Source organism: Gordionus sp. m RMFG-2023, chromosome 4, assembly GCF_954871325.1.
Source record: "Gordionus sp. m RMFG-2023 chromosome 4, tfGorSpeb1-WG-v2, whole genome shotgun sequence".
NCBI lineage: Eukaryota > Metazoa > Nematomorpha > Gordioida > Chordodea > Parachordodidae > Gordionus > Gordionus sp. m RMFG-2023.
This window is the reverse complement of record NC_088778.1, coordinates 23,994,675-24,064,934: the sequence shown is the minus strand read 5'-3', so window position 1 is coordinate 24,064,934 and position 70,260 is coordinate 23,994,675. Positions and strand designations below refer to the sequence as shown.

The 70,260-nt window shown below is 26.8% G+C and overlaps 3 protein-coding genes across 3 annotated transcripts; 1 reads left to right on the top strand and 2 right to left on the bottom strand.

Annotated features, from left to right (window-relative positions):
* Positions 1–22,921: 22,921 nt before the first annotated feature.
* LOC135928512 (protein FAM32A-like) lies at positions 22,922–23,555 on the bottom strand. Its single transcript, XM_065464975.1, has 4 exons — positions 23,417–23,555; positions 23,254–23,374; positions 23,160–23,213; positions 22,922–23,119 (listed from the first exon to the last, which is right to left on the bottom strand). Exons 1-4 carry the CDS (start codon positions 23,497–23,499, stop codon positions 23,051–23,053), a joined length of 327 nt encoding a protein of 108 aa, XP_065321047.1. The 5' UTR covers positions 23,500–23,555; the 3' UTR covers positions 22,922–23,050.
* A 3,437-nt stretch (positions 23,556–26,992) lies between these two features.
* Positions 26,993–60,221, top strand: LOC135928416 (kinesin-like protein KIF2A). Its single transcript, XM_065464876.1, has 25 exons — positions 26,993–27,137; positions 37,541–37,635; positions 38,898–38,987; positions 39,163–39,214; positions 41,262–41,442; positions 41,746–41,998; positions 43,485–43,890; positions 44,074–44,244; positions 44,400–44,598; positions 44,964–45,067; positions 47,665–47,827; positions 48,125–48,215; positions 49,752–49,815; positions 50,463–50,554; positions 50,758–50,900; positions 51,914–51,988; positions 53,422–53,465; positions 53,831–53,919; positions 54,481–54,591; positions 55,121–55,188; positions 57,786–58,074; positions 58,631–58,732; positions 59,243–59,315; positions 59,526–59,588; positions 59,728–60,221. The coding sequence occupies exons 1-25, from the start codon at positions 27,089–27,091 to the stop codon at positions 59,823–59,825; spliced, it is 3,165 nt and encodes a 1,054-aa protein (XP_065320948.1). The 5' UTR covers positions 26,993–27,088; the 3' UTR covers positions 59,826–60,221.
* Positions 60,222–60,560: 339 nt separating this feature from the next.
* Positions 60,561–69,367, bottom strand: LOC135928417 (transmembrane protein 144-like). The gene is made up of 10 exons (XM_065464877.1): positions 69,210–69,367; positions 69,018–69,140; positions 68,674–68,773; positions 67,555–67,635; positions 63,630–64,004; positions 63,031–63,154; positions 61,691–61,752; positions 61,540–61,637; positions 61,098–61,381; positions 60,561–60,927 (listed from the first exon to the last, which is right to left on the bottom strand). Exons 1-10 carry the CDS (start codon positions 69,322–69,324, stop codon positions 60,847–60,849), a joined length of 1,443 nt encoding a protein of 480 aa, XP_065320949.1. The 5' UTR covers positions 69,325–69,367; the 3' UTR covers positions 60,561–60,846.
* Positions 69,368–70,260: the final 893 nt, after the last annotated feature.

Genomic DNA, 70,260 nt, shown 5'->3' with positions numbered 1-70,260 from the left:
TTGACCCGAACAAAAGTATTCCGGACAAAAAGACATTTGGAAAGACAAACAATTTTTTATTTTGGGTCGGATTTTTCGGGACAAATAAAAAAAATTGTTCCGGATCGGGCCAGATCAAGTAAAGGTTTAGGGTTGGACTTGAAAAATTAGGCTGATGTAGATCCCTAATTGGAATAGCAGTCTGATTGAGAGCAGTAATGATGGTTTATCTCAATGGGTTGTCCCCACAATAATCTAACTCGAATTCTAAATTTACTAATTTATATTCAACTACATTAACGTTAAGAATTCCTGGTCAGTATTGTTAAAGATACTTTTAAAAGTAGCGCGCTATTAGCTACTTTTTATGCCCCTTTATAATTTTTAAAAATATTTTTTTTACGTATCTCTATTTCCACAAATAAAAAATATGACTTAAATTTGGAACTTGTAAAAGACCTATGTTAATAATTATACACTAATTAAATTAGTATTAATATCTAAATTTATCACCAACTATTTAATGATAATATTTTATATATTAATATTTAAATTATCTTTTTGTTATACTTTTTATTTCAATATAAAATTAATCACTATCTATTTTTGAATAAATTATTATCTTAACTATATACATGTTATAATGATTTTTCAGTAATCTAATCATTCATGATGTTTAATAAACTTAATTAGACAATTATTAATACACAACAATATTGAAAGCCATTTTATTAATTTATAAATGAAACAATTAAAAATGAATATCTGTATATTTAATATTTAATATGCAAAAGAAAGAGATACTTTAAATTTTTCATTCTTTTTTGATATATTTAAATGTTTATTTAATTAAAAGTTAAAAAATGTTTAATTTAAATCCAAGTTAAACTATGAAAAATTTTTTTTTAAATTTCCCACCAATAATTATTAACATCCCACACCAATGAAATTTTTTAAATGTATAACACTATTTTGTCCTCTTCGACTCTATAATTTTTAAAAAAAAAGAAGAAAAAAATTGTATAAATTATTTTATGAAATCTACTTTCAAAATGTGCTTTGTAATTAAAAAAAATTCATCTAGGTAAAAATATCTAAAAAAAGAGTTCAACGGTGAATTTACATTTGATTTTTAACAACATCATTTTATTTTCAAATTCAATATCAAAAAAATTACAATAAGATAAATTTTGATTACAAATATTAACATACCATATCTATAAAAAATATATATATAATTTAAAGAGAGAATTTAAAGAAAAATATATTTAGGTTAGGTCTGTGGGGCTTAATGACCAATGATTTTTATTCAATTAAGTAAATTTATTTTAAAACTCGTTAAAATATGGATTTTTTTCAAAAGATCTGTAAAAATCGCGACATTATGTTTTTATCATTTTTCTATAATGTTCTAATTAAAAAGTATATATAAATGTTTAAAAAAATATATATTTTGTGCTTTTTTTTATAATGTAAATTTCTGTTAAAAAACAACAGAGAAATTTATAATAAAATATAATTATTTTGTTAAGTAAGGTTGAAATGGAACAACTTTAATTATATATTATTGATTTTTGGTTTGTTATGTGCTACGAAATAAATTACTTAGATATGTAAAATAAATAATGTACAATATCAATCCTTATGTCTGATTATATTTAAATGTTAAAATATTGCCACCTAAGCCAAAGTAATTTAATTTATATTGAATACGTGGTAATTATTTTGTCCAAAATATATTTGTTTTCGGCAAACCAGCATTTATAATCTTTTTAATTAATTTAAGTGAATTTAATTACTTTTTAAAATTACTATGTCAAATTATTAATTTATTTTTTAAAAAGATGGAAAGATTATAACATATGAAATCAAATTCATAGCTATAGTAGTAATTTAAAAAATTTTTAAAGAAAAAAAAATTTAGACACAAATTATCAGGTATAACATTTAGGCTGCATTCAAAGTGGATACGATCCGTTTTTTACATCCGTTCCGTCAAAAGTCAATCTCATTGAAATGAGATATATATGTTCAAAGTGCGTCCGTTCCGATACCTTCCGTATTAACGGATCCGGCAAATTTTGAAGTCAAAACATTTTGACTTTTTGATCCGACAAATTTTTAATGAAAATGAGTATAATATCATTTTTGACGGAACGGATGTAAAAAACGGATCCGCCTCCACTTTGAATGCAGCCTTAATCAATAATAGATAAAGAATTGGAAATATTACGAAGGAAAATTGTAACATCCATTGATTACAAAAAGACTCGGGTAATGAAGGTTTTAAAAGACCATAGTAAAGTAAGATGCTAATGAGAAAAATGCTGAGATTCTGAAATGTGGAGGAGCTTCATGATGTGAAGAGGACAGGGATGTCTCGTGTTACATATGATAAAAATATAAGCACTTATTTGCTACTTGTATGTACACAAAATCTATTAGGTTTATAATAACCTGTGGAAAACGAATTTAAGATGTATAAATCCCTGCTCAGGAAAGTTAGTTAGAAATGACATCACGCTTCTGGAAAATAGGAATTGAAAGTGTCTGTAAAGTTTACTGGAATCATTGATGCGTTAAACCAGACTCAGGCATATGAGTATAATAAACCTTCATATTTAAAAGTATATAGTTGATGTGAAAGAACAGGGATGAGGGGTGGGGACGATGGAAAGCTTAAGCAGAGATTGCAGTCAAATTAAGCTTCCCCATAATTTTAAAGACAGGAGACCATTTATACTTCGATTATCTTATCAGCTTAAAAAGGTGCAAGATAGCAGACTTTGAAAATGATAGCTCACATATACATAATATCAGTATTATACGAAATAAATAAATAAGATTGTGCTAATTATTTATTTTTTTAATGATAATTATTCAAAGAATTATATGTTTAAACCCAAGTTTTTAAATTATCATAAATTAATACATTAATCATATTTAATAAATTAAATCATATGTTTCTTAAATGAAATAGTTCAACATAGTATAGATGTTTTATTTTCAAAATTATCTATTTTGTTGATATACATGATTGGATGAAAATATTTTGTTTTTAAATCTCGTACATTTATTAACTCGTCTCATATTGTACATCTTTGGTTTACTTTGGCAACACAACCTTTTAGAACAATTATTAATGTTCGACCATGCTAGAGGGATGTTTATTTTTAATTTTGGACATATCAAAATATACAGAAGTGAGTCAAAGCAAGCTTTGGAGAGCTCTAAAAAATTACACACAGAGACTAATGTGTAAAAATTGCTCCCTATTAGAGGGAGATGATCCAACTTTGATGTAAATAATATATTAACTACAGAGATTGGTAAAATTCCTACAATGTGGAAGCAAACCGATACCAATAGCAATACCGTGAGCCAATATTCTTCTTCCATCACTAATGGTATTCGGAATAAAGTTCCCTCGCTATTTTGGTCTATTATCTGAATCCTAGATATATAGAATAATGATCGATTAAACCTAGATTCATTTCGAAGTTTATCTTTTATCGTGCTTGGTACTACGGGTGCCGTTAAAACACTTAATTTAGACCCCATTTTGGATTTCATAATCATTTTTGCTATTCCACTATATTTCCTATTAAAGAAATCATCGCCTGATGGTTGTTGATCTAATCTGCTTTTAAGAATTTTCTTATCAACGATTCCCTTAAGTTTGTAAATTGATTTTCCAACTTTGAATGTAAGTATTAATAGGATGGTGGTCGTGACTTGGGTTAAAAATATTTCTCTTATGTAAGAATAAAATTTAAAGCCACGGGTCCATACCAAGTGTTTTCTTCTTTCATAAGTTGGGGTTGTTTTTGCTTCATGCATATTATTATTAAGGTATTGTGTGCCAAAATCAAAAATATACAAAGGCTTTATACAATCGTTACACGTATACACTATCAATGAAGAGTTATCATACTGTTTAAAATATGTATTAAAAGACATGTTAAAAACGATATGTGAGGTATTGGTGTATATTGGCTTCTGAACTATGTCATACCAAGTATATATAGGAATCGACAGGGCTAGAGATATAATCATACTTAGGTAAGGACTGATCCTAAAAAATTGAGAATTTCGCCATTTTATGTATTCAGTGGTTGAATTTAAGGCTAAATAACGGTCCACTGCTAGTAACGTTATGTTTAAAGTTGCTACTCTTGAAAAAACATTTTTGAGTATGAAGCAATATTTCCCGATAAAATAATTCCAAATCCAGGTTGCTGTAAATTTTCGATAAATAGGGAAATATTTTCCCATCTTATCCATTATGGGATATATGATGGTGAGGAAATTAAGGCACAAATCAGCTCCAGCAGAAAATTTTAAAAATCTATATGCCCTCACACGAAATTTCGAATTAAATAGAATGAGTAATAATAGTGTGTTAAAAATTATGCCTAAGCAACAAAATATGGGCAATAAGATGCAAATTAACACGAATTCTACCAATGAGGAATTAAGTGTAAATGGCTTTACTAACATTTTCATATAATATCGGAATGAAGGAACTTTTTTTATACTGTTCGTAAGTGATAATGTATTTGTGAGTGAAAAAAAAGGTGTCGCTAGAATTATCTTTTGCTTATAAAAAAAATTCAGAGTTATTCTATTAGGGGGAAATTTTTGTAATATATAATGTTTTAAAAGCTAATATTTATAATGTTATACTATATTTTTTTATGACTCTTAAAATTTTACGATTATCTAATAAATTGCAAAAAAAAACTAAATATATTTTTAAAAAATTTCTATTGCAATAGAAAGCAGAGTGTTTTAATAAAAACAAATAAAATAGAGTCATAAATAATTAACGATTTACAAGTACAAAATACAAACATAGATAACAATATTCAGTATTATGAACAACAATAAATCAAACTTTTTTTAGTGAGAATATTAATATTTAATCAATTTAAAAAAATTATGAAATATTTATTTTAAAAAACATAAGTGAAAATTATATAATAACGAAGTTTAAAATGATTACGTTTAACAATAATGACTGAAATTGATCATATGTTTTCAGCATCTTTATTCTATCGTAAAATCACAAAAGGTCTTCAATAGCATGTCTAAATAATTTTATACTCGAGCAAGCTTTTTCAAATATTTATGTCTTCAAATTGTATTTAATAAATTTATATAATAAAATAAAAGGTTGAGTTTTGTATAAATTATAAAATTTATTTTAAATGAACGGAGATGAGAGCAGTAAAAAAAAAATTTAACAAGCTATTGTAAAACTAAAAGTAAATGTTAATTAATTTTTAAAAAAAGTTTGTTTAGAGGTAAAAAAAATAATCAATATACAATATATATATTATAAAAGTTAGTATTGTTAAATAGCTTGATATGAGCCAATTTTTAAAACTGCTAGCTCAATATTTTATCTTTAAAAAAATGTTACTCAAGTCTAAAAATTTTTGGACATCTATTATCAAAATCTTGAGGCTTGGCTAAAACATTGAGCTAGCCGTTTTTAAAAATCAGATTAAAAAAGCAAGAGTAAATAATAGTGAAATACCTGCCAATTCAAAAATAAACTCAGTAAATATTGAAAAAGCTGCTAATGGCAATTTTAAAATATCCTTCACAGCACAATGGAATGGATTTTCAGAGAAGAGCCTCTTAGAAATATTTAAATTTAATTAGTGCAATTATAAGAGCCAGATATTTTAGGATAAATATTGGAAAAATGGGACTATCAGAAAAAATACACTAATTAATATAAACTTATTATCAACATTTTGAATAACACGTCACATTATATTGAATGTAAAATAATCATGTAAATTAAATAAAAATAACTTACCTATGTATTTATTTAAAGTTTATAAGACACTAAGAAAAGGAGTTTATGTCCTTTATCATTTATGGTAATAGATCAAAAATCAAATTTTTACTCTTTTATCTAATTTTTTTAACATATATATTTGTTTGATATATTCATAATCAATTCCCAGATTCGGAACATGACAATTTTCTGGAATCGGAAAGTACCATTTCTAGTTGTGGTATAATAATAAAAATTTGTTAACTCAGATCCAGATAACACCTAGTCTAACATAAACTTTGATAAATTAATTTAATTACAATATATGCAAATTTTTTAAAGATTTTCAAAAAAAATGCATAAATTCAACAAAACATCGTAAAACAATTTTTCGCGAAACTTTAATCGTGAAAGAATTTATAGCAAAGGTAATATAGCGAAACCAATTCCGTGAATTCAGCGAAATTTTTATCGCGAACCCTTTACATAGAATTTTTTACCGCGAATGTGTTTGCGCATAGTCATTATGCGAGCGTAATACCGCGAAATAATAAAAAATTGTGAATGCATTTATTTAAAGGAAAAAATACATATTGATTATTAATTTACTCACAAAAGTTCCTTAAATCATAAACGAGAAATGTTTTATGGATCTTTTGTTACCTTTGTCTTTTAAGTAAGCATGCAACCTTTATCTGATATGATTAAAAATAAATTAATCATTATCTTTCTGGGCACTTCTCACGCATTGTAAGTTCGAAGGGGATATTCCGATTTTAACCCCAATAAATTCATCCCCCCCCCCTCCTCTAACATAAATTTTTAAAATGTTCTAGATGTCATTAAAAGTAAATTTAAACAAATATTTTGAAATGCTTAAAAATTTTTACAATCAATTTGAAAAATATTAAAAGCTAAGAATTTTTGCTGATTTTCTCAGATTATTTTTAAAAATCATAGAAAATTTTGCTAAGTAATATTTTTTAAATTTTCTCAGAATTATTTTATTCTATTTTCCGAGTTATTATTACATACAAAAAATCATGCTTATGCACTTAAAATAAATAGTAAATATTTCTGAGAAAATATTATATTTTCTAAGAGATTCAATTCTGATAAAATAAAAAATATTTACCAACAAAATCATACTTTAAGTAGTTTTAATTCTAAGTAATTAAGGGAAAAAATAATAATATATACTGTAGAACTGACCTACATGTATTTTAGTAAATATTTCATATTGACTTAAACTACAGAATTAGTATATGAAAAATTTGGCAAACTTCATGCTTAAGGCTGCATCTCAATATTAGATTCAGATTCCTAATAAATTTTGAACTAATATTTTACAGAAAAGATAAAAAAAAAGATATCTATAAAGATATTAAAATAAAAATATTCAAAATATTTTGAATTAGAGAAACCCTATTTCGCTTAGTGTATTATTTTTGAATCACCATTCAAAATTCGATGAAGACAGTCTAATAGTTTATAACTCTTGGTTAATGACTGGCAAAACTGATTGATAAATTTTTACATGTTAAAGACTTCAGACAATAAATATTGGGGCAACTCAGATATCATTTTCGCAAATAAGGATCTAGGTTTAGCTAATGAACTCAATGATTAATATATTGATATAGCCTTAGTTCCTTTAGCGCGTTTTATAAAATAAGAATTCGATTTATCAAGTATAAAAAGTATTGACAATATTTTTAGTAATTTAATACCTTGAAATCAAATTTTAATTGAGTAGACCAGTGACAGGTTTTGGCGCATTTTGAAGTAGAGATTATTTTGAATAAAAAACCAGCTAAATTTATAAAAACATTAGAAGCCACTGGATTGTCTATAGGCACGAATAACAATAGATTATTGGCTTATTTTTTGTAAATATTATTGACAGTTTAAGTGACAAATTCTTCTGAATGATATAAATAATTATATTTCCTGGTAAATTTGATAATTTATTTCCATTTAATTACTAATAATATTTTTATACAAAAATTTAAAAAAAATAAAGATGTGCTTATGACATCCAACGCGAAAGGATAATAGGTACCCAGGGTGTTTTTCATATTTCTTAAATTTTCATTTTTTTTTAAATTTTATAATTAAACTAAAATATTTTCTTTCTAAATATTAATTCCTAGAGAATTTGCTGATCTATATTTAGCACTTAAATTTTTTGTGGACTATATAACCACGTAAATATCTATGGCGTTCCTACCACGTAAGAGGGTTTGAAAATCATGGATAAAATATAAGTTCTATGCATTTCACCCAGTTTAATATATATAAATAAAAGAAAAAATGAATGCGAGATAAATAAAAGCGGGAAAATTTTTCCTTCTAGCATATTGCCAAAACTATGATATTGAAATTTTAATCTTATAATCCGAAATAATATACTATCAAATAGATATAAAAAATAATATTATATTTAAGGTTATAAATAACTTTGAATGCAATATTACGAATTTTTTTTTCCGGTCATGGGTTACTTTATTTGAATATTAACTGATACGAATAGGCCTACAAAAAAAACGAATCGAATATTTGTGCTATTCGATTCGATTCGAAAATTATTCTAAAGCTTATAAAAAATAAGTTATATTTTGCAAAAATAAACAGATGTTGATGTTTTGAAATGACACTTTAACTAAAAAAAAAACTAAACTAATTGTCAATAGCATATTAAAATTTACAGAAAATAAGCGAAATAAAACCCAATAATTTTATAAACGTTATTCAAACAAGTTGGCCAAAATCACCTGATTTTTAGAATTAGAATTGCTTATAAAAATATCTAAATTCTTTGCTATAAATTATTTCTTGAATCTAATATTCCAAATTTTATTAAAATATTCTTTTATAAACATCAAATATCTCTAATAATTTTACAATAATTGTGTAAAATTTTAGTTCTTAAATTTTTTTATTATCTGAGATATAGCTATTTAAAATTTGGGATAAAATAGAAACTATTGGAGTTTTTTCCACCTGTATAGTGAAGGGTTAAATCAATCTTTTCTTATTTTGACAATTTTATATTAATTTTATAGTTGTCCATTCGAAATTTACTACCCAAAAAATCATAACTTAAAATTTTAGCTCTTAGAAAATTATATTTCTTTTTTACAAATATATAAATAAAATTAATTTAAATAATTTACTTTGTTGCATTAAACAACATATAACATATGATTTATAAGAGGAAAAAAATAAAGTAAAATGAAATGAAATCCACTAGGAAAATTTAATTTTATTTATTACTTACTTACGATTTACGAATATTAACGAAAAAATAAAATATTTACGAAAAATTATAAATATTAACGAAAAAATAAAATATTTACGAAAAATTATGAATATTAAAGAATATTTATAAATAATTTTGAATAATACGAATAATTTCGAACAATACGAATCTTTACGAATAATTTCGAATAAAACGAATAATTTCGAATCGAATAATAAAAATTTACTATTCGACGAATACTTTTCCTAAATATTCATATTCGTGATATTCGTATTCGTAAAATACGAATCGAATCAAATCGAATTTCGAATAACAAATAATTCGTTTTAAGCGTAATTACGAAACGATTAAAAATTTGTCATACCTATTAATCTGCTTCTTACTAATCTTAAATATGACCGCAATAAATTAATAAAATTACCTTTAATAATTTTTGCATATAATATAACCTTACTTAAATTACGTAATTTATTTCAAATAATCGCACAATTTAAAAAATATATATTAAATTTATATAACTATAAATAAAAATATAAAAACGCTAATTATATAAAATAAGAATTTGGACTACAAGTTCCCAAAAACACGAATAATTATTTTAATATAGTAATATTAATTTTTTGTTTTAGAAAATTAAATTCCTTTTGGCTGCTTTTTAAAAAATTTAAAGTTTCTCTTGATAAAATATCATAGGGAAGAGATATGATTGGTAAAAATACATTAGTTGATCAGATTTTTTTTTCCTTCTTTTTTTTCGGCTATAACCGGATTAGAATTTCTATTTTTTTATATTTAAAGAAGCTCATTTTAAAAATAGCTAACTAAGCATTTATATAATGTTTACTAAATTAAATATAAACTAATTTTATGTTAACATTAATTCTAATAATACGATTTCAGATTCTTCCAACAATAATGAAAATATTTTTAAAAAAGACATTAAGAAAATAAAATTATTATATATTTTGCCGATAGCCGAGTCCAGCCCCGCCCAAATAAAAATTGTAAGGTCCTGGCTGACCAAGTCCGAAAAATGTCTGCAGTCAAGGATTAGATCTGAATCGAACAGATCGTTACCGGATCTGATTATGATCAAGATGAATTATAAATAAATAAAACTATAAATTAAATTTCACTCAATAATAATTAATTATTATAGTATAACCTACTTAATTGCTATTTTTTTATAATCTGGGCGGTTAATGTTAAATATAACATCATGCGGTAATGAATTAAGCATATTTTACTTAGATCTATGTAACCAATATTATTGTTTATAATTGAATACAAAATAATTGCTACTTTTTCTACTTTTATTTAAGATGGAAATATGTGAATAAATACACATAATTTAAAATCTTCCTTATAAGTTATGATATTTATACTAAAATTTCAGGTATTATTTTTAACTTATAAAAGTATTTGTCAAATTTTATTTGTAAAACATGCAAAAATATTTATACAAGGGTTGGGTGAGAATGTTCAATGAACAATAGAAATTATTTTTAAAAATTATCAATTATTTTTATCTAAAATTATTTTATAAATATATTATTAATTTAATACTTAATTCTTAATTTTGTTTAAATTAAAATATGCCACCATATAAATCTTATCATGTATACTATACTTTTATTTACTGGGGAAAAGAGGGAAATATTGGAATTTAACATTTTCATTTTTTTCCAATTATTATTTCTAATATTATTATCAAAATTTTTATTTCTAAAATCGTTGTCGAAAATTCCAATTTTACTTCCAAAATGCTTGTTTTGAACATTATTACCTAAATTTCCATTTCTAAAATTATTGTAGAAATTATCATTTCTTAAGCTATTTTTAAAATTATTATATACATAATTATTCCGGAAATTTTTTTTATTTCCCATCAATGAGTGCATTGGCATGAATTTATAATCATAATTATTATTAATCTGTAAAGTGTTTTATTAAATAAGTAAAATAAGTATAAAGTAAGTAAAAGTAACTTTTATACAAAATATCACTTATATATATATAATGAATTCAATCCTTCAGGTTATGTCATTAATTTAAAAAACACATGTATTAAACCTTCATTAATTGCACATTATAAAATATAATTTATAAATACAGTGTTGTGATGATTTAATGAAACATATTGACGATTAAATTCAAACCCATTAATAAAAAATTATAATATTTGCAAAAATAATTAAAATATAGACAAAGCATTATTGAAATTTCTTCTATTATTCTTTTTGTTAATTATTTTTGCAAATATTATAATTTTATATAAATGAGTTTGAATTTAATCATAATATGTTTCATTAAATCATCACAACACTATATAAAAATAAATATCAATGATTAATTTTAATACGAACAATATTTTACTTTTTTATACTTAAATTTTTTTTTTATTAAGCCGCACAATTAATATATTTTCAAAATTCGTCTCATTCAAATTACATCTATAAAAAGAGAGAGTATAAATTTAATTGTTGAAAAACATCTTTCCACACTAACTTGGGTAGCCGGCACTGCCAATATGATATCAGATTTGATAAATAATTATTTGGGTTTAATTTTTCTCTAAGCATTATAATTTATAAGCTTATAATATTTAAAAAATGTAAAATGACAATATTTAAAGTTTATAAAAATTAGGGCCGACACTTATCAATCAAATGTGATTGATGATAATCTTTAAAATAATTCAAATATATTTTTCAATATGCTAATAATAACTTACATATTATTTTATAAGAATAAAATCATGAGGCTCGAACTGGTTCAGAGGCATTTTAGCGGTTCGGTTTAGTTTCAGCTAGAAATTATTTTAGCGGTTTAGGTTCGGTTCAGATTCAATAAAAAATACTGGTTTTTAGCGGTTTAACGGTTCAGGTTTGGTTTGGATCCCTGTAAATATTATTATTTTAATGGATTTTGAAGTTGTTTTTTTTATATTTAATACAAAGTTGTGAAAATTGGTTTTAAACTTATTTTAATTAAAATTGCACAAGTTACGCCATGACATTCAAAACGTTAAACAATCAGCCACATCATAAAGGTTAAAAAAAATAAATTATCTCATTATTATTGACAACAATATTAATATATTTTAACGTTAACAATAGTAAAGATTTAAAATTAAAATATTCGTTGATTTCTTGTGAATATGATGCGGGTTAAATTTTCAAAATATGATGATTTAAGAAAAAATAACATAGGGGCAGTAGTAGTTTTACTTGCCTGAATTATAACGTTTTTATTAGGAAGGAGAATAAAGAGAAATCGAATTATACAAATTCAGGGACAATCATTGATTATGAAGGTCATGATTGGCAGGAAATTTTAGGCGTCGCTACTTGGTGGTGTCTATAGTGTCTGATAAAAGTCGACCAAATGGTTGGTATAGAAACCAGATTGTAATATATTACAGTTCTCCCCACTATAAATTGAATTCATCGTGATAACTTAGTGGGGGTTTCGAAACTCTTTTTTCAAGAGTTGTATTCTCATGTTCTGCCTTTTCCACTTCTTCGGTCAACTTAACGGGTATTTCCTTCTCTTGTGTATGTGCATCCCTCAATTGATCTGCATGCTTGTTTTTAACGATCCCCTCTGATTCCACATCGTACAATATTGCGCTTTTTCGTTGTAACACTTTTCCTTCATGCCACCCTGCTTTCCTTTCGTTTGCTATCCAAACTTTTTGCTGCTCTTCAAACTCCCGAGGTTCAACACTTCTATCTTTGTAGTACTTTTGTTTCCATAGAGCGTTTTCCGTCCTTTCTCTCGTTGATAATTTCCACTGATCTAATGTCGTCCTAAGCTACCTTCCAAACATCATCTCGGCAGGGGATTTACCAGTAGTTGCATTGAGAGTATTACGGTGAGTAATTAAAACATTCGCTAAATTTAACTGGTCCGAAGTCCCACATCTCCTTCCAGCATAGAAACGCGTCTTTATCGTCCGTATATATCGTTCAGCCAAACCATTCGATTTGGGGCTATAAGGGGCCGATCTAAATTGTTTTATATTGTTTTTAAAAAGAAACGTTTTGAATTCAGATCCAGTAAACTGAGTACCGTTATCTGAGACAATGTAGCGAGGTAACCCAAATCTAGCGAAATAATTACGCAGATTATTTATTACACTCGCCGAATTAATATGTGTTAAAATTGAAACTTCAACCCATTTGGTAAAAGCGTCTACGCAAATTAACCAATACTTTCCAGATACGGGGCCTGTCAAATCAATGTGTATTCGTTCCCAAGGTCGGGTAGGAATGTTCCAATTGTATAATGGCACCTCTTTAGCTCCCGGTCTTCCTTCTTGACAACTCTTACAACATTTAACAAAGTCTTCAACATCAGTATCGAGATTTGTCCAAAAAACGTAATATCTACACAATGATTTCATCCCCACTATCCCAGGATGTCCTCGATGAATCACATTTAAAACCTCCTTTTTTAAAATATCTGGAATAATAATTCTATCATTATAAAATAATAATTCTTCTTCGAACGAAATATTATCTTTAATCGAAATATATTTTTTTACAATCTCCGAATAATTATTTATATTATCAATATACCAATGATTTTTTATTAATTTAATAATCTCTTTTAGGTTTATATCATTGCTCGTTTCACTTACGACTTTACTGCGAGTGAAAGATAAATCTTCTATTAAATTAATTTTTAATCCTCTGATTTCTTCTTCGAATTTTTTTGAACTTCATTGGTTTTTGCTTTCTCTACCCCCAAACGGGACAGAGCATCGGCACATTTGTTTTGATTACCTGGTCTATATATTATCTCATAATCATAATTTAATAGCTTCGTCGCCCACCGTATTAAACGGTTATTTGTTATTTTGTTAAGATCTCTTTTATTACCTAAAATATATTTTAATGGTTTATGATCAGTAACCAAGATAAAATGTCTTTCAAAAATATATTGATGAAACTTCTTGATAGCGAACATGATCGCCGAAGCCTCCAGATCAATTGTGGCATAATTCTTTTCAGCCGCCGAAAGTGTCCTCGATGCGTAAGCAATCGGTTTCTCCTGGCCAGTAAGAAATCGGTGTGCAATAACAGCTCCTAGACCATCTTGGGAAGCGTCACAAGAAATCACGACAGGGATATCGGCTGAATAAGGAATTATTGTATCTTCTTTTGACAATATATTTTTAACTTTAGTAAATATTTCATTTTCTTTAGCTGACCAAAACCAATCAACATTTTTACTCGTTAGTCGGTGTAAAGGCGCACAAATAGAATGCAAATTTTTAATAAATGCCTCATGATAATTCACAATTCCAAGAAATGAACGTAGTTCTTTAACATTGGAAGGTGTTTTGAAATTTTTTATAGCGCTAATCTTATCTTCTGTAGGGTGAATTCCGAAACTGTCAATAACATGACCTAAATAAGTGACTGACTTTTCTCCGATTTTAATTTTATCGGTCGTCGTGGTCAGTCCAGCCTTCTCAAATCTTCTTAATACTTCTTCCAAATTAACTATGTGATCGGAATTATTCTCACCTGCAATAATTATGTCGTCTAAAAATACACTAACCATAGGAATTCGCTTTAATAGGTTTTTCATAAAGCGTTGGAATATTATCGGAGCGCTAGTCAAACCAAATGGAATTCTTTGGTATCGGTAATAACCGACATGTGTCGAAATTATTAAAAGGTCCCTACATTCTGGACTAACTCCGAATTGTAAAAATGCATCTCTTAAATCTATTGTTGAAAATATTTTACCACCCGCGATCTTATTTGTTAGGTCGACGAAAGTTGGTAGTAAATCGTTATCGATCGCTAGATATTTGTTGATTGTTAAACGAAAATCTCCGCATATCCGTACGGCACCGGATTTCTTTAAGATATTAACCGTTGGCGCAGCCCAAGTGATTGGAGTTATTGTTGGATCCACCTTCTCGATAACGCCTTCGTCTAAAAGTCTGTCCAACTCAGCTTCAATGGTTCGATGCAACGGAAAAGGAACTCTTCTTGCTGGTAATGCAATCGGTAACGTGTTCGGTTCTATTCGGATGACTGCCTTTTGCAGTTTGATTTCACCTAATTTTTTTTTAAAAACTTGAGGGAATTTTGAAGCAATCGTATTTAAAGAGGGAACATTCATATTTATTTTATTAATACGAACTTCTTCCGGTAGTTTTATATCAAATTCTCTAATGAAACTGAAAGGCATCCCAAAAATAAGGGAATTCTCCCCTTTAACTACCCAAATAAGTAAAAATTTCGAAATATTTTTTACTTTGACTTCTACGGTACATTTACCTAGTACTTCGATTTGGATATGATTATATCCCACTAATTTATAAGCCGGTGATAGTTGTGGTCTGCCAATACGATTCCAGGTGACCTCATCAATCACACTACACGCGGTGCCGGTATCAAACTCCATAGCTAGCTGCAACCCATTTATCTTCGCATCGATGGTTGCTTTATTTGAAAATGACAGGGAGGTGTCCGTGGCAGAATCATTTGTATGGCATGGGTTCTACAATCTTTCGCTATGTGGTTTGCCTTACCGCAACGAAAGCATATCACTTTCTTTTGAATAGAGTTAGGTTTGATACTAGGTCTATAATTATTATTAGGAATATAATTATTACTAAAGTGTTTATTATTATTGAATCTATTGACGTTTGTATAATTATTATTAGGAATATAATTATTTTTCGAACCCTGTGTTGGCTTATTTTTAATTATTTTATTAACTTCAGTCTGGGTTTCATTTTCCAACGAAGACAGCGCAATCGCTAAACGCACGGTCTCTTCAAAAGTAATATTGCCTTCGATATACTTTGACCGAAGTTCTTTGTCCAACTCAGGTAAGCCTACTCCTAGGATAAATATATCTCTTAAAAGTTCATCAAAAGGCGGTTTAAAATTACAAATAGAACAGACAGTTTTAACCCTAATTGAAAAGTAAATAATCGTCTCACTGCATCTTTTTAACGTAAAATTTTTTTTCCTATTTACGAAAATGCTCGAACTATCCTTGAACACCAAATTTAAGCTTTTTATTAAAGTATCATAATTTATTATCTCTAAATTTATTGGAAAGTGAAAGTTCTTAATTTTGATAAGATTTTCTGTTCCGATATAGGCTAAAAGCAGGTCTTTTTTTGTATTTAAATCTATAATATTTCTTACTTTATAAATTAACTCCAAGTTAAATAAGTAATACTGAATATTTACTTTATTCGAAACGTTTCTTTTTAAAAACAATATAAAACATTTTAGATCGGCCCCTTATAGCCCCAAATCGAATGGTTTGGCTGAACGATATATACGGACGATAAAGACGCGTTTCTATGCTGGAAGGAGATGTGGGACTCCGGACCAGTTAAATTTAGCGAATGTTTTAATTACTCACCGTAATACTCCCAATGCAACTACTGGTAAATCCCCTGCCGAGATGATGTTTGGAAGGTCGCTTAGGACGACATTAGATCAGTGGAAATTATCAACAAGAGAAAGGACGGAAAACGCTCTATGGAAACAAAAGTACTACAAAGATAGAAGTGATGAACCTCGGGAGTTTGAAGAGCAGCAAAAAGTTTGGATAGCAAACGAAAGGACAGCAGGGTGGCATGAAGGAAAAGTGTTACAACGAAAAAGCGCAATATTGTACGATGTGGAATCAGAGGGGATCGTTAAAAACAAGCATGCAGATCAATTGAGGGATGCACATACACAAGAGAAGGAAATACCCGTTAAGTTGACCGAAGAAGTGGAAAAGGCAGAACATGAGAATACAACTCTTGAAAAAAGAGTTTCGAAACCCCCACTACGTTATCACGATGAATTCAATTTATAGTGGGGAGAACTGTAATATAAATATAATTGTAAATTGAATTTACAATTACATTTATATTACAATCTGGTTTCTATACCAACCATTTGGTCGACTTTTATCAGACACTATAGACACCACCAAGTAGCGGCGCCTAAAATTTCCTGCCAATCATGACCTTCATAATCAATGATTGTCCCTGAATTTGTATAATTCGATTTCTCTTTATTCTCCTTCCTAATAAAAACGTTATAATTCAGGCAAGTAAAACTACTACTGCCCCTATGTTATTTTTTCTTAAATCATCATATTTTGAAAATTTAACCCGCATCATATTCACAAGAAATCAACGAATATTTTAATTTTAAATCTTTACTATTGTTAACGTTAAAATATATTAATATTGTTGTCAATAATAATGAGATAATTTATTTTTTTTAACCTTTATGATGTGGCTGATTGTTTAACGTTTTGAATGTCATGGCGTAACTTGTGCAATTTTAATTATAATAAGTTTAAAACCAATTTTCACAACTTTGTATTAAATATAAAAAAAACAACTTCAAAATCCATTAAAATAATAATATTTACAGGGATCCAAACCAACCCTGAACCGTTAAACCGCTAAAAACCAGTATTTTTTATTGAATCTGAACCGAACCTAAACCGCTAAAATAATTTCTAGCTGAAACTAAACCGAATCGCTAAAATGCCTCTGAACCAGTTCGAGCCTCATGATTTTATTCTTATAAAATAATATGTAAGTTATTATTAGCATATTGAAAAATATATTTGAATTATTTTAAAGATTATCAACAATCACATTTGATTGATAAGTGTCGGCCCTAATTTTTATAAACTTTAGATATTGTCATTTTACATTTTTTAAATATTTTAAGCTTATAAATTATATTGCTTAGAGAAAAATTAAACCCAAAATATTATTTATCAAATCTGATATCATATTGGCAGTGCCGGCTACCCAAGTTAGTGTGGAAAGATGTTTTTCAACAATTAAATTTATACTCTCTCTTTTTATAGATGTAATTTGAATGAGACGAATTTTGAAAATATATTAATTGTGCGGCTTAATAAAAAAAAAATTGGTTAATGATGCTTACTACCAAGTGAATGTATGGAAATATTTTAAATACCAATCTAATTTGCTAAATACCGACCAAAATTTATTAAAATGTAATAAGACCCTTATTATTTAATATATTAATATGGAATCACGTGGTCGAGTCCGGCCTTCTATATATCATCCCCCCAAGGATGGATCCACCAAGTTAGAATAAGAAAAAAAACGGTTAGGGTCCACTAGATCGTATGAACATTTGTGAAAAACGTCAAATGACCTAAAATGGCCACAAATATATTTGAAGCGATTATAAAATTGTATAATTTTGAAACGTTGTTACAGATTTGGCAAATAAATAAAAAAATGCTTTTTATTTTAAATTAAATTTAAATGGCTAAATGGTAATTAATATTTATATTAATACAATAACAGTATATATTAAAAAATAAATAGCAGATAATTTACAATATTTTAGCAAACTCTTAATGCTCTAGATCCATTAATATATAATAGAGAGCACAATTGTATTATAAATATATCTTTGATATAACATCATTAAAATTTATATGAAATATCTCATAATAAAATTTTTAATTAATATATAAAAATGCAATCTCTTGTTTTTGCATGATAATGTATAAATTGAATTAAATTTTTGTTAGAATAGATAATATTATTGTTGTATTTTGATTTGATCAAACTATATTGAACCATTTGAATTTTAGAATTTGTATAATAATAGCTTTGTTTAAAAATGATATAAATAGCAGATAATTTACAATATTTTAGCAAACTCTTTATTATAAATATATCTTTGATATAACATTATTAAAATTTATATGAAATATCTCATAATAAAATTTTTAGTTAATATATAAAAATGCAATCTCTTTTTTTTGCATGATAATGTATAAATTGAATTAAATTTTTGTTAGAATAGATAATATTATTGTTGTATTTTGATCAAACTATATTGAACCATTTGATTATTAGAATTTGAATAATAGCTTTGTTTAAAAATGATATAAATAGCAGAAAATTTACAATATTATAGCAAACTCTTTATTATAAATATATCTTTGATATAACATTATTAAAATTTATATGAAATATCTCATAATAAAAATTTTAATTAATATATAAAAATGCAATCTCTTTTTTTGCATGATAATGTATAAATTGAATTAAAATTTTGTTAGAATAGATAATATTATTGTTGTATTTTGATTTAATCAAACTATATTGAACCATTTGATTATTAGAATTTGAATAATAGCTTTGTTTATATGCACTCTTTGTTTTGCCTAGTTTTCTAAAAAAATAATTATTATATGCAAATTAAATAATATATACTTTACAATTTTCTTATTGATAATTGTTGCGATTTAGCTTTAATCTCTTGGATTTTCATAATTATTTTGGGAACAAACTACTTTGGGAACGAACTATTGCAAATATGCTTTTTTTTGGGAACGAACTATTGCAATACGACAAAAAACCTATTTCCTAAATTTTCATACGAATTAGAGGGACGATACCAAAAAAACATGATCATTCTCGGGATTCGAACCCAGGAGCATAGGATAAGTAAGCGAAGCTCTTGCCTACTAGGCCATAGAGGCTTTTCAAAAATCACGATTTTTCAAATATATATTATAAATATATTTGGTAGTGCCTATCCAAATGAAAAATGAACAAAATTCAAATTTGATAGATGGTACCTTAAGGTACCAAGCATCATTAACCAAAAAAATTTAAGTATAAAAAAGTAAAATATTGTTCATATTAAAATTAATCATTGATATTTATTTTTATATAGTGTTGTGATGATTTAATGAAACATATTATGATTAAATTCAAACTCATTTATATAAAATTATAATATTTGCAAAAATAATTAAAATAACAAAAAGAATAATAGAAGAAATTTCAATAATGCTTTGTCTATATTTTAATTATTTTTGCAAATATTATAATTTTTTATGAATGGGTTTGAATTTAATCGTCAATATGTTTCATTAAATCATCACAACACTGTATTTATAAATTATATTTTATAATGTGCAATTAATGAAGGTTTAATACATGTGTTTTTTAAATTAATGACAAAATAAAAAACATTTTTACATAATTCGAATGTAGGTTTGAATACAAAAGTGTTCAAACCGGTTTTTAGAGGTTGGAACCGAACCGATTCTTTATTTTTTTTAGAAACCGAACCTGAAACTTGAACCGTTATTTTTAACTGAACCCCAACCGAACCGATATTCATTTCGGTTTGGATCCCTGAATATTTATTTCATGCACAATTAAAGATTATCTCTTCTTTTTAAATAATTCTTATAAAATATAATTGTCTTTCTTTTTCTTTGATAAAATAGCAAAACTAACAAAAATATGATGCTCAATTAAAAATTTATCATATTTTCAATAATTCTCATAAAAAATAATTGTCCTTCTTTTTCAATGATAAAATAAACATACAAAACTAAACTAACAATAACATTGCAACACATGTTAAATTTAAAAAAAATGTCCATTAATTTCGAAGAATATGGCATATTTAATATGAAATCTTATGGAAATGTAAGAAAGTAGAATTCAAAATTTTATTATTATATGAAAGTGATAATTGGGATGTTAATAACACACAGACTAAAAACTTTAAGTTTTTGTTAACAGATGTCTGAGACTAATTAACGGTTATATATATCCTAAAGTTATCTCAAATGTTAGTTTATGGAAACTATCAAAAACACACTCCAGTCGCAGTACAACTGAAAAAAGAATTCAGCTATTTGCGCATATTTTGAGAAATGCGGGAGATAATTTGCTTATGAAACCCTTAGTTGGCTTCCAATATATAAAAACAAAAGATATTGTAATTACAAAACTTACTGGCTAAATAAAACTATATTTGGCATTCTAAATTTGAATATAAGTCTAACTCAATTTTCACATTTAAATAATAACAAAAGTTTTCCATTAACAAACTTATTAAAATAAATACCAACTACCTAATAAACCGATAATTTCCTTACATAATTATTCCATCTTTTGAGCGATCAGTTACTCCTTTTCTCTTCTACTATATCAATTTCAAAATTTACTATATATTCTTTATATCTCTAAACCTAACATTGTACAATCATTGGACGGCTATTCGATTTATTTTGCTCAATGTAAGTCTTTAAAACTATATTTTAAAATATTATCCTAACATGTTATTATATTCATTTAAGCTGAGTCATATTATTTATTCATACTTATTTTTGGTTTCTCTCAATACTAATTTAAAATAAAATTAATATAGCCAATATTACCCTTCCATAATCAAATTTTATTTAATCGGGCATGAGCTTTTTACCTCTCCTTTTATTTTCTCATGGACGTTTAAGAAAGGGTCTTTGCCTCTTGCGCGCACAGGTAACTGCGGCCTGCCCAAAAAATGGTACTTATTTATTTCAAATCTTTTATCCCAGTTAGATGGGTTTTTTCTTGAGAGAACGAAGCGTTGTTCGTTGTATATATATCTCATATCACATTTTAGCTCTAGTGCGCTTAATATCACATAAAATTTTATTAAAAATCAGAGAAATTATAGTTGCATTAAATTTCAAGACCTCCAAATGATTTAATCAATTTGGAAACAAAAAATGTTTAGAAGCAATAGATCATACATCAGTTATTTTAAATTTGGATGATAAAGATCCTTTCATTTAAAAGCTTTTGAACCAGATAATTAGGAAAATGATATAATGCATGACAAATAACATTCTAAAACTTTAAAATTAAATTTACATACACATTGGCAAAGTATTTTGATGATTCTCGAATGTGAGTTGTACTAACAAAGCCCCAATCAATATTATGTTAAATAGAATGGAAGAACATGCCCTTAAATTTTTTTGGTTCTATTTAGTGAAAGATCTACTCAAATTCCTACTACCATTTTAAAATATCGTGGATATTTTATCATCTCAAAAAGAATGACAATAAATTTAGCTTTAATATTTCACAGAGAAATAGCTAATCACTTGATCGTTAATGTGAATGATAATATTTATTTTTTTATAAGTTATATTTTTTTACAAGGTATTCCACACATTTAGTTTCAAGATTTCAAAAGAAAGTGAAGTGAACAATTATCTTAAGGGAAGTTTCACCACTGTTAAACATGCTACTGCACTTTTATCTCACTGAAGATAGACTAAATAGTAGAATGTGAACAAGATTTTATTATGATTACATAAATAATTTGGGAATAAACACTATCTAATTGTCCTCTGCAAAACTATATCATGAATGATTTGGAACAAGAATGTTATTTATTTTTTTCGCATTTATATCTTCACAGGATAGTTTTATTTATTTAGAAAAAGAGAAGATTGGAGCTGTCTAGACATTTTGTTTTGCCAAAAAATATTTTCCAGCTTTAAGCTTTCCCAGTGTATTTTCTGAATCTAGATTAACCTTAAATAAGCTTGGTAACTTGTATGAAAACCATACTTACAAATCTCTAGTGTAAATAAAATAAAAAGATCTGCAAAAATATGTTGAATACTCACATGTAATTTTAAATAATTTTATCATATAGTGAAATGACTATTCAATGAATAATCTTTCTAAATTTTTAAATCAAATAATTAAAAGTAGAAATTGAATAATTTATTAAAGGTATAGGTAATAACATTAATTGTGGAGTATAGTTGCAACATTGTAATAAAAAATAATTATTTAAATTGCTATATTTACCTTATGTTGCTAGCATTTATTTTTATGTTTAAAATTTTGTATTTAAATATATTAAAACAATTTATCATTGTCCTAATTCTTTACTTTTCCAGAAATTTAATTGTAAAATATGAATTTCTTTAATATTTATCCAATATTTAAACAAATGTGGAATATATCATGTATATTATATTGAAACCAATTATATGAGGTAATTGCAAAAAAAATATTTTATTCTAAATAATTAATATAAATTAATCAAACCACTTTAAATTCTAATATTTGTTCAGCTTATAATAATAAAATAAGGGTCATCTTTATTAATCAATAAATGATATAAACATTATAATATAGATGTAAAATATTCTTAGACAAATTATTTAGTCCAGCTGACTTTTTGTACATCGTAATATTCTGAAAGTGAATCAAGATATTTGTTGAATTCCTAATAAAATCTTATTATATTTTTTTTAAATTAATATTACCTCAACTTTTTGTCTATGAGTCTTTTTTGCTTTATCTAATGCCCAATCAGTTAGCTAAGCAAAATTATATTATAAATTACATAACTATAATTACTTTTGCTAACTTTCTCTCTTCAAAAACCTTCTCAGCTTTCGTTTTGTTGTGAGTGATGATAACTTTTGCAAGATTTTCAGGCTTAGAAATATTTATAGGTTTGGAAATATCTTTATTTTTCCTATAACAGCAATTTATAAAGAATATATTTTATTTATATTACTTCTTTTTAGAAGATTTTGTTTTGAATTTAATTGGGCCTTTTTGATAAAATTGATCTTGATCATCTGTTGATTGTGACTCCATATTCAATTTACAACTCAGTATTTGTTAAATCTGTTATAAAAATGTTAATAAATAATTTGGCATGTGACCTGACACTATTTTGATATATTGAAAGCTAAAAATATATCATAAATAATAATATAAAAATGAATTATTAAGAGAGCAGTATTCACCTCGATCCTAATAAAATCTCAAATATTCTGAAAAAAAATATTAAAGGCATAGGCGTAGCTGGGGGGGGCATAGGGAAAATCCCCCCCCCCTTTAGATATTTATCACTTTTGGTGAATATCATTTATAGCTAATAAAAAATATCCCACTTAGTCCTTCCCCCCACTCGCTGACCACCAAAAATGTATTCATATATCTTAAATAATAATTTGATGGAAAGAATGTAAAAGTTGATATTTTTTTATAAAACTATTCATCATAATTTATACATTTTTGGAAAAATGCATTTATATATATAAAAAAAGTGAACCAATAATGTTTTTAAAGAAATGGAATATAAGCCAAAGATAAGTCTTAAGACAAAAGAAAAGTATTATAATTATTAATAATAGATCCATAAAATTACTAAATAATATAATATATAAAATATAATTTTTTATAAAGAAAGTAATATAATTATAAAACTATTGATAAATTTAAATCATGAAGATTAATTTTTAATATCATTTTTTATTTAAAATAAATAGATGGTGTTAAATAATTGAATGCAAATTGTTGCTATATTTATTATCAAGAGCATTGATTAGTAAAATTTATAAAATATTAACTGTAATATATATTCTAACTGTCAAATATGTCTATAAAAGTGGAATTTTATCTAGTATTTTGTAACTAAATTTATAGAATAGAGGAATATCTACTATATGTCTACTTTTTATAGATAAATTTCTTATACTTGTTTGGAATAAATTATTACCAATATTTTATATTAATGTACATACAAGTAATCTATTATATTTTATATAAACTAATAAAAATATATTTCATATTTGTTCCAGGCTTTTTTTTTATTAAAATTAACATCCTATATTGTAAAAATATTTAATGACTATATATAGACTAAGGTAACCTGGCCGAAGGCCGGGCAAAAGCGGGCCAAAAGCCCATCCAAAATGGGGTCTGGGGGCGAAGCCCCCAGTAATTTTTTAATTCCCTCCCCTTAGAATAATCCTGGCTACGCCTATGATTTAAGGGATAAGGTTGAAATATATTCATTTGGTTGATGCATCCTGGTAATGAGTCCATTTTAATTGAAAATTGATTTAATTTTACTATATTTAAAATAAAGTAATAACCCCCTTAGAAATCCTCTCTTCTACATTTACGAATTTTTTTTACCAAACACCCTCATATAAATATATTTTTGGTCTAATAATACCTTTATTCCTAATTTTTATACTTATTTTTTTGTGTCCTGACTTGTTCACAGATGTCGTCAACTTTATTGAAGCTAATCCTCTATCAACACAGCTTTATATTATAAATGATATTTTCGTTTTGCCTATATAGCATGTACCAAATAAACTAGGGGTGTGCTGGCTTTGACCTTTATTTACTTTTCGCAGGATGGAGGTCTACACCCTGCGCGTCGCTGGGAACGCCTTAGTTTTCATTTCATTTGTGTCCTTCATTTTTGTTTATTGGACAAGTATCCTAGCCTCTCGGTGACCGGGATGCCATTTCTAAGCTCCGAAATTCTTCTTACCATATGTCTTTATATATCATCCATCGAAGAAAAACCCGAATTAATTAAATATTATTTAATTTATAATAATAGGGTATCTAATTCGTTTTTAGTAAAACTTTGAATTTTCGATTATAAAATTTATGGAATCTCATTTTTGTAAATTTTTAAATCTAAATATATTTGATTTTTACCAAAAATCAAATTAAATCTTGCTGTATAACCACTTATGCTAACACAAACTTTTAAAGCTTTATATATACTAAACCTTATTTAAAGTTGTTTATTTTATTTCACATTTAATAAAACTAATTTCTTTTTTAGAATGTATATAATATGGATTAAAATTTTAATCAACTTAAACTAAATTAAAACTACCTGCTGAATATAAGCAATATAAATCTAATTTTTTTATAGTTTCATTTTTCAAAGGGATGAGGGTATTATTAAATTATTTTTCTGGCACCCCCTTCTATGTCCAGTATCATTTCCTTTTAAAATTAAAAAAATACTTTTTTAACCAGGTGAACCTAGACCCTGAGCCCTTAGAATACTAGATATTTTACTGAACCAACTCCTAACCATATAATGGAGGGAGGGTCAAAATAAATTTTTTTAAAAATATAACTTATTTATTTTAAAAAAATATTCAAAATCATATAGATAAAGCTATATTAAAATATATTTAAAAATCATCTAAACTATTTAAAACATAATTAAACATTTTTTTGTGAAAATCATTTTTCCTGGAATCCTTTTTATTAAATTTTAAAATACGTCATTTTTTGTAAAAATTTTACTAGCACATTTTTTGCCTTTTCATTAAATGCAAGCTGCAACGCACTCTCAAAGTATGTTAATAAAAAATCGATATAATTGTAACTTATAGATATTATGATAGTTCGCTTTTAAATTTAAAAAAAAAGAAAATATTATATTTTATATTTATATTTTATTATTTTTTATTATTATTTTATGTATTCTTCTAATTATAATGAGGATATAAATTATTTTATCGTGAATGTCAAAATATAATAATAGCAAAATAAATTATAAAAGCTGAATTTTGTTATTTCTTAAATTTTATAAGCCTTTGATTTTCTGGAAGGCGAACCCTGGACCAGAACTTAGTTATGAAATATTTTACCTAACTGGAACGTCCCTTTTTTTAGAAGGAGGGTTCACAGTCCTGTTTTTAACTTTTTAAAAAGGGAAAATAATTACACTATTTTTAAAGAACTACCTTCTGAATTATCAGCAATATAAGATATTGCAATCTAATTTCTGGTAGTTTTAAATTTCCAAAAGATATTAAACAAAATAATTTTAAATATTAAATGCAAAACAATTTTATCAAATTAAATGCACAACAATTTCATCATTCATAAAAGATACAGTGGGCCTGATTGACTGAATAACAAAATCATGAACTAGATAAAATTATTTATAATTTAATACAATAGTTTGTTCATAAAATTTTAGGTATGATCTACTCCTTTAAAATTATAAAAATATAATTCATATTTTATTTGGATCTTTTTTTTTATCTTAAGAGATACAGTTATTGCCAGGCATATTTATTGCTTAAAAAAATATTTGAAGGAACCCTAATTATTTCCAAAAAATCTTAATATACATTTTATAAAAGTTTATAAATTGATCAATAAGCTTAAGATATTTTAGCATATAAATTCTAAGCTTAAAGCTTAATTTAGCGAATAGTTAACCGACAAAATATCTAATTATAACTTAACAATAGTAAAGGCGGGACGATGCGGAAAAATTTGACTTATTCTTTTCACTATTTTCGGGAAACGATCATCTATCCGTTGTTTTGAATTTATTTCAATTTAGCTAATCGATAGAGTGAATTCTTTCTTCAATTTAACTAATCGATTATAGGTTAAATTATTTATGAATAAGCTAACCGTTGGAAAAAGTGTAGATATCCAAAGAACAAATGGTTTATATATTATATAGTTTTTTTATGATTTAATGTTTTATACTTAATTTATAATATTAGAGGCATGGTTTATAAATCATAATTTTTACATTATACTTTTTAAACTATAATTGTTGGTAGCATATAATAGATTTTTTCTGATTACAAAATTTTTAACTTTACATCACTTTTCATTATTTTTCAATAATGTCTAGTTACAATATAATCACAATACTGACATATAAAAAGGTATAGTTAAGTAATATTTGTAGATAGTATTGTAATATTTATTATTGGTTCTAATATAAAATTAGTTTCATCATAAAATTTGTTGATAATTATATCAAAAGAAGTATGTATCTAAATTGATGTTATATTAAGCTATATATCTCTATAAGCATTGATTATTTTTATGTTAGTATCTTTTAAATGGAGATTTAATAAACTTGGAGTAATTTGTAGTAAATAATTTAATTTAGCTTTCATATAACAATGAACTTATTCAGTTTTATAACCTGTATTTTATCTATAAATTTTTTTCAAGTGGGAGGGAGGGGCATATATTTTTTTGGATAATAGTGCATACAAATTAAAATCTTATTATTTTATTGTATTTTTAAATAATACATTTCATGTTCATGTCCATATAAATGTTTTTCTTTTGTTAAAATAAATTAGACTGATTTTTATTTACCCTATCTTTGTACCAATGTCATAAAAAAATAATATTTTCTATCTCAGTTAAAATATGGGCAATGTTTATGGTGAGAATAATTATATTGAACAGCTTAAGTTGATTTTAAATAATGGCTATATCAAATTTAAACAAAATATTATTATCCATTCCTTGAAATTTCATAAATAGATGTCATTTCTGCCACCCTTGGGAAAATTATCCAAGGGCTAAAATCTAGAGTTTCTAAAAATCAGTTAAATTTGTTCTTTAACACACTAGCTGAATGTGACTTGTAATATATTTTAAAATTCTTTTCTTGTTGCAGATAATATAGCAAGAAAATTATATCAAATTTTTATGTATAATGTTCTAATGTTTTTGAATAATAATTTATTGTCCCTGATCCCTGATCAGATCTTGATATCGGCAGAGCCCTAACTATAGGATTTCAAAAAACCTTTGTTTATTAACATTTAGTATGCTGTGTTATTGGCTATTTAGCTGAAAAGTTTGCTATAAATAATACCAAATATTTGTTTCAAATTGATTATATCACCTAACAATTTTTAATATTATGCTTATGATAATTTGAATATCTTAACTAGATTAAGTTCAAATAACTGGAAAGTTATATTAATGTAATCATTAAAATAAAGCCAGATTTAAGCATTGAAATTTTTAAATTTGAATTTTTTTCCCTATGAGTGAGAATTGCCTATGTGACCAGGAAGTAGGCATATTCAAAAATAAATCACACATTTTATTAACTTAGAATTATTTGAATTGTGAAATGAATATAGTTATTTTTTGTATTTGAATATTTAAATTAAATTTTTCAATAATTATTTTATAAATATCTTTAAAAACTTTTACTAAATTTTATTATATTTAATTATTAATTTTTATGAATTAGTGGAATATTTGTTTTTTTTATTAATTTTATTTTACTATTTCTAATGTTATCACAAATTTTATTTGATATCTCATACCAAACTCTAATATAGTTATAAACTAATAAAATAAAATGATAATTCCTTCTTTTAATAAATTTATTTGTGATAAATGATAACCTAAAAATTAAGCATAATTATGGGTAGATGACAATGATGAATTAAAGTATGTGGATTAAGTTGATAAAAAGTTCTCCCAAAGATAGGTCATTTGCGAACAATGTGAATACAGTCAAATAGTGAAAAAGCTACTTCAGGGTCATTCCATATTTCAACTCTACTATTGGTCATCCCTTTTATTTTTAAAAATTTTTACAAAAGTTATATATTTAATAACTACATCAGAAACGAAATTTGAACATGCTAGCATTTATATATCCAAGATATTAATGATCAAAGATGCAAAAAACGTCATTTATATCTTTTATAGATTTGGATTCAATTATTTATCAATTAATAAATAAATATGACCAGCTATGAGTTATTTTTTGACTTTAAATTATTTTATGAGCCCTGGAATGCCTTTTCGCTAAAATTAGGTTTTTAAATATAAAAATGGTCTCAAAAATGTTATAAAGTTGAAAAAATAATATATTTTATGGAAAAAACTATTTAATTTAAATAAAAGGTAAAAAAAGAAAAGATTATTTTACTGTACATGGTCATCTTATATCCAGTAGAAAGTTAAAAGCCAAATTTTTACAATGATAAGAACTTCCAATCTGCAAAAAAATTCCTATTCTTATTACCTGATTATATAATGTTTCATTCAATAATTTGCATGGCAAACGAAAATTAACACGAATAATATGTCTAAAAAATTTAAGAGGGAGTTATATTATAAATTCAGTAAAGCTTTTTTTAAATTTTGTTTTATAACATTTTGAGGCCATCTTTAATTTTTTTTTTCAAATGTAAAAATATGTTTTTGCTTAAAGTATTGAAGGAAATTATGAAAAAAAAATTGAAGAAATCCTAATCATTATATAATGCTAGTTTTTGATGTCAAATTAGCTTACCAGACTATAGAATTAGTAATATATGCCAAATTTTATATTCAAATCGATCTAGTTTTTAATTAATAACTAATTATTCAATATTCGAAAAAGGTAAAAATTGTATTTCTTTGGACATTTAACTCCTCAATATCTCCGGTAATATAAAAGCTAGCGAGTTCAAATTTCGTCTCCGACATCCTAATTTTTTATTGGAATTGAAATATTTGGCCGAAAATGCTTCTTTCTTTTTTTAAAAAAAATATAAAAAACACGTGCTAATGCTTTAAATGGTGTTTGCCTCTTTTGCCATGAAATATATATTGAACCTATCTTTAAAATTAAATCATTTTAAATGAATAATATCGCGATTTTATGATGAAACTATGATACATTCTTATTAAGGGCTCAAACCGAGTCTCTATAATCAAAATTTTAGACTCGATAAATGGCTATTTTATAAATCTCAGAGTCATTTTTTTTACCTGTTAAATATTCTAACTTGCATGTGTGTGGGGGGGGGGCGAGTGGACCTTCTCCCCAGAAAAATTGAAAAATTTCTGAAATATCATTTTTAGCAATTAAAAATGGATACTCTTGCCAGAGCCCTGCAAATTCAATTTTTGGGCCAGGTCCGCACCGATTCTTTATGTAAAACCCAACGCATTTTTATAAAGTTAAATAAAATATTTAAAAAAACACTAATTACTTTATCCTAATGTTTATGAAATTCGAATTAATTTTGATAAAATAAGAGAAAATAATATTTTTTTAAATAAATTTTTTTAGCCCAACCCGGATAGAACTAAAAAAAATGAGCACTAAATAGACTAGAACATCTCCAAACTCCAATACCCCTCCCTCCTTCATTTCCTGGATACGCTTTTGCTAATTTATGTCGTATTTGTAATAAATGCTGGGCCCCTCGAGCCGAGCAAGATTTTCCGGCCTGGACAGATAAATTATATAATGTAAAATACCTTTACAGGCTAGGTTTTAGTTTTAATTTTTTTTTTCTTCTAAAGGTGCTAATTTGGCAAATTTATGTCGTTTTCCTTCATAAAAAGAGATTATTACGGTCCACCGTGTCAAAACAACTTGCACAAAATTATTTTACTACTAGTCTGGTAAAAATAATAAAAAATAGTATTAATGTGAAAGGAAGAAAGAACAAAGAATATTATTCCCTAATATACCGAGTGTTATTTTTTAAAATCAATTTTTAAATGATTTCGCGTGATCAAGTTAAAAAAATATAGTTATATAATAATGCCCATGGAATTAAATCGAATAATTCAAGGTTATTAATAATACAGTATAATTATTTTCTTTTATCTTCGCATTTTTAAAAAAAAATATTATTCAATCGATTTTTAACAAATTTTACTTAAAGTTTATTGAATCTAATTGGTTGTTATTCCTTAATAAATTATATTGACAAATTATTGCTACTATAAAAATATTATACCTAATCACGAAGTTTATTCGATCGAAATGGCATTCTTTGCATTGCCGGATATCATGTGGGCGCGCCAGTCATTTTTTTGCTCCTAAAAAAATCATTAGATATTAAAATTAAGACCTAGGATTTAAATAAGACTATTATATTATATCAATCATAATTTGATAACATATTATACATATAAGATTATTAATCTATATCAAATCTTGAAATCCAACGGCCCCTCTATACCCGATCCTAAAACCGGTTTCTATATATGTATTTTTTTTTGAGAGGGGGGGGGTATATTTGAAATAATATTTTATTCAAGCAACTTCTAGAAATACACACTTATTAACATTTTTTTAAAAACAAATTTATACTAAAATAAAATTTTAAATTAAGAAAAGGAAAATAATATATTACATATATTTTATAATTTATTCGAACGAAGTCTACAAATTTACATCTTTATTTAAAAATATATAAATTGCCATGAGACGATCTGACTAATTTGGGATGCGGGTAATATACTAAATTTATTACCCCACTAAAAAAATGTATCCCTTGTTCGTAATTCGCGATTATAATTAACCCAATTAAGGGATTATATATAGATACTATTTAATAAATAATTTATATTTACGAAAATAATACGCAAATTTATTCCAAAAAAAGAAGAAAAAAGATGATATAATGACCTAAATTTCATTTTCTAAATCAAAATCTTGTAACATTCAAAAAATAAAAGCCTTACTTTAACCGTTTAAAAACCCCATTTTTTGATTAGCCTAAAATTTCTTTAATCTAATATATATATTTTTTAAACTTTATTTAATTTAATATATATATATTTTAAACTTAATTTAATTTAACATTAAAATTTTTTTTTTTACTATTTATATTTTGAATTTTATTTAGTTTTAAATTCTTATTCTTAATTTTGCTAAGTTAATTCATTTTTTTAGGTATTAAGTTAGGGCTGTGCCGATCTACATATTTTTCACCGAGCCTATCCTATATTTTTCGATATTAGTTCAAATCCGATTCGATCTGATTTTTCATCACACCCCTTTGAACCAAATGTAATTAAGAAATCAATATTTTTTATGCAAAAAATCGAATTATGCATTTAATTTAATTTATTTCTACAATTAAGACTATAATTAAAAAAAATATTATAATAATGTAAAATAAATATACATAACATTAAATAACATAAAAAAGAAATGTAAAAAGATCAGATCGGGTTTTTACAATTATCGGCCCGATTCGGTTTTGGAAAACGCTAAATATCGGTGCCGATCCGATATTTAATATCACCACAACCCTATTAAATACCTATAAGATATGAACCATATTGATCCTATTTTTAGAAATTTAATTTTATGCAAGAAATGTCTTTGACATGGACGCGATCAGTATTTCTAAGCGATATCACAGCTGATTCGTTACTATCGCTCACACCACTACAATTGCTTTATATTAATTCAATTTTGATTAAGGGCCTTAAGGAAAAATAATAAACCACAAATATCCAAATCATTGACCTGCAGAGGTGATTAGGCTCGGCCCGGATTTGGAAAATTTTTATTTTTAAACCCTGCCAAGGATTTAGCCCAGCTTAGATTATTTTTAAAAAAATCTTTTTTTGGTCCTTTCGAGCCAAGTTTCCTTTAGGTCTCACCTGAATAAAATATTCATATATAAAACATGGATTTTCTATTCCAATTTTTAAAATGGTTATCATAAAGCTTGAACTATTTTTTCTATGATTCCAATATTGATATAAAATTGCAATAAAAAATAAAATTATCCACCCTTCTTTTGATCAAGTTAAAATAATAGAAGTTGCCACAGCCTTCCCATTTTTCTTCCCTTTCAAAAAAAGGTGAATCTTGTTTTGGCATACAAAGTCATTTTTAAACTGAATAGTTTGCCTGTTTAAGAGATGAATGCCTTTTATTTATAATCTTACAAAATAAATTTGAAGCAAAATCATTGACATTTTTTCTTCCTCTTCCCATTTATTTTGATTTTTAAAAATCTTTTATTAAATTTTAAGAAGAATAACGAGAAAATTTATAAGAACATACTTTAATCAGGCTTCATTATCTTCATATATTAAATTACTTATCAACAGGGTTGCCAGGTAAATTATTCGATTAGGGTAGATTTTCGTGTGTGGGTGGGTTAGATGTTGATGCCCGCGCTAAAAAATATTTTTCGAAAACTTCGCCCCTCCCCCTCCAACCCTCTTTTTCCCGGCCTCCACCGGCTTAAAAAGGAAACCAATTCTTAGACTAAATTTTCAAATATTTATAAAATTTAGGGTTTTTTTTTAGAAAATGATGATCATGATAGTTTAATCATTGAAATTTATACAAATTATTTAAAGTCTCGTAACTTTATTCATTATCAGATAAAACATTAAATTTAAGAATAAGGGGGATCCGATAGGAGGGAATTGATTTTATTTATTTTAAAATTTTCTTTTTTGGGCATTTATACGTGATATTTTTATATCAAAAACCTGATTTTTGAATATTTTTTGGAATATTGGGATTTTTATGGTACATTTTGGAAATTTAAAAAAATATGGTAGTTGAGTTAAGTGTGATATATTTCGACTTTTTCAAAAAAAAATTGTGGTAGTAGTGTCTACCAGTCAATGTGATAGACCTGGCAACTATTTAAAAAAAATTTGTGGAAGTGTCTACCAGTCAATGTGATAGACCTGACATATCATTGAATGTTTTGCTCATTTTTGGCTTTTGATGATTGGGAAAACTGCCTAATTTGAACAAATATTTTTGGTAGCAAGCTACGCTACATTCTATTAGTTATTGCTAGATTTTTTGACCCTTAATAGAAAAAAAAGATGTGGGATACCTGTTTTTAACTAATTAAATTAAAAAAATTCCTTCGGATACCGATGTAGTTTGGTAAGTAAAGGCTCCATTTTTAATAGTTAAAAAACGTTGAAACCGCATTTCTATGCTTAACAAATTTTTAACTGCACATACTTATATTATCAAGGATGCCGAGCAGTACCCAAATTAGACAAGTTTAACCCATATAATATTTGTCGATCACGACAAAAGGGGGATCATTTATTTTATTTTATTAATTTTTTATGTATGTTGCCTCAATGATTTTGTTTGTTCATGTCATTTAAATTTTTTTTTCCTTCCTTTTTTTTCAAAAAAACATGTTAATAAATTATGATTTAAATTACTGTCACATCGTTATGACATTAACCTCTATGTCTGATCTAATAATGTAGGTGGGGGAATATAAGGTACATGTATTATAAATATAACTATTTTAATTAAATATATATCATTCCATAATTATTTGGGAAATTAATTTTCAACAAGAAATAATTAGTAATGAAGGTTATTTTTTTCTTCTTTTAGAACCCTGAAAAATTTAATTTATTTCGGCCCGAGCCCGATTGAATTTTATTTTTTGGTCTCAAGTCCTACCCAAATATTTAGGTTATGTTTGAGCCCGACTTTATTTTTTTTAAATTAAAAATATATATAATTTAGAATTTTTTTAAAGAAAAACTGAAAGATTCATAAAATGAAAGTTTTTTTTGTAATTTTCAGAAAAAAACATTTGGAATTTTAGGTAATTTGATCAAAAATCTTGCTTGAGCATTCTCAAAAATTTTTTTGAATATTTATATTTTGAAGAGTATTTCAAACTGAAATAAGTTAAACGCGATTCTATAGTTAAATAAAAAAAATTACCAATTGCTTTCTTTTTAAGATAAATTATTTTAATTTTTTTTTCAAAAAAACCCGTTTTTTGGGCGAAGCTTTAATCTATATCCCCACCATTTAAATACACCCTAGAAAGAAATATAAAAACTCTATAAAGTTGGTTGGTAAGCAAATATTTTTACCTGAGTTGAATCCGAAAATTTTAAAGTATCTAAGATGATTTTATAGAAATAAAAAGAAATAAAAATTTAAGAATGGGCTTTTATCAATTTTAAAAAGAATGGAAGCGAATGTTTGTCTGGATATCAATATTAAAGGTATTATGAAAACACAAAATTTTACAAAATCCTATTTTCCATGAGGGGAAAAAGGTTTGGTATTTTGACCCTCTCCCCTTTGTCTCCACTACACTGGATACAGAGCTCAAGTATTTAGAGTTCTCATTACAGGTTAGATTAATATTAATGTAAATGAGTTTATGTTGCCTGCGAAATATATTTTAAATGAGTAATATAGTTAGTTCGATCGTTTATCGAACTATTTCAAACTTCTTATAAAGAACATGTTTCCTTTCTTTACTTTATTTTTATTTGATTCTTAGAAGTGGCCTAAACATAGTCCAGCGTGTCTAAAAATAATATTTTATATATGTATATATATTTATTAAAACGTTATTTTTTTTGAGCAAGACTTAATCAAAGAAATAATAAACTTTAACAAACACTATGTTTGAATGACGATTGCATTGCAGGGCGCCACTGAAGGAAATGAAAAAATCTATGATAAAGGGCAGAGGGAGGGGTTAAATTGAGACTTGCATTTTTGATTCGTTATACCTTTTAACATTAAAAATGACAAGTATTAAAACTTACTGTTTAATAGTTATAAACTATATATTAATATAAAAAAAATTAAATGATACTTATAAATATATTTATTTGAATCGACGCGGAAATGATAAAATTAAAGTATATTATAATGATAAACTTTTATCATTTTTTTAAAAAATATAAAATGTTAATGTCATTATTTTTAAAAATAAAATGTAATTAAAATTGCGTGATATTTTTTATCTTACAAATTTTTAAAAAAGAATTGCCCTAAAAGTAGTATTCTCACATTATAGATTCTTTAAAACATTTTTTCACCAAAAAATAATAGTAATTGTCACATTATCTACTAAGAGAATGACCGCTTAAATTTTATATGTTAGCGGCGTCGATGTGTTGATTTTTCAACTTTAAATTATATTTTAAGCGCGATTTTTTAAATTTAAAAATCTGATAACTGAAATATATTCCAACATGTTTAGAAGACCTATCGTATGATTTGTATACAATTTTTCCTTGTAACTTGAGTCATATAAAATTTATATATAAAAATTCCCTAGGTTCAACTATGTATTTTTATGAGATAAATTTTTTTTAAAAGCAAAAGTGATAGGCGCAAATTGTCCGTTGGTGGAAATAGCAATAGGTGAGAATATAATTACCGAGGGTTTTTATATTTAATCTTTTATTTAGTCTCTGCTACTTAAGCCGGTTACTGTTTATATTGGCAGGGAAGGATTGTATAATCATAATTTAGAGACTTGCTCATGGAACAATGAGTGGTCAACCAACGGTAGACTATCTTCAGCTGAAAGATTAAGATGTTGTAAAATGTTAGGAGAGCCCTTTTTTTTAAAAGGGGGCTTATTAATTTTATTGATCGAAGAGTGGCGTTGATACCAACCTCGACTTTTAATTCAGTTTTAAGTCATGTCTTCCTCAGTGTAAAAAATATTTTCGAAAGATTTTTGTTTTATATCGAATTTCCAATGAATGAATGATTCTCTAAAAATTTTAAAAAATACAGTGAAATCTCGACTTCCAATATTGATTTCCCGCCAAATAACCTATCTAAAATATTTATCGTAATATTTTTATTATGTTAGTCAAAAAAGTTTTCAAATTTCAAAGGAATTTAATTAAATTTTTGTTATGGTTTGGTTTTGAAGGATTAAGAATTAATATAGTCTAGTAAGTCTCTACAATACCCACCATATCTTAAATAACTAGAATAGTTTTAGTTTGCCATATATAATCCAAATATAAAATTTCCAATTACATATTTTTATTATTAGACTTGTATTTATATTGTGTAATATCGATTATTTTATATAATACAATATCAAAAAATATATATTTCAGGGAAGCAAACAAAATTGATTTAATTAATTATGCTATGAATAACATATACCTTACATTAAAATGAATGTTTTGTTTACTCATCGTTACGCAGTCTGCTATTTATACACGAATTGTAAATAAGTAATGATAAGATAACAAAATATCATAAATTTTTGAATGGGTTGACTTTTTATTTCCCCTCCCCTCCCCCCGGATTTTTCGGTGAAATGCTGTTAATGGCATTTATTTTTTAGAGAGCCCTTGCGGTGGCGTCGTTTGGACGAGGCGAGCCTACTTTCAAGGTGCGCCCTAAATTTAATCCTAGCCCTCTTAAAATATTTTTTCTATTTGAAACACAACTGACCATAAAATTAACCAATATACATTATTGTTTGACGTATTTTAAAAAGAATAATAATATTCGAAATTTGCATAATTTCCATTTTATATATAAAAAAAGGTCGGGTACACGAGGCCATTATCAGCGCTATAAATTTTGAAACGCAAGTGGTAACTGTCGAATGGCTGGAAAATAACGAGACCAAAGGAAAGGAGGTTTATCTTGCAAATTCCTAAATTTTTATTTTTTTTCTCTTCTATATCTAAAATTTTTATTCGGAGCCCAGCTGATTGACGGCTCGATTTATCCGGACCGTTTTGGTATTGAATACTAATTTACGATATTTAAATATTTAATAATGAGGATTAAGGGTGTATCCTGTTTGATTTATTTTCGATGCTTATTCCTGTTTAGCCTAGGCTATGCAGCTTTTGAACTAGGACACACTATTTAGATTTGTTTTAAGTGCGATTAATTTTGTTCTAATGAATTTAAACCATGCTCAATGACATTTTTTTGACCGATATCTTTTTTAAGATCCTTTTGATTTCGGAAATAAAGATCAGTCAAGTTCGGACCGCTCCACAATCCGAAATATTTTTTACAAAAAAGCGGTGATCAGCTGCATTTAGATCGAGTTTTGGAAATTAAATGGAGTCTACAAAATCTGTTCCCAACCTTTTGATTTTTTTAGGATTGGGGAGCGGACTGAACCGGATAGGATTCGGACCGTGAACTTCACTTACTAGGAATAAAATATTTCTTTAAAATTACGAAGATGGAAATAGAATGGAATAAATAAACTTAATTATAATATTTGAATTATTGTGCAAAAAATTATGGATTCTTCCTTAATCATTAATTATTTAATAATTGTAGATAAATTTCGATCTTTTTATCAAGGTTATTTCAAAAATCTTATTTGAAAACTTCGTACAGTTTTAAATATTTCAGAAGTTTTAAATTTTTAATGAGATCGTTTTTTAAATTTTTAAATTTTATAGAATTATATTTTGGACATGTTTTTATTTTGATATTAAAAAAAGCCTATTTCTGCCTTTTATAAAAGTTTGCTAATCTAGTTTTTTGATATTTTGGACCTAATAAAAATACGCATTTCTTTAAAAATATCATTTAAAATATAATTTTCCTCTTATGAATAATTTTTATATTATATTACTATTTTACGAATATATCGAAAGGAACATGATTTTTAAAAATAAATAATTAACTCCATCCTTTTTGGTTAGGAAAAAACATATGGCATATTTCTGAAAATAATAAGATTTTTCCTTACTCTTGTGATCGTCAATTTATTTTAAAATATGGTGGACGATTAGAGAGTATATTTAAGGAAAAGTAATTTTAAATATAGTAATGATTTCATAATGATTAGTTAATTAATATTAGTAATATCTTAAATTTATTTTATATATTTTTTGACTATATTACTAATTTATTTTTCTCTCCTCTTTAGATTCAAATATCGACGATACGAAATTTAAACCCCGATCTATTTAGCCCCGTCGTTAAAAAAGAAATTCAAGTGATACCACCTCCCGTTCAAGTTTTCATACATCTATATATGTAATATAATAATGAAAGAAAGAAGAAAAGAGAGGAAAAAAGAAATAAATTTCTGACTAATGAATAGCTAAGCATTTTTTATTGATTCATGACAATATTGAATTTTTTATATTTTATAATGTATAATATTTTTTGAATATATTTATAAATAAAAGGAAAAATCGTTGCCTCAAAAGTCCGGCTACAATCTAAGAAAAGCCTCTAACAGTAATACTTTAATTTTTTAATGTTATTGGGATTATATATCATCAAATCTACCCCACCCCCCTGCCCATATATGCCACAAAGAAGTTGCTTAAAGATGAACATTAATAATAATTGAAGGCTAAATAATGCTTGTAAATCCTTGTGATATATTTTTTAGGACATTATTGTAAAGAAAAATAATCAATAGAATAGTAATATAAATATAACATGTGATGATGATTATTTTCCACCTTACTTTTAAACCACTCCCTCTTTCCTAACTCATATACCTTCTATTTAAGAAAATCTATATATATGCGGACAAATGAACAAGTTAGTTTAGCAATTAACGCGCTAATTTTAAAAGTGGCTTAAATATAACTGATCTGAGGTCATAAGTATTTTGGATAGGGCAATTCATATTAAATTGCTTTAGTTTCCTTATTACATTTAACGCAATCTAATTAATTATACTATTTAAAGGACAAATTTTTATTCAAATATGAAAATAAATTTTACCACATCGTTATTTTTTAAGGCCATAATTTATGTAATATTTTTTTAAAAAAATAATAAACTAAAATTTTACGGCAATTTTTCTGATCTAGCGTTTATAATTTCTTTTTCGTTTACTACCAGTTTTCCAGCCCTAGTAAGCTACTAGTTTCCTTTCTGATCCTCCTTCCATTATTTTACGGTCATGTTCATGGCGATTTGTAAGATCCTTCTCACGTCATCCGTTTCTCTATATCCACTTTTTGGGGGATTTCATCTAGGCCTTGATGCCCTTACTTCCTTAAAGGATCATCTCTTCCAGTCAATTTTCGTTTAACATGCCCAAACCATATTAGTCTATTTCTTCTCACCACTCTAAATCACTTAATTTCAATCCTTTCTCGAAATTTTTTACTTGTTTTTATCTATTTCATAGATACCCCACACATCTATCTTGGTTTTTATCTGTTCTTTCCAATTAACTTCATGTGCCACCTTCATTGCTCATACTTCACCATAATAGACTATACCATTTCTCAAAACTTTACCCTCCATCTTCAGAGAGACGTTTTTATTTGTTTGAATAATTATGTTTCTTAGAACTTCTTCCACTCTTATCTAACCTTTGCTCACCCAACAAAACTTTTTCCAAAGTTATTCATTACCGATATATAATTCACTCTTACCTACGTTATCATCATTGAGACCTTTCGCAAATTCTGCAAGTAGATGTCAAGCCAGCTATATAAGACTAGCTTTCTCTTCACAACATCGTTTTTGGTGCACTGGATTTAATTTTTTAGCAACTCCCTTTCCACATATGTCAATAGACCAGGTGCCGGATTCCTCCACCTGTAAGTGGCCCTCCATTCATTACTGTCTTCTCTATATTCAGTCGTAAATTCATAAGCCATTAAGTCCTGTTACCACTCGTTAAACCCCCTGCTTTCCCTTTTTTCTTCTTTAACGCCTTCATTGGTTGCATAAGAATTTCTTGGAGATAAAATAGTTGGCAAGTAAATTAAAACCTTGTTCTATATTTTGATGCTTCCTATATTATCCTAGGAAACAACTTTCTAAGTTACTATATACGATTTTTGTAATTTAATTTAAGTACTAATCTTTAAAAATTAAGATGTTACATTTTTCAGCAGGTTATTATATTGGATTAATTTTTTTAATTTTTTTGTCGTTGTAATTTTAGGGGATATGGTTGATTGTTTAAAATTCGCTAAATTATCTTTTTGATAACATTATTTAAAACAACTTTTGGATGGTCAATAGCAAAACTGTGTGATGCCATAATGTTCTTAAGTATAGGTAACAGGTATATATATAACAGCACGTGATGGAGCCCATTATTAAAATAAAGGTATATTTTAATTTAAAATGCTTTATATAAAGCAATATGGTAAAGGTCTGGCATGGGCTAGGCCATGATTAGTCTATGTAAGTTATAACCTTACTAGCCATTACTTTAACAATCATACTCGGGTTATAATTTTTTTTTTTTCAACTTGACGGATTCTTTTATATAAATATATCACCCACCTATTACTCCTGCTTTTTAAAGTTCCCTCTCTGGCGGTTGCGAAGAAGACCGTTATCGCCAGTTCTCACTCCAGCGACCAATTAGGTTCTAATCATTCAAACCACAATCTCTCCCAACTTCAAAATTCCGTCAGTACCCTTCCACAACCCAAGTGTACGGCTGTTAAGTCCAACGGATATGCTACGGGACATATATCTGAACGGTAAAAAAAATATTTATTCATTTTTTTCTAATCGATAACTGGGTATAATAAAGGATGGGATCACATTTTTCCTCGATTGGATGAGAAATTAGTTGATGCAAAATACGGTAATTTTATAGAACGAACTAAATGCCCGTCTGACTAAATCAAATTCATTTTATTTTTTTGAAATATCACCTTTCATTATATATGTATCAAAATCATCGACAAATGGATGTACTTATCCATAAAAATATATGATACTCGATTTATTTTTATAGGTGAGTTTTATAAAACTAACTCTTATTTCTTATCGATATGAAGATCGAACAAAAGGGGAAATAGCGATGCTAACGTGGATTGTTATGGTGATACCAGGATGGACGTGGAAGACGCGGAAATTAATTACAGTAGTAATCAATACCTGCAATCGGGGCACCAGATAGACCAAACTTTCAGAGAGGATGATACTACGCTTTCCGATACTATTATAACCAATTCCAAAGCTTGTGGAGACACTGGCGGCAGAGTAGGGCTTAATGGAAAAGCTGTCTCAAATTTTAATAATGTCGCAAAAGTTTGTATAACAATTTTTTTTAAAGAAAAACACAAACTTCAAAATACGGGAATTCAATAAAATTAAATCAATAAAGTAATCTTTGAAGCCCATTCTTATTGTTACTTAATCAAAATGGTTTTCTATAGTAACCAGTACTACTAAATTTGACAGACAGCCATTTGATAGTCTCTATTTTGTTTATACTCGGGTTTATTAAATTAATTTTAAAGTTTACTTTTTTAAAATAATATTTAGCTCGTATTTGTATTCACTTTTTAGTTTTTCCCTTATGATAGCACATTTTTACCCAAAAAATATATCAGTGTTAAATATATTTTGAAAGTTTTGAAATTGTATAATAATGATTTAAAAGAGTACCCTAATTATTAAAAAATCTATCATAAAGTTAATTTTATAATTCATATTATGAAACAATGCGTAAGTAAATATTTTTATTCTAACAAAGAAGGATAAATTGTATATCTTTCACTTGTGGAGTGAGAGACAACGCTTTTAAACCAGTCATGAACCGAGCCTATTACGCGATCTGTGTTTTCTATGCGGTCTTTAGTTTGAGCTGGTCTTTTTATAAATATTTTAAATTAACTTATATAATGGCTTTTTATTGATCGCAACATTCGTTAACGAATATACTCGTTTATATTATTATTTATATTTTATTTGTTATTCCGCTTCGAGGTTTTTATTCATTCACCCCCCCCCCCTTTCCCACCTCATGAAACTGAAAACGCCAACTAGTCCTAAATAAGCAACATCTATCTCTCGAAAAACAAATATTTTCCAAAGTAGGGAATTTTGTTATAAAAAATGAAATAGTCTTTTCAATATAATGAAAAGAAAGTTATAATGTGTATAAACTCTTGGGCTAAGACGGAATAAATATATCCCCCCCCCCCACTAAGACTCTGATTAAAATTTTAATTATATAATCCAGGACATAGGCATTTTATTATAGTTAAAAAGAAAATTATAAACTCAGTTTAAGTTACACTGTAAAACATAACCAGGAAAATTTTAAGTGTAAAATAAAGAATGGTCTTGGAGCTGTCTTTTTTTTCAGTTTGAGATCCGAGCTTTTGACTTTCATTCAGAACCAAAGATCAAGGCGTCACTTTACTACTTAAATGGTCTCTTTCATCGAGTGAAATTTTGTATATAAAGCACCTAGATTACAATTATAGCTGGGTAATTGATCTATTTTTAGCTGGTTAAACTAGGGGTTTAGTCGAAAACTTTCGCATCAACCTTAAGTTTTTTTTGGAAATATAGGTCTGCTTTGATGAAAGCGGAAATATTAAGTCGAGTCTTTGCTTAGCGGCACTCGCCTCTAGTTTAGCACTCATTACCCAACTATAATTAGAATATTGTAAATTTCTATCCTCATTACCATGCCATGTCATCATTCTTGGCCTTTTTTTTTTATTAACCCATTTCTATAAGAAAAGAATCATGCCATCCAATTTTTCTTATATAAAATAAAAAGACCAAAAAAAATTTAATTATCAACGGCAAATCCCTCAACACAACGATAATTAATCACCACAATGGTGCCCCGAACGGCAAAGCTAATTTGGCTTCCAAAAAAGTGTTCCCATTACTAGGTTACAACAATGCAGCCGCCGAGTTAGAAACAAGTGCCTACGATAATCATATTAACATTCCCAAACTCGACAGACAACTCAAAGCCCCAGGGCATGTCACTCGCAAAAACAATTCCCCGAATCACAATACCAGCATGTTCAGCGAATATTCGGTAAGTGATCAGAATAACGCTTACAACAATGTCTCCCCAAATAATGCCACTTTTTGCCAGGAGGGCAGCGCCAAGGACGCGGCAACATTGATTGGAAATAGACTAAGCCGGGCTGCAGTCAAGAGAACTGATAATAGTGCGTTATATATATATTTTTTTTAAAATATTTTGTAGGTTTATTTTTGGGAGCATTAGAGAAGGATTGTCTATTTGTTTCGTTATTATATAATTTTTTAAAATTTTAAATCACTTTTTTAAAAGATCAAGTTGATATTTTTTTTACTAAATAAATCAACCACTACCCGTTAAAAAAAATAAGATGTGAAAAACTCGAAAACCAGTCATATAATCCCCACCACAATTAGCAATACTTTTAAAGCGCCGATTTCTCATAATACGAACTTAATGGCGGCCAGGAGCGTGAACGCTTCCCTCACATCCCTTTGCAGCAACGCTAGCTTGCCAAATCGCAAAGAATACCCGGCTGAAGGTTATACCAATGAAACCACTCACATTAATATTCCCCGTGAAAATTTGAGTAAACATGTATTTTGAATCGATAAAAGGAGAGAATAATGATGATTCAAAATTTTTTCATATAAACTTTTTTTTGTTTTTAATATTTGAAAATTTTATTAAATATAGGGATAATATCTCCGAGACGTAAGGCCGACACCAATATTTTACCTGTGAGCAGTACTTCTAGCACAGTTTTGCAAGAGGTAGATCGATTAAAGCGCAACAGGGATCAAAGAAGGGCCAAGCAAGCCGAAACCAGAGCTATCAGAGAAGTCGACGATCAATTGAGGAATAATCCCGATTGGGAATTTCTGAAAATGATAAGGTTTTTTAAAAAATAAAAAGAAGAATAAAGAAACGTTGTACCACTGTGATTATTTATTTATGTGTTATGAATTTTCGTTTCAGATACTCTTAAATTATACCCTTTCTGATTTTTGACAATTATTCAGAGTTTTTATCCTTACATATACATTACGCTTACAGTAACAACAATTACTCATCTTATCCTTTATTAAATAAAAAATTTAAGCAATTTATTTACCCTATATAATGTTTTCGCAATTATTATTCACTATGTAAAAATCCCAAAAGTCTCAGAAAATATTAATAAAATGAGAAAATTCTATTCTTTCATAGGCAGCCCTAAAAATAATGAACTTATTTTAAAATAATTCCCTTCATCCCCAGAGAATACCGCAGCTCCTTGGACTATAACCCGATAACCATCAACGACGAAGTCGAAAATCAACGCATATGCGTTTGCGTTAGAAAAAGACCTCTCAACAAAAAAGGTTTTAAATTTGATTTATATAAAAACAAGATAATATTATTCCTTTAAAAAGGACATAAAATGAAATCACCAAAATTTATTTGTAACATTTTTCGAGTTAATAGAACATCAACCCATCCCTGGCTCAATAAACGCAATATTAAAATGTAGAGTAAGTGAATTCATATCCTGTTAATTTCTGATTTATTTTTTCGTTTGGTCTCATAAGTGTAGAAATGTGGAAAGTAAACATATATAGCTATTATTGATATTATGGAAATATATGTATGAATATATCGTATTATATTATTTGTATATTACGAATTAGATATCCTTTATAATGATTATATATATATATATTTATGATTAATATAATATTGGGTGACGATTAATTACCTAACACCCAATCTGTTATAATATGATATCTGGATTATTATATTTTTATATCCTGCCTTTTATTCTGTATGTGTTATATGGATGAATAAATATTGTGTTTGCAATTATTATCTCAAATATTATATTGGCACAGTCATGGGTATAAATGTAAGTATAAAGGTGATCTAATTATTAAATTGGCGACAACGAGATAAATATCCTGTAATATGAATCTATTGGATGTTTTATAAAATAAATTATAAGGAATGATTGGGAAATGTCATGGTAAGTATCAACTATTTTGTAAATGTGATATTTATTTAAGCAATATGAATGTATTGAATATTTTATAAATTAATATTGATAAAGATAAAATTATGAATCAGAATTAAAATAGAATAAATTATGGAGAATTTGCAAAATATGTTAAAATTATGATTGATAATAAACTTAATTTGGAACATATTAATGGTTTTGATATTGAATTAATTATTATAATTGCTGACAAAGAAAAATTAGTTGATGAATGAATTTTTAAAAGAAAGAAAATAATAAAGTCATTTATTTTTGACAAATGAAGATGTGCATGCTGATTATATTGCAGAAATTGCATAAGAATAAGGTATATAAGATACAATTATTAAAAATGAGAAAGATAAAATTATGATTATTAAATGATTTATATAAATTTGGGGAATAATTCTATATTATGAAATTTGTGATGATATAAAATTAATTCAGGAAATTTGATGACTCAGTAAAAATGGAGCTTTATAGGATATAATATGGTGGAAACATGGATTAATGATATAATACATTTACGTGACATTGGGGAAAAAGTTACTGATAAAAGAACCTGGACTAATTTGGACATTGGGAAAAAGGCTACTGATAAAAGAACCTGTCTAATTTAGACATTCGGAAAATGGATACTGATAAAGAAACCTGGTTAATTTAGACATAAAGATATAAGGACGTTGGGCTCTCAAATCACATGACCTATGCAAAAACGAATGGGGCTTCCGTGAGCCATATATAGCCATATTTGGGTTAAAGACTTATGATGTCTTGTGTGATGTGCGGATATGGGTTATCTCATGGGCCATTCAAGGATAATAGCGATCTCTTGACCAGCTCTAGAATAACGGTGAGCTGTTCAATCACAATGTCAACCAATCTAAAATGGACTCGATAGCGATACTCCAGTGGGAGATCAAGCATACAATGGCCTCGATTACGATACTCTGGTGGGATCAATCAACAAGGGAAACGATATTGATACTCTTGGCATATCATTAATACCAAGGCAGCTTATATTGTTGCCCTTTGAGAGATCAAAATTTAAATGGGTGGGGGGGGGATGTTAACAAAATTAACCACACAGTAAAGGTAAATGGAGACCAAAGACAAATATTATTTAAGAGAAACAGTCGTCGATGCCTTTAGGAAATGTAGATTTCCCTTCAATTAATGAAGGGGAAATTTAGTAATATAGATAGTATACATATATAGTTATTATTGATATTATGGAAATATATGTATGAATATATCGTATTATATTATTTTTATATTATGAATTAGTATACTCGTTAATTAGATATATTTTATAATGATTATTTATATATTTATGATTAATATAATATTGGGTGAAGGTTAACTATCTAACACCTATATCATATAAATATGTGATAAGCAATATATATTTTATATCAACCTTTATTTATATGTGTTATATAGATGAATAAATATTGTGTTTGCAATTATTATCCCAAATATTATATTGGCGCAGTCATGGATATAAATATAAGCTAATTTATTAAAATAAGATGTGACATTTATTTTAAAAAAAAATCATTACAATTATCAATAATCGACTTAGTTATTAATATTAGATTCATTTGAATTGATTTAGTTTTCTAATTAATAGCTAATTATTTAACATCTGAAAACCTCAATATCTTAGTCAGATGATGTTTGCTAAACGGCTAAAAGTTTTGTCTTTAATCAAACTAGGGTATGTATGACATTAGACAATGTTTTTATTGAAATTTAAAAAGGTGGTCGTCATTTCGAAATTTAAAATGAAAGGTGTGTTGAGAGCTTGACATAAAATGTTATAACAAATATGGATGGAAAAAAATAAAAAGGCCTTCATTCAAATTATCAAGCATATTCTAAGTATATTGACAAAAATCGAATATTTATACATATTTTGTTGTTGCATAATCGTTTTAAATATTCAAGAAAACAATAGGAAAGAGATAGACGTAATAACCATACCCAATAAAGATGTCACTATAATACACGAACCGAAAAGCAAGGTTGACCTAACGAAATACTTGGAAAATCTTAATTTTCGATACGATTATTGCTTTGACGAAAACACCAATAACGATCTCATATATCGGTAATAAAAAAATTTTTTTAAAATAATCTTTTGAAGGAGAGATAAATTAAATCAGGTAAGAATAAATTGATTGAATATGAAAAAGGAGTTAATAGTTAGAAGGAAAGATTCGATTTAGGTTGAAGAAGTTTACCTCTGATAATTTTTTTTATTCTATCAAACGTTCAATTCGGCAGAATGGATTTATAATCGTGATCGAAGAAAAGTTATGCAAAAATTTCTTTTAGGCTGGGAAAAAAAAATTACTCCACAACAAAAAATATTGTTAAAAATAATTTAAACAATTTTGAATTTTAGATATACTGCAAAGCCTCTCATCGAAACTATATTTGAAAAAGGAAGGGCCACTTGCTTTGCCTACGGTCAAACTGGCAGCGGGAAAACTCACGTATTACTTTTTATTATTTAAAAAATAAATTTTGTAGGATAAAAGAGAATATGCATTATAGAAGCCCTGCATGTGAACTATATTTCTTTTTGAGTTCGACACTCGATCTTTCTTTTATTGTTCAACCGATTCCCATTTTGTTTTAGAAAATAGGAGCGCCGATCCGATCCAAATTTTTTTTTGGCGCTAAACGGATTCCAGACTATTTTATGGTTATTCTCTTAAAATATTATTCATAATGGTGGACCCATATCAAATTAAGTTAAATTAATTAATATTAAATTTAAACTTTATTAAATAAAATTCCAAATTATGGAATTATATAAAAATACAAAATGAAAAAATTAAGAAAAAATGTTGGTGGTGTTTCCCAACATGGGGCTAGAAACCACAACCCCGAGGTTAAAATATCGTCTTAAAATTTTAATTTACTAATTAGAACTCTATTTTAATTTTATAAATAAAAAAGTTACAAAATTATTTTAAATATATTAAAAAAAACAATTTGAATCAGAAAAAAAAATATTTAAATTAAAAAACAATTACCTGATATCAAAAACTATACTCGCAACACACAAAACATTTGGGAAACAAAATAATTTTAAAATTTTATCGAAGTTTGAGTTCCTAATGAAATTTTTTAAATTAAGGTGCGAATCTGGCTGAGTTTAGGAAAATGTTTGAGCTCGACTGACCTAAATTCGGTTGGATCAGACTTGGATATCAATTGAACTTGGATCGGTCCAAGCGAAGCTCAAATATACTTGATTATAATTTATAGTATAAGAGCATCAATATTTTGTTCAAAATTATATACGCAAACCTAAAGATTTTGTTCATAGATGACACAAAGGTTTGTACATCTGTTGACGACTTCTTAAGGCTTCATGGAATATTTTTTTGGGTAAAATATTGATTTAGTCATTTGAGCCCGACTCGGCTTATTTTAAAAAAATTTCAGCCCCGGCTTGGGTGTTTTTTAAATCCAGCCGTTTAACAATACCAATACAAAGGTTGCTATATTTACTTGAGTAGTTTTTGATTGACCATAGCTTTTGGCCTAAGTTTCTTATAAAAAACTTGTAAGTTGAGCTTTAACTTGTAGGATTGAGACAAATATTTTAGGCCTAAAGTCGTTGTGGAGTTGACTGATAGATGATTAAACAACACTAGTTTAATCAAAGGTTTTATGTTAAGTGCATCTATATCATTTTTTAGGCGATACCTATATTTTCATATTTTTTTGGAAAAAGAAAAAACGTGCTGATTTAAATCCCGCATTCCAAAATGTTTAGACTATTTAATTCATCAATGTTATTTATATTATATTATAATTATTTCTCATACTCAGGAAATAATTACAATGGAAGATTAAAGTAACGGTAACTTTTATCGTTGTCCCTTTTAAGCTAACGGTTGTCTAATAAACTACCTTTTTAAAACTAAAATGCTAATTATAACCGTTGATTTTGTGTAGATGCTCAATTCCTACATCTTCCCAATATACATTTTTATATAAAAAAAAAATATTAATAGACAATGGGCGGCGATTTTACTGGAAAAAATCAAGACTGTAGCAAGGGAATATACGTCTTGGCGGGTTAAACATTATATATCATATTTTACATTTAGCATAGACTTGTAGGCATAGACATATTATATAATAGACTGACTTATTAAGTAAAATGATTCTTATCATATTTGATTTTATCGACATATTTGAATATCGCATCATTTAATGTCCTTTATATCAACAAAATTGATAAAACGGGATTTTTATTAGTTTTTATTGTCATCAAGGAAAGAGGAGTTTTTGGCTCGACTTGACCCAGACTTCTAAAATCCTATTAATGGTTCTGGTTATTTGTTCGCTCAAAAATATTTTTGGTTGAATCAAATATTGGTCTGAAAAGGGAAGTCAAAAATACGAGAAGGAAATGAACCGTTTTCATGATCCTGGCGGAATTTTAAAAAATGATACAAAAGATCGGGCAGGGTTTTGATATTGATCAGCTGTTCTTTACTTGTAGTTTGTCATTAATACTCTTGGAAAAAGAATGAATGAACTAGTAAAATTATTACCTATAAAACCTTTCATTCACAGTTAGAGTGAATTTATGGTGAAGGATCCAAAAATACAGCATAATTTATATAATTCGCCGCAAATTGGCTCTAACTCCCTTAATTTTGAATTTTATTTTAAAATTTATATGTCATTTTAATTTCAAATAATATTTTACGTAACAGCTAAAGATGTCTTCAAACTTTTGCATTCTCCCAAATATAAAAAAATGGAATTGGATGTGTCATCTAGTTTCTTTGAGATATACAGCGGAAAAGTAAATCATTACTTAATCTATATACTTTTTTTTTCGCCCATTTTTAGAGGAATATTATTCCTCTTTAATTTAAATACCTGTAAATGAGTGCTGTCCTTAGTTTCCAGAAACACCACATTACTATTTTTTTAAGTGAAGAAAGACTCATTGTTTATTCGTGATTCAAAACAACATATTTTTTTTTGAAAATATATAAATTATAGGTATTCGACCTTTTGAACGACAAAGCTAAGTTACGCGTTTTGGAAGACGGAAAACAGAGGGTCCAAATAGTGGGTCTTACGGAGTGCAAGGTTGAAAATGTCGACGGCGTTTTAAAGCTTATTCAAGATGGAAGCATTGTTAGGTTTTTTAAACCAATTTTTTTATTATAACTCATCTTAAATTAATTAGATTTGATTATTTTTTTATATGATAAGTGGTAATTTTTAAATTTTATTTTAAGAGAAATAGTGTTGCTTAAGGACTCGATTATAAAAACGGCTAACCCAATATTTTACCCAAAAAATATTATGCAAGCTTTAAGATTTTGTTAATAGATGTCGAAACCTTTCTACCTTCTATGAGTAAAATCTCCAGGCTTGTGGTTATGTTATTTGAAACTAAGTTTATTTATATTCAATCGCTCACTTCATTTGTTTAATTTTGTTATTTGGATTCTGGTAACCATTTTATTATTCATATATAGGTAACCACGTTGGTATTATCAATTAAGATTATATTATTAGTTTAGATTATTCACATAGACCTTCCATTAATTATATAAGATTATAACATTTTGTAAAATTCATTAATATGTTTAGATTTTATTAATATATAAATAATATTGGTGTGAAATAAAGATTGAATTAATGTATAACTACACCACGCTGATTGCGTTATAGTTTTGGCTAAAATATTGGGTTTGCACATTTTAAAAATCGGGCCTTTTAGCAACACTAGTAGTTAGCCAAGTAAATGAGCCATATAATTGCTACGCTATTTAATGAAAGTAGTTTTTATACTGATCTTATGATTTTAATAATAGAGTTCAAAAATATCTAAGTTAAGACATAATATGTATTATTTTACCTTTTCGTATTTTAAATCGAATTAGGCCACTTATCATCGTCAAATTTCTGACTTTTCTAAAAATAGTGTGAGGTAATTGGTGACCTTGTTAGTTTATTTGTTATAATATAGATACATATATTAGAACTATCTGGGCTCAAATCATATCTGAATAAAATGTAAATTTTTCCTCTATATATAAATTTTATAACGAATGAAATGTCCTTCCCTCTTTAGACCTTTTATAATTAAAGATCAGTCTGTAATCTATATATAAAATGATTTAAATGGAATTTTTTTTTTTTAAAGAACTTCAGGCCAAACGTCGGCAAATTCTAATTCCTCACGTTCCCACGCCGTATTCCAGATTATATTAAGAACCAAGTATGGAAATTAATAAGTTAGGACATTTAAAAAATCAATACTAGAAAGACCCGATAGGTGATGAAATAAATGAGATTAGAATTAATTGAGGAAGTTTATAATTGACTTACTCGAATACGAATTGAATAATGAATTATTCTTATTTGATTCGAAATTATTCTATTCATATTCGTTTTTAAATATGTATAACTTATAAACATCTAATTTAGAGCCCTGTATGGACACGTTTAAGCTGGATACACTCTGAAATTAATATATTTTTATTTTATTAAATAAAGGACCTATTTTTTAAAAAAATACCCGATGTTAAAAAAAATAAATAAATTCATTTGTTAAGTTCCCTAAAAATTTAATTCTCGAACATTCTAATAAATGAGCAGTTTTTTATTATTTTTATTTTCTCTAATGCAATTTAATATTTTTTTTTTAGCTACACTTCCAGCGATATTCATTTCTTAATATCTGCCATTTCTATAACTTATATATTCTTTCTTCTTCGTTTAATGGCGCTTTTCAGGTTTACCCAGGAAGCCAATTTCCTATCTTACTTTCCTTCTTTATTTATGACGTTCCTGAGCATCACTTATTGTAAGATTCATTTTCCTCATATCCCCCGCTGGAATCTTTATCCAAGTCATCTTGGACCTTCCTCGAGCTTTTGATCCTCTTACTTCCATCATAAATTCTATAAGTATTTGAAATGTATGAAAAAATCTTTAAAAATTTTAGATCTATAAAAAAAATTTAAAGAAGATTTTTTTTTTCTGATTATACTATTTAAAACATATTCGATTCTTTCCGATACTTTTTTTGTGGCGTAGCGACCAATAAGTTTTCTTGGGATTCTATCGAGATCGAGAGGGGCCATATATGGTCCTTTTTTTTCCCCTATATTTTCACACATTTGTTTAATTGCGTAAATTGCATCAGTCGTTGATCTTTCAAATATGAAACCAAACTGAGTCTCCCTATATTTTTCGTAGAGTTACAGATAGTATTACATTAGTTTTATGACCTTGTAATTTTGACAATTATGTAGGTACCCTTTATATTTAAGAAATCCTCACAAATTAAAAAGGCTGATAAATCTAAAGGTAGTACCTATTAAAACAAAGATCATGATGAACAGGCTTAGGTAGTATAAACATATGATGAGAAATCCTAAAAACTAGAAGCAATGTTAAGGGTTTAGAAGTGATTGGGAAACGAAAGAGAGGAAGACTAAAACTTAAACGTACCCACAGTTAAAGCCAATATCATGAAATATAAATTCAATAAAATGAATGTAGTAGTCTACCACACTAAAAGGTAATCTAAAAAAGGAAGTTAAAATTCATATTACTTTATTAAATTAAATGATAGCCTGCATTCACAGTTAGCACGAATTCGCAGAGAAATATATAAAATATTACTATTTTTTAAAAAATAACAAGAAATGGCAAACTTCACGGCAAATTTTCGCTAATAGACTTGGCAGGTTTATAAGCTTGATTTATATATATTTTTCCCCCATAATTAAACGGCACACATGATTTACTATTTAAATTATTCAAAATATTCATCTATCTCTAAATATATTCTAATCATTGATAAATAGAGCCTACAACTTTAGATAGTGTAATCATTCTTAGTATAACACTTTATGGAAAAATTAATTTAAAATAAGTATCTACATTTTAGACTTGTTTTCTTCTAAAGCTTCCCAAAGGGGCCAGAAATTAAAATGAGATTAAACTGTGGCTGGTAAAAGCAAAAACAAAAGAAGGGTTAATTTGAAAAATAAGAATATTAGATTAGAGATTTGAAAAAATGATTTTTTAATTGATTTTTTTTATCTTCTAGGAAATGAAAGAGGAGCGGATACGTCTAGTTCCGATAGACAAACTAGGATGGAAGGTGCTGAGATTAACAAGAGCCTCTTAGCTCTCAAAGTTCATTATTTAAAACAAGATAATTTATTATTTTTTAAAAAATTCTACGTATCTCTAGGAGGCCAGTTTAAACGTTTTTTGGCACTGGCGGGCGCGGTCGGGTTTCTAAAATATTTTAAACATTGAGCAGATGGCTGGCAGGTTAAAAAAATTTTAAGTAATGGGCGGGCTTGTTTATTTTTAATATTTTTCAGGCGAAATGAGTAGAACGGACTTCAATTTATTAGAAATAATAGTTTTATTTTATAATATTGCATATTATCTATGTTTAATTAAAAATACATTAAATTAATAAAGAGCTAAACCAGGTATTAAAAGGATTTTTAAATATTAGGCAGGAGGGCGGGAAATTTCAAAAAAACCAGTTCTAAACCCGCTCATTGCAGACCTCTAAGATATTCTCCTAAATGACAAGAGATTAGTGACACCATTGTTTAAGATTTTGTTGATATATTAATAATATTTAAAAAATATACATATCAATATTTTTAAAAAATAGACTTCGTATAATTTGCGATTCAAGCTCATTAATACAAGTATATTTTTATAATATGATTATAGGAATGCATCAGAGCCTTGGGCCGCAAAAACGCTCATTTACCATTTAGAGCTAGCAAATTGACTCAAGTGCTAAGGGATTCCTTTATAGGAGAAAATTCTAAAACTTGCATGGTATATTTTCAAATTAAAAATGACAAGTAGATAAGGGATTGGGAAATGTTTCAAAAGTCTCTCCCATTTTTAACAATTTTTTTTAAAAATTTTAAATATAAGTGTTGCATTTCTGAATTTTGAGGATATATTATAAAAAATACCCCAATTTTACCGATTTAGAATCTTTGCTATTTATAATTAGTGTTCTCGAAAATCATTTTTTAAAAACGGTTAATTCAATATTTTAACCAAAAATGCTGCCTAAGCCTGGAGATTTGGTCAAATGAAGGGCCGAACCTTTCTGCCGTCCATATACGAAATCTCGAGGATTAGGTATATTTTTTTTAAAGTTAAGATCTTGATTTAGCCTTTTTTATAATTGACTAAATCGAGGTTTTTGACATTACTTATGACATTTATGGTGCAAAATACAGTTATTGAGATTGAATTGTTTCACCAGAAATGGGTTATTTTATTTTTTTAGACATTATTAATTTTTTATATTAATTAAAAATTATAATATACATTTTTATGATAAATCTATAAGATTGCCACTATATCCCCTGGGATAAGTTGTTGCGAGCATACTCTCAACACCTTGCGATATGCCAACAGGTTTAATTATCACTCGATATAATATAAAAATTAAAGGCAGTTGACTTAATCCTAGGAGCATGAAACGGAATGTTCCAAGAACAGAACCTGGATAAATTATGGGACGGAATAGGACGATAGTTCCAAAAATTAATTAAAATTTTTTAATTTAATATCATTACAACATTATAAATATAATATTTATAATGACCCCATAATATTTCTTTTTATAATTCCAGTTTGTTTAACGCATACCTGATTAAAATAAAAACATTTGTATTTGTAAATTTTAAACTGTTTTATAATAAAATTAATATCATAATAGAATTTTTAAATTTTATTGAATAATTTTATTGCTAAGTTAATGTTAAAAATTTTTAATTTGTTTTTTGATTAGCATACAAAAAGATTTATAATACAATTTTAATTGGTCACAAATTATATAATTTAATAAACCATTTACCCGTCCACACTCAATAAATTAAGCCGGCATTTGGTCTTTATTTAATTCACTTCCTATTCTCCGCCTGACAATACAAATTATTTACACGATTAACTAACCAAAAGTTATTCAATTTAACATCAAATTTTACTCAGAAGGTTCTCCTAGATTACTAAATTAAAATGTCACCAATTATATTTTACAAAAACCTGATAAAATTAGGGCTGTGCTAATCCACATATTTTTCGCCGATCAGATCCGATATTGCTTCAAAACCGATCCGATACCGATCCGATATTTTTACTGATTTAAATCACCCCCGTTTGAACCAAATGTAATTAAGAAATCATTATTTTTTATGCAAAAAATCGAATTATGAATTTAATTTTTTTATTTCTACAATTAAGACTATAATAAAAAAAAATATATTTAATAAATCCATTTTATGTTGGAATTATAATTGTAATATTTAATATATAAAATTATAATATATTAGATTTTTTTAATAAATATGAGAGCCTCTATAGATTTTCTGGGAATAATCTACGATATGGACTATCTATATCTCCTGCCGTACTGAAGGCAGACTCAGATGATTCCGCAGATAACACATTTTGCAAAATTATCTTTGTCCATGGTACAATATTTCCATAATTTAGATAAAAAAATTCTTTTATTTAAAATATAAATAAAAAAATTGGCGTTATTTAAAAAGATTTAAAATAAATAAAACTTTGGGTGTTCCTTTCTATTTTTATAAAATAAAACTTTTAAAATACTATTAAAAAAAAAAAATTTAAAAAAATTATTTAGAAAATACTATAATAATGTAAAATAAATATATATAACATAAAATAAAATAACAAAAAAAGAAAAGTAAAAAGATCGGATCTGATCTGATCGGTTTTTTACAGGCATCGGCCCGATCCGATATTTAATATCGGCACATCCCTAATAAAAATCATATGTAAATTGAATCCACTTACCAAGTTTAACCAACACAACCTCATAAATACTTATTCTTTACTCTTCCTTGTGATGCACTCCCTTCCTCTAGTCTCAAACCCGAGGAATATTTTCCCAACAAGTTTGAAAAGACCATATTGACATTAGGTGTATGTATGTTATTATATTTAATCTCACTACTATTTCGCCATTACGAAAGCTCAAATGCCCTATGACCACGTTGTTTACACTTAAAGTATGTTACTACTTTACTACCTTCCCTCTTGCTTAAACCTAATTACCTGGAAATTTTTTGGCTATAACATAATAGACATACAAAAATACCTTTTCACATAAATTGACACAATGAAAAGATTCACCTTGTTTAGATATTGATCAGAAATTTCCAAAGTCATGCAACAGTTTCTTTTCTATTTACTTTTAGTAGTGACAGTAGTCTGAACATATATCCTCTTTCCCTAATAAATAACTATTTTTTCGAATATCTACCTATTTGCTTACATGCCTCCAACCCTTCTTTTCTTTTACCGGTATACTTCTCTTGTCCTATTTTTGTATTCTAAACCCCCTAAATTTCGCATGATTAACCCCTATACATTCACGAATTTCGTTTTTAATATACTTTTTGCATTTATTTAATATACATTTTAGAATTATTATGAGCTCTAACTGCTATGAGACATATAAAGTGGCAAAACAAAATGCTATTTATAAAAATGAAGTCAAGCTAAAATGTAAAACAAGCTTTTCTTTGATTTTATTTTTGCATTGTCTCTACCTATCTGGACACATCCTTTAATAGTCGAAATATTCAATTTTTGCAATAACTTCTTTTGTTGCGTAATAGGCTAAAAATCTCACCTCGGCCTAATTAGACCTACCCTGAAAATCGGCTAAACTGGCTTACCCGAAAAATTGGCTAAAACTAATTAGGCATCGGCTAATCGTCCGTCAGCGTTACGCAACACTAAGTCTATCCTTAATTATTATTTATTTATTACATAGCACTGACGGATGATTAGCAACTCCTTAGATAATGCTTAATTTTCGACTAACTAATTTTAGCCTATTTTTAGGCCCACTAGGTTTAGTCAATTTTTATGCTAAACTTATAGGCTTAGTTGATTTTTTCACCTAAAAACCCAGGTAAGCAGTATTACGCAACACTATCTCCTTTCACATTAAAAACTATTATATATTATAAATAAAGAGTCAAAGAGTTAACCGTAAATGAAGCCGTTTCCGATGAAACTCTTTACAATGGAAAAAATAAATTTACAACTAACGTGGACAATCATGATGATAGTTACGAAATCGAACATCAAGACACAACATTGGTCAACGAGAAGGGTCGTAAATTGGCCAAAAACGATGATCAATATGCTGATCATAATTACAATAACGCCGCAGGAGGTGTCGAATGTCCGGATGAGGATATGATGACTATCTCTGACGATATGCTCTTCACAGGGGCCAACCACCTGGCCAGACTTTGTTCTGTAAATTCCTATTAATAGCCCTTTGATCTTTATAGGGCTAGGTGACTAGACCCGAACTGGCCTGTTAAAATTTTTGAAAAAGTTAGCCCATAATTTTTTTTACCCGGCTACTCCGATTCATAGCGAGCCGCCAAAAAAACTGAAATGATTTTAAAATATTTTTTTAACCCCGTTTATATTTTTAGGCTTATTTTCCCTAATACCTTATATAGAACCCAATTAAAATAACACATTTGGAAACTAATTTTTTGTACTAATATGTAAAAAAAATATGACTGGGCATTAAAAATGTGCAAAATCATCTCGAAAGTATTTAATATTTTTCAAGGATATTTTTTTACTAAAAAACCTATACCCCGAGCACAACATGCATCCCAATTATTTTATAGTTGGATAGTGGTGTCTAAGCTTGTTCTTATTTTATCTGCACTATGTTGATTATTTGAGCCAAACGGCCTAACTCACAAAGGATTTATAATCATAAAAATCAATCTCTACTAGTCTCGATAATACTATTTATATTTGTTAATTATGATTTATTTAAAAAAAACATCAGGGTGAGGAGTTACCTAATGAACTTTACAGCTTTCACGAAACCATGTCTCAATTGCAAGAAGTTGAAGAGGATATGATTGAACAACACAGATCATTTATGCATGTTTATTTTATTTGTTATCATTTCAAACTCGTGTATTCTAATTAATTTTAGCTTTCACAAATAAAAAAAATTTCTAACCATTTTATTTATTAATACTATTTAATTATTTTTTTATTTTATATCATGGTTTTATCTATTTTTGAAATATCGATTAATTTTTATGGTAACGCTATAATATATAAAATCAGAGTTTGAAATTTTATTTTTTTGATTTTATCATGAAAGTTTTTTTATGTATGAAAATTACAAAAGATTTGCTTAAAAAAATTATTTTATTATTTTTAAGTAAAATTTTATCATAAATCTCTTTAAAACTTTTAAGGAGGAATTCATGGTGAGATCCTATCCGACATGATTTAGCTGCTGAGAGATTTTTAAAATCTTTTAATGAGATCAATTTTTCTTAATTAAAATAAAGTTAAAGTAAAAAATGAACTTTGATAGATATAGGATAAAATTTAAATTGATCCAAGTGCATTATATACTCCATTATATTTATTTTTTGGTCAGGATATTCAAAACTCTTTGAACATTCATGCCACGCTGTTAGCGAAAACCGATAAGGTGGAATTCGATTCTGACGGTAAATTAATTCTATAATTTTGTTTATAGGCAAATTGGGGAAGGGGTCAAATGTTTGCTCAACGCTTAATTTACTATTTAGATAGCCTAAGATATTTTCTAATTTAGACAGCAAGATGTATTTTGAGCGAGTATGTTAGTAGATAGATATATATAAAATATTTTTGAAACTTTATATTGTATTTACAAATATTATTTTTTTAAATATTAGCATATACCCAAAAATTGACTGATACGTTAGATAGCACGGCGAATAATATAAAGAAATTGAAAGGTAGAATATATATTTAGTTTTAAATTGTTTAACTTATCCTATTTTTATTAATAAAATAATGATAGATTTTTTTATTTAGAGATAAATTATTCAATAAATGTGCAAAATAATATTTTTTTTATTAAAACAAAATTTATAGAAAAAATTGAGTTATACAACCAACACCTTTTAGAAGAAGAAAAAATGAGCTTAAACATCATGAAATGGCAAAATTTACCTTACTCAAAAATGAAATAAATTTTTGTCCATTCCTTTTTTTATTGATACCTTGATATGGAAATTGAAATAGTCGAAAATGTTTAGTATTATTTAAATCTACAGCTTATAAGGCTTGGCCAAAATTTTTGGTTATAAATCAATCAATCACAAATAATATATTTTTATGTGTCACTTTCCTTGTGCTTTTATTAATATTTAATAATAAAACTTTCATATAATACTCTTACAAACTAACCTATTTTAACTTAAAATAATAGCATAAATTTTTTTTTTTAAATAGCGCATATTATATTTATATTTTATTCATAATTTACACCAAATTTAAATACTTAAATTAACATTTATATGTTTTATTTTATAATAGACTTTTTAAAGAAAATATTTATTATGAATGTTGTAGAGCTCATAGAACGTTTTAAACCTTTTTAAAAATGTGATTAATTAGAAAATCGTATAACTTTTGTGAATATGAAATAGTAATTTCTTTGATATTTATATATTTTGTATATGAAAATAATAATTTCCTTAAATATTAATATGATTTAATCGATCTTATAGTTGTTTAAGTAACCTCAATAAATTTTTAACAAACCATCATAATTTATAATTTATTCAGCATCTTTTTTTATATTCATGATTTCGTTTTTTTGCTAATATAAAACATTGCAAAAAAAAATTCAATACAGTTTTTCTAAAAATTAAAAGAGAATAAATATGTTTTAAAGATATATTTTTAAATATCTTTGGTAAAAAAAAGATGGGTGGGAATATTTAAATCTAGTCAAATAAAAAATTTTTTACAATTAACTAGAATAATTTTTTTTAATATCATTTGGTGTCTAATATATATATAAAATAATTTGAAATTGAATTTGGTCTATAAATAAATTAGTGTAAAATTGATGCATTTTTTTCAAAATAATTGGACTTTTGTTTGTTTTTTTGAAAAAATAAAAATATATATAAAACATAATTGGATTTTAAGATGATCGGAATTCAGTAGATTGTGACAAGGTTCGTTACCAAACTAGAATATAGATTAGAAGGAAAAACCTGAGAGAATAGCCCCAGTGAGGGAAAGCGAAAACGCGATAAGGAGTAAAATGATATTCTTGCGACCCTTAAAATTTTGTTTCATATAAATTTTTGGCTAGTAAAATATCTAATTTAAAAATCCCCAAATATAATCTTTTAAACCGAAACTTTATTAACTCACTAATTATTAGAAGTAATACTAACCCTTACTCCAAAAAATCTACCAAATTAAATATCCAAATGTCTTTTTTTTACCTTGATCTCCTTAAACACAAACAGGGCCCAGAACCCGGCTATGATCGGCGGTAAGCTAGCTATGATAGGGAACGAAATGGTTTGACTGAGTATTTCGTTGGCTACAAACCAGGCGCAAGTCGCGACTGCCCACAGGAGCCCAGATACAAAAGTAGGGATTATGAGGGCAGAATTGATCCAAGGTTGTTTGCGATGAACGATTTTAGAGAAGCAGGCATAAGCGATAAAGTATAGCGTGGCACAAAAATATATGCCGGAAAAATGGGAGAATATGTAAGGCAGACCTTTCGTAAAAATAATAAACCATATAGTATTAAGGATCGAATTATAAATTATCCATTATGAATATAAAACTTAACCATTTTTAGACCAAATTCTACAAAAGCGAAGGAGGTATTCTCGGATCTTAATACATTTTTAAAAAATAAATTAATTAGTAAACCTCTTTTTGAAGCGTGCGGGTAATTGTCTTGTATATATATAACGGGCACAAAATTTATACCGTATAAACAACCAGCTAATATGGCCAACATACTTCCACTAGTACATATAAATGAAAAAATTTTGATTATTCTGTTAAAAAAAATTCTTACATAACCCGTTTCTTGAATTTGATATCGGTCGCAATAATGTTGCACTCCTTTGTAATGTTATCCTTTTTTTTATGTTAAAAAACAATTTTTTTGAGCAGCTAAACTTTTTTTTAAAAAAAGAGTATCATTTATTTGAGATAGGACGAGAATGAATGAATGGTTAATTTAATCATGATAAAGATTAGCATATGAAAGCATTGTAAAAAGAATATGATCAAAATAAAAACGTGCTGGAACTAAAGCGCTGCACGATCGAACTTGAAAAGACAGATCCGATTTGGTAAAATTTTAAATTATTTGGTTTTTCTTATGCCTTATTTAAAATTAATGGCATGGATATGTGCTAAGGACTAGCTCCACTAGTTCTCGATCCTGAAGTTATGAGTCAATCAACACTACTAATGGATTTCACAATGCAAGGACATGGTAGATAAGATAATTTATGGCCCAAAGCCGAGCCATATTGAAGGATAGGACGCGTTTTAAAGACGTCAACTGGTTTTAGGATTAACAAAATGAAGAAAAAAAATATTCCTTTCAATAACGATTTTTTCCTCCTGTCTTCCTTTTAATTTCTCCGCTGAAAAAAAAGGTTTATTCTTTCAACAGTCTTTTATTTTTTTTTCCAGGATTGATTCTATAACTAAAAATAAAATTTTAGATCGAATAAAACCTTTGTGAAAAAAGGAAATTTCGCTGAACTTGAATTTTTTGGTCCGATGCAGTGCTCTAGTTATAATATTTTACAAGATCAGTTCATGATGAGGTAAAAATTGGAGATCAATATGTTCACTTTTGAATAGTTGCATCTTTAAATGTTAATAAAGAGTATATAAGCTATAACTCGTTTAAAATAAACGCACAAATCGCTAGGTATTTTTTTTTTCAAAAGTAAGCAAACAATATGTAATATTTATAATGACTGCGCGATGCAATGAAATAAATTATGTTGTCATAGATAATAAATTTTACCTATTATTTGCTTGCTTTCGCCTGATTGATAAGCACTTAATATAAAGGAAATCTTATTAAAAATGAAATAGAAATTTTATTTAAAAAATACAGACTGCGATTATTGTTAATCAAGCGAGACGTTTTTTTTTCAAAGCGGGAAAAAAAAATCAAAATATTTTTTTTATTAACAATTATGTGGCGTTTGTTATGATTCTTTTATTATATTTGCAAAAAAATTGCTTAGGCAAGTTATAGTATAGTGTTGGGAGTTAAAAGGGTATCTGGAAATTGTTTTAAAAAAATCGTCTTATTTATAAATGGTCTATATTATGCGACGATTTTAAAAAAATAGAAATACTACAAGATAATATGAAAGTCTAACTAACAGGTTCTCTGTAGACTGATACCCTTCCACCTATCAATTTCGGTTGTGACCTAGCATTGATCCTCGGAACCACGTCTTCGATATAATCATTGTTATATGGATAAGGTTTGCCATTTCGACCAAAGCTTATGGGAAATTTATTTTTTGTTATGAGAATATTAGTTATTTAAAAAATCTAAATATAAGGTTCTAAATTCTCTTAATTATATTTTTTTTGAAAAAACAAGGCCATCCAATTGTTGGTTAACGTTATAAGATCAGCTACAAACTGAATGAAATAAAATTTTGCCACTTCCACAATATTCCTGATGTTATAAGTTTGTGTTGACTAAATTTTTGCCATTTCGCTTGCCTGAGAACTATAAAATGTTACTGATATATAGGGGGGGGGTAAATAAGTGGGTGTTGGTGTGAAATGAACGAGGGGGGTAGGGGCTAATTAACCCCATATATAATATCTCAAAGGTGATGTGCTTTTTAGAAAGGTAGATGGAATAAAAAATATTTAGGAGTAAATAAATTCCGATGCCATGCTGATAACTCGATTTGAAAACCCTATAATAATAATCATGCAACGTTATATTTTTGAAAGAAATTAACCCATGTAGCAAATCGTCTTCCTCAAAAGCGCTATCCATAATTAAAGCTATCTCTAGCGATTTATCCTCTCCGTTACTATAATCGCTCTCATTTATCTCATTGATATTTGTTATTTTGTGTCCTTTGGCATCGTTACTTTTACCGTTTTTTGCTCGATTTTTACCATCAATTACTGCTAAATCGGCGATATTTTCAGCAGCCATCGAATTTTTATTGTTTGGATGAGAGAAATCATTAGGAATGGAATGGTTTTTGTGGCGATATGTGCCGCCGATAATCGGAGTATCTAACAAATTTTGATGGGAAGTACTATAATAATCCTCTGACGAATATTTATCACAATCTTCGGTTTGTATGCTGAGGTAAAAAGCGGCGCTTGATAAGGTGTAGTTATGATACGTATATATATATATATATATAATATAAGTAATTAGGTTAGTGATAAAAAGATGCTAGAAAAGTGAATGTATTAACCAGCAAGGCTATCTAAAGGGTTTAAAAAGAATAGAAGTTCTTTAAAAGCCTTATTTGGGAATAGAGGGGATGGTAGAGATTAGCGGCTTTATGCTACAGGATCGTTAATAAAATTTTCAGAGTGTATTGGGAAATTTCGATTATATATTGTACCCTATTATCTTTAAGGGGTAAGGGCGAAATTAAGGAAATTCTTAAATACATTTAACTTTTTTCCCTATTTGACTTGTTGATACACTCCAAAGTAATTGATTATATTTGATAAAATTTAAAAACAATATTTCATCTCTTAATTTTGGGGTTTCAATTTTTTAAAATTTTTTCTTTCTTCAAAACCTTTATTATTTATTATAAAATAGCACTATATAAATAAAAGAAAATTTATATATGATATAATTAAAATATATTACTATTATTCAAAATTCCTAGCTATAATATTATGTTGGCCTATCTTATTAACAAGTCTACCTTTGCCTTTATAACTGCGGCTATTTCTGTGGCATTGAATTAATGGCACATGTTATGGGGTATTGATTTCCTGTGATACAACACCGCTTTCAAAGCTCATATTTGAGTAAGTCTAATCTGGTGAATAATTACAGGATGTTATTATCGTAGAAAGATTTTTGTAGATTTCGTAGCATGACAAGGAGCTCCATTTTGTTAGAAAATGTAATTTATTTCAGGTCTTAATAACTGGATGGGATTCATTGGGGATTATTTAACAGCAAATAATATATAATTTATAAAGAAAATAAATCATAGGCTTTTTGCATTCATAATACTCCACCATTATACTATCCGAAAACTTAACAATTCCTAAGTAATCAGGATGGAAGCTTTCTGCTTGGGGTCTTAGCTCTAATTAATATCCAAAACGTATATTAGTTTTGATCCGTCATTAAATATTGAGTTCTTCCATTGTTCTTTTGTCCAATTTATGTATTTTAATGCCCAATTTGAACTTTCCTTCCTTTATAATGATGTTAAAAATTGTCTTTACTTAGGCTAAATAAAATTTTAAATAATTCATTCTCTCGTATGGAAGGGATATTTGAGTGTCATCTTCGTTTTAATATGGAAGCTTGCCTTTTAATTGTAGAAATCTCATAAAATCATATCTTTGAAGAGACATTTTAAGAGAAATCTTTTTAGAATCCTCTCGCGGGGATGCATTATTCTTGTATGTATTGTCTTTGTTGATAATTAAAAAGAAAGAGGTTCTGATCCCCTTCCTTAGTAGTAGTAGTAAAGATTCTATGAAAAATAGGACTAGCTGCATTTACCACTGTATCCTAGAAATTGGGTACCGACGGATGAAAACCCAGTTGACTACCCTCAAGTTCTTGGTGGTAAAAGAGATATGATATTCGGTCAAATGACTATTCAGGTCCTCGACAAATTCAGTAAAATCTAGCTCAACAAACTTCCAAGATCTGAAGAATAAATCAGCGAAGCAACCCTATCTATATTCCCCAGTCTATCAACACAATAAGTTATAAGAATGTTAAAAAATCAACAAAAATAATACATACCAAAACGATACATCCCCGCGATATATTACTATAAATATAATGCGTTTTTATTGTCTTCTCGCCTCGGAAGCTTTTTACATTATTTATGTTATTTAATTATTTCGTTTTACTCGAGTATATTTCAGAAAATTTTTGAATAATAAATGCGTTGTGATCGCAAAATTATAAAGGCCAAGGCACCACACTAAAAACTCTTAAGTCTTTTCCTAAAGAAAACAAGGGTTTAGTTTTTAAGCGCAAAATCTTTAGACTCCTCTATTTAGAGTAGACTCAAAAAACAATATTTTTTATTTATCTTTATTGATATATCGATGGATAATTGATTTGCAAAATGTGTGCCAGAATTTCATCTTTTAGGTAAATTAATAATGATCTCACGAATTGGATATTAAAGGCTCTTATAATATAATATAATTTAAAATAAAATAAAATAAGCAGACGATAGTTAATTTTTAAAAATTACGATAGGTAATAAATTAGGGGAATATTTTGGTGATCAGTGGTGGTAATTTTTAAAACACTTATATTTTTCTCATAATTCATATAAATTAAATTTTAATCAAATTTTTACAAATATTAAATATCATATACATTTACATTAATTAATTTTTTTAGAGATTAATTAATTATTTTTAAATTTAAAAATTAACGTAAGCAAAAAATCAAGGGTTACTAATATCAAAAAGATAGGATTGCAGTTAGATTTTTCTATTCTGCCCAGTAGCGTCATTAAGGGGAGATTGATCTTTATAATGTTAATGAATATATAATGCAAAAAAAAAATAATTCGTAAATTTGAGATTATTGGGGTAATTACGATATATAAAACAGTAATATACCCTCCAAACATCAAATATGATGAAATAATGATATATGAATTATAATTTATTTTTTTTATAAGTTTGCTATATAAAAAATAATACTCTGTTTTTGACACTATTGTGGGCTATAAAGTACTAAATTAAATACTTTCTCTTCATTTCTTTTTAATATATGGAGGATGTTAGTAGAAAGATAAATTTCCAAGGAAAAGGGAATCGCTAAATAGAGGAAAAAAATGTTATTAAGAGGGGAATGGTACTCGAGGATTCCTGAAAAGATATTCCTGTATAAATTTATTTCATTGACTATACTGTCATAAAGTACTTTTTTTGAAAATGATAAATTATTAAAATAATAATAATAACGAAAATATATGTAGTTAAAAAAAACGGGCTAGAAATTTAATTTTCAAAATGCGTGTTGAGCTCTGGGCAGTTGGGAACTAAAAGAAGGGCATCGGGATGAACCTAAGTTTTGTATAATTGAATTGTATGCATGTTGGTCAGTTTCAAGAAAGATGTTAAAACTTAATCGATAGAAATAAAAGGCTATCGGTTCGTGTAGTTAATGAAATAAATTTTGTAAATCAAACGTCCGAATAAAAAATCAATAATGTTAATAAAAAGAGAACACATTTTCATATATATTTTACCATTCAAGGCCGAATGAAGGTCAGTTTTTTTTTTGAATTGTATTCATTTTTTAAAAAAAAAAATTATTTAATTGTCCATTATTTTTATGGTATGCAAATTCAATTACTTTAATACTTAGAAATATTTGGCATTTCGAGGATAAAATGTGATAAACAAATTATTAAATTATAACTTTCACAATTTTATTTTATCTTATTATTTTTTTTAAATATTTTCTTCCTTTTCTTATACCTTAGTCTCAAATCCTTATCCTTCCATGTGAAGTGAAACATTTTATCAAAAAATAATGCATAATTCTTTTTAAATAGATATGATCTAAATATTTAAACTAATTATCTGGCAATAATTATGATGAATACTTTCTTTATTTGGCTTTAAAATATAAAACTTGATAATCAATCATGATTTTATATAATTTTAAAATATATAAATTTGAATTACCTTATGATAGATAAGATGCAGGCTATATAATTCATCACTTCGTGTTGGGGTATCTTTGGATGTATGCCAAATAATCCAAATCTAAAATTTATTATTAAATATTTTACTTTCTAATTTAAACATAATGCTAAGAAAAGAGATGAGCAAAAATTAGTGCTGTAACTCGTTGCGTTTGGAAAAAAGAAACGAATTACCGTGCTCATTACTGTGTAAAAAAACGCGCTACTTACTATTGAAAAAAATTAACGCATTACTCGTTACTTAATTCTAAATATTATATTCTTTTATTTTTTTTCCCCATAGATAATAAAATACAAAAAGAATATAATTATAAGGTTCGTTTGGTAATATTTTTTTATTTATTTTTAACAATTTATTCTCGAAATTTTAATCAGATAAACAAGAGCACTTAGTGATACACATTAAACTGGTGCATAGGATCGGGTTGTATTATATAATAAATAAAAATTATAATGGGGGAATTTATAAAAATATTTAAAGAATGATCTTTATTTTCAAAAAAATCTTATTAAATCATCTTCATAAGAATCATCATTCAGATCAGATCATCATCAAAATTTTATCAGAATATTTTTACTTTATTTTTTTTTAGATTTGAGCTGCTGGACATTGATGTTAAAATATTTGAATTAGGGTACAATCTACACTTTACAAAGTGTAGAATTAATGTTCTTAATTTGTTTTATTTGTATAAAAAATGTTTGGCATGGGCAGAATTAAATCATCTTCAACTGAAAGAAATAAGCATTATTAACATATTTCAATAAAATAAATTATATCAGAAAATGTAAATTTTATTGATTCAATATTAATTAGATTAACAATCTTGGCACTTGGCAGTATAAAATTTGACGACTCGGCTTATATCTACTTAATTTTTAAAAAATATAATAGACAAAAAAAATTTTCCATATTCTTCAAGAATTTTTTTTAAGTAATGAGTAATATTTTGACTTACCATTACTCATAAATAAAAAATGCATTACTCATTATCTTTTGAAATAGAAATGAAGATGTTCTTTTTCATCAAAAAAGGTAAAGCCATTAGTAATATAACAATATTTTACAGCACTAGTAAAAATAAATTTAATGATAAACCTTCCACATGCCCATCCAATGATCAAATTAAATGTAGCCCATATACACACTCCTAGTCCTAAGCCAATGTATCTAAGGATAATACTAACACATAAACCCCCTGAAATAATTAAAATGTTATTTTTTTTTTATAATTAATCAGTAATAGTTTATTATTAATAATGAAGTATAAGAAGAGAGAATTTACATTTTTCTTAGAGAATAAAGTTTTTTTAATCCAAAATTTATTGATACTAAATCAATATTAATTAAAGCATGCATTAGAAACTTAATGTACATAAATAATGATATATTTAGGAATTTTAATATATAAGGTAAAAGTACATTTATAAATATTCTTAAACCTGTAGCCCAAAATATTCCTCCAACCATTCCAAGTGGATAAAACGGTGGAGTACCTTGCCATAAATTTACCATTAAGCCTATGCACCAAACAGCTGAACAATAAACCCAATTGAAAAAGAATCCTTATTATATAATATATATTTTTAATATTTGGCAAAAAAACATAATAAATATTTTTAAAAATAGTTTACCATTGCCAGTTTCATATTTTTTAACAACAGCTAAATTGCTTCCGAATAATATAACTGCTATAAAGCATGCGATATACCCAACATAAAGAGGCTGATCAGAATGATTATATATCATTTATCACATCTGATTTTGAATCAGTGAATGAATATTTATGTTGGTATAATATTGGTTGATGTTAAATACTGCCAATTCGACATTAGCAATTTTCTAAACAACAACTAATTATTTTTTAGAATGCAAAAAATCCATTTTTTACATAATAGTATGCATATTGCTTTTTTTTAATGAAATAATAGAGCCAAGCTTAGATTCTCTTAAATCCCATCTTATTGGGTTTAGAAATTACCGGTAACCTAAGAGAGAAGCCCATTAACTAATTTTTAGGGGCTGCAGTAAGCCTCTTACTTAAACCCCCATAGGAAATAAAAAAAGTTAGAGATAAGCCCATGCCTGATTAAATAAACTTTTTAGTTATGGAATAGTATTGGCAAGGTTAAAATTAACTTCTATTATCATGTGAATGTCGAAAGAAAAAACCTTAAACAAAAATATATCAAAACAATTGATAAAAATTAATTATATAATATAATTGTGGTAAAAGTGTAAATTTTGCGGTATATTATTATTATAAAGAATAGAAGAAAAAATAATATTTGTAGAAAATTATATAATATTAGATGATTTTTTTTTTTTTTCGATATATTATTATTATAAAAAATAGAAGAAAAAAATAATATTTGTAAGAAATTATATAATATTAGATGATTGTTGTTTTTTTTTTCGATATATTATTATTATAAAAAATATATATAGATTGTGATTATTAAAAAAAATTATTATTATCATAGAAAAAAAATAAAAGTTTTGTTCAAAAAAAAAGAAAGAAAATTTATTGTTGTTAAGAAAAAAGATAAGTGGATATAGGGGAAAAAAAACTTTATAAAGAAGAATATTGGTCACGTAAGATCAATTTTAATCAAAAAGGTGGAGGAGAAAAATATGGAATGTTTTCGATGCCGAAGACATGTGGCGAGGGATTGTAAGAATTTG

What these genes read in the sequence shown, in the direction of transcription:
- LOC135928417 (XM_065464877.1), bottom strand. Translation starts at nt 69,324, where the DNA reads ATGATATATAATCATTCTGATCAGCCTCTTTATGTTGGGTATATCGCA. An exon ending in GAAGACGATTTGCTACATGG is followed by an intron (nt 63,155 to 63,629) that starts GTTAATTTCTTT and finishes ATTTCCCATAAG; the next exon opens with CTTTGGTCGAAATGGCAAAC. An exon ending in CCCGCACGCTTCAAAAAGAG is followed by an intron (nt 61,382 to 61,539) that starts GTTTACTAATTA and finishes TTTTTACGAAAG; the next exon opens with GTCTGCCTTACATATTCTCC.
- LOC135928416 (XM_065464876.1), top strand. Translation starts at nt 27,089, where the DNA reads ATGAATAAGCTAACCGTTGGAAAAAGTGTAGATATCCAAAGAACAAAT. An exon ending in AGATATCCAAAGAACAAATG is followed by an intron (nt 27,138 to 37,540) that starts GTTTATATATTA and finishes ATATAAAAAAAG; the next exon opens with GTCGGGTACACGAGGCCATT. An exon ending in ACGAGACCAAAGGAAAGGAG is followed by an intron (nt 37,636 to 38,897) that starts GTTTATCTTGCA and finishes TCTCCTCTTTAG; the next exon opens with ATTCAAATATCGACGATACG.
- LOC135928512 (XM_065464975.1), bottom strand. Translation starts at nt 23,499, where the DNA reads ATGGAGTCACAATCAACAGATGATCAAGATCAATTTTATCAAAAAGGC. An exon ending in ACAAAATCTTCTAAAAAGAA is followed by an intron (nt 23,375 to 23,416) that starts GTAATATAAATA and finishes TTGCTGTTATAG; the next exon opens with GAAAAATAAAGATATTTCCA. An exon ending in AAGAGAGAAAGTTAGCAAAA is followed by an intron (nt 23,214 to 23,253) that starts GTAATTATAGTT and finishes AATTTTGCTTAG; the next exon opens with CTAACTGATTGGGCATTAGA.